Source organism: Pipistrellus kuhlii, unplaced genomic scaffold (assembly GCF_014108245.1).
Source record: "Pipistrellus kuhlii isolate mPipKuh1 unplaced genomic scaffold, mPipKuh1.p scaffold_m20_p_6, whole genome shotgun sequence".
Lineage (NCBI taxonomy): Eukaryota > Metazoa > Chordata > Mammalia > Chiroptera > Vespertilionidae > Pipistrellus > Pipistrellus kuhlii.
The window spans coordinates 46264253-46329839 of NW_023425562.1; the positions used below are offsets into that span (position 1 = coordinate 46264253).

General features: G+C 46.3%; 1 protein-coding gene across 1 annotated transcript; it reads right to left on the reverse strand.

Annotated features, from left to right (window-relative positions):
• Positions 1 to 18833: 18833 nt before the first annotated feature.
• LOC118707925 (O-acyltransferase like protein) lies at positions 18834 to 60104 on the reverse strand. The gene is made up of 15 exons (XM_045574626.1): positions 60068 to 60104; positions 58434 to 58573; positions 57050 to 57128; positions 46688 to 46829; positions 45278 to 45510; positions 41520 to 41699; positions 40632 to 40734; positions 33597 to 33698; positions 28070 to 28235; positions 26173 to 26252; positions 24283 to 24396; positions 22270 to 22402; positions 21610 to 21796; positions 20177 to 20319; positions 18834 to 19877 (listed from the first exon to the last, which is right to left on the reverse strand). The coding sequence occupies exons 1-15, from the start codon at positions 60102 to 60104 to the stop codon at positions 19743 to 19745; spliced, it is 1974 nt and encodes a 657-aa protein (XP_045430582.1). The 3' UTR covers positions 18834 to 19742.
• Between the last annotated feature and the right edge of the window lie 5483 nt (positions 60105 to 65587).

Here is a 65587-nt window from a genome sequence, read left to right on the forward strand (position 1 = left end):
TGAGCCCTTGTCCTCCAAAGTGGGTACCTCATGTTTGGGTGTCTATGCTGGGGCAAGGACAGAATCTTGGAGTACAACGGGAGAGATTTAAATGTAAGACATGGAAAGGCAGAACAAAGCTATTAATGTGCATAAGACCATTCTAGGGCTGAATTACTTGACCCTGCTAAATGTGAATCTAAGATTAAAATCAAAGCTCTGCTGTTCTTAAAGTCATTAAAATGCATATATTCATTGAATTCTTACTACTTGCATTGTTCTAGCACCTGAGAATTCAACAGTGTACAAAATGGAGTTTTTGTTTGCATGACATTTTATTCTAATGGGAAGAGAGACAATAAGCAAATAAACAAATAAATAATTAGGATAATTTTAGAAATCATTAATGTTATTTATAAAGATGAGGAGCCAGCTGTGCCACCTAAATTTCAGGAAGATTTAGAATCTGAATTCATGTCTACTCTCTGGGGCAGGGCAGCTGTGGGTCCTGAGACCCTATGGTCAGTCCTGGGAGACAGGACAGGAAAGCATAGACTGAGTCTGGAGCCCTGATGGTAGAGGAGAGAGCTATGGAACAGGCAAGCTCTCAGCTTTGGAGCTGACATGAAGGACAGGGTTTGGAGGCAGTAAGAGCACCAGGGGAGAGTCAGGAGCAGCCCCTGATGTCCCAACAGGATCCTGATCACAGTCACAGATCCCAGCAGAGATGCCCAACATGCTGGGCTGACCCAGTGCCATTCCCATGACCTTGACAGTCCAGTGCCTGCAGCTGGCTTCAGTCATGCATCTTCCAGTACCAGAGGAGAAGGGACAGTGTGTTTGCAGAAAGAGGGAGAGGAGGGCCTGTCAGGATACACTAAGACAGAGAGGAGGACGTTAGGAGCCCTGACCTCACTGTCCCATATTCCAGAGGTTCCAGGAGTGACCCCATTTCTGTCCTGAAGGCCATCAGACCCCTGGTGTCTTATAATAAAGTCCACTTCTGGTTTAAGCTGATAAAATTAGGCTTCTGGCACTGGATACTAAAATAGTCTTCACAGATTCAAAACACTCTTACAGTGTATAGGTAGGCTTGAACGGAAACAGTGGGGATGACAGGGGATGCTGGCTTCAGAAACAGAAGAAATTCACGAGCTGTACACCTTCTGCTCTTCCCTGCCTGGCCCTCCTCCCCACAGAGGCAACTGCAGCCAGGGACAAGAAAAGCCTAGCTGCTGCCTGAGCAGAACGTGCTCAAGTGCCCGTTCACTGAGCTGGTACACTGGTCGCAGAACAGATGCTACACGAATATAACCTCACTTCATTAGCAACTTTGCATTTGCCAAAATATGTCTTTGCCAGAAGTGCCAGCCCATCAGGGTTTTGTGTTAGTTAAAATGGAATAAGACCTCAGGGAGTCCAGGAGAGGGTCACAGGCCACCTGGCAGATGGCTGCTTCAATCCCCACGGTAGGCAGGAAACACAATGAGCCCACAAAGCTGGAGCTGCGGGGGGCCTCCGAGCCTCTCCCTGTCCACACTGGGCTGGATCTGCCACTGTGATAGCTCTTTAATGATGAGTGCCAGCCGCGAAGGCTCAGGAAGTCTCCTAAGGTCCTGGGTGTGTGCTACTCACTCCCCTGCCTCCCCAGAACTGCGCCCCCTCCCCCCCTTTCTCTGCCCCACTTTTCCTCCCCGCCCTCAAGGCCCTGGGGTGAAGTAGAGGTGCAGATGATGGGAAAGCAGAGGCATTTTCCTTGCCCAGCACTGCCCTGGTAGGCAAAATATAATGAGCATCTAACTACTTAGCAAGTCAGTTGGAAGGACTTCCATTCTAATTCATATGGCAAACTAAATGTTCAGAGAGAGAGAGATCTTTCAATACAGCAGGCTGGACTTTTTTTCTTTTTCTTTTTCTTTTTTTTTTTTTAATTTAAACTACAGTTGAACTGTAAGGAAAGTAAAGGCATTCCTCAGAGACTAGAAATGACAATAAAACTTGAACTCAGAGGACAGGCAAGAATATTGGTCATGGTTTTTAATCCCAAGTATACTTTTCCAGATCTTTAAGAAACAAAGTCTCACTCAAATACATAGTGAGCACATGGCAGAGTGCTATGTAACTCATTAATGAGAGAATCAGTGGAATTACAAAGGCAGTTTAAGGGAAGATACCAGAAATTCTATTAGATAGATAGATAGATAGATAGATTGAAAAATTGTTTGATTATGATTTCTGAATTTTATTCTTAAAAGGGCTTAATGTTCTACAGGGTGAAAAAAGTCATAGTTTTTGGAACTGTCTTCTCATTTGCATTTCACCAGCAATTAGCTTCTACAAACTACTATCTAACTTTCTATGATGTAAGGTTTCTAGGCACTAACCAATAGGAAACAAAGTCACATGGCCTTTCGGAAGTTTGTTCGAGAGTTCCCCAAAATGACAAGGAAGTTAGGCCTTTTTACTGGTGGGCTTGTCATATCATACAAAACGCCATTGATTCTCTAATGTATCTTAAATTGTGTGTCCTTCCATTGACCAGGAATGGGGTAGAAGTCACTAGAAAATCCTCTCCTATTCTAACATACTGTAGTAACTCCCCCTACACCCTGCCCTGCATCTACTGATGGCCTTGAAGCATCTTCCTCTGAATGACGGAAGATTACCTGTACTTGAACTAAGGATCTAGACCCACCCATTCTCACATACAGATGGCCAATCTTATATAATAAAAGGCTAATATGCAAATCAACCAAACGGTGGAACAACTGGTCACTATGATGCACACTGACCACAAGGGGCAGACGCTCAATGCAGGAGCTGTCCGCCACTCAGCCAGAAGCTAGGCTCATGCCTGGCAAGTGCAGAGGCTGTGACAGGAGCTAAGGATGTCCAACTACTGGCTTAGCCATTAGTCAAACATCCCCCAAGGGCTCCTGGACTACAAGAGGGCACAGCCTGGGCTGAGGGACCCCTGCCCCCTGAGTGCATGAATTTCATGCACCGGGCCTCTAGTAGACATATAAAAGGACGCTCAATGTCACTAATCATTGCAGAGATGCAAATTAAAACCACAATGAGATATAACCCCATATCTGTCAGAATGTCTATCATCAATAAATCAACAAATATCAAGTGCTGACAAGGATATGGAGAAAAGGGAATCGTAGTATACTGCCGATGGGAATGCACTGGTACAATCATTATGGAAAACAGTATGGAGTTTCCTCATAAAACTAAAAATAGAACTGCCTTTTGACCCAGTGACCCCACTTCTGGAACTATATCCTAAGAATCCCAAAATACTAATTTGAAAGAATATATGCACTCCTATGTTCATTGCAGTGTTATTTACAATAGCCAAGATCTGGAAACAGCCCAAGTTCCCATTGGTAGATGAGTAGATTACAAAAAGCTGTGGTACATTTACACAATGAAATAATACTACACAGTCATAATAAAGGAAGGAAATCTTACCTTTTGTGACAGCATGAATGGACCTGGAGAGTATTATGCTAAGTGAAATAAGCCAGTTGGAGAAAGACAAGTACCATATGAACTCACTTGAATGTGGAATCTAATAAACAAAATAAACTGACGAACAAAATAGAAACAGACACATAGATACATGGAACAGACTGATAGCTGTCAGAAAAAAGGAGAAGGGATTAGCTTTAAAAAAAATATGTTCACAACACATAGATACAGACAACAGTGCAGTGATATCCTGAGGGGGGGAAAGAGTGGGGGCTAGGCAGAGGTGGGCAAGGGGTGGTGAGTGGGGGCAGAAAGAGACTTTGCTTGAGGTGATGGGAGCACGAGGTACCATGCAGATGATGTTTAACTGCAAACCAATGTCATGCCAAGAAATTCAATTAAAAAAAAAAACAAAAAAAACCGAATAGAATAAATCCACCCATTCCCTCAGCAAGTGATGAGCAGGTCTTCCCGGGGGCCGCTGATCAGTGGAACTTTATTTTCAGGGGGAAAGAATGTATTTCCCATCACTTTATTTGCCCTGCTGGTTAGAGGCCTTTGTGCTGAAACAGTCTGCCAGCTATTTATCTAGCAAATAAAGCAAGCCTGCCCCAGGTCTGTCTGTCTCCGTGAGCCTGCCGAGGTGCCGTTGGCAGACGCGTGTTCCTGAATTGGAGCACAGAGGTTAATCGGGACCAGCGTTTGCAAACAGCCGAGTCCAGCTGGTGAAAAGCAGGGACAAAACCAAATTTGCAATTACCTGTTTGCCCAGAACCCCTGTGGGTGTCTCCGGAGAGCACTCGTGTGGAAGACGCTCCCCAGGCACCGGCTGCACTGCTTGGCATCCGCCCCCAAACTTGGCAGCCACTCTGTATCTTTCCCCTGCCTCTCCTCCCTCCTCTGCTGGGAAAACAGAAGGTGCGGAAAACAAAGCCTTGGGGGTCAATGAGCTCGGCTCTCCTCTCCCCATTCCCAGGGGCTCCTCTGAAACACTCAGTCACATTTATTAATGTGTTGTTTAGGACTGTCTTCCCTGCCTGGCAGGCTGACGGCTTGCCTAGTCCTCAGGGTTGGAGGCAGGCACATTGGAGTGGGCCTGGATTTGCTGCCTGGATCCACCTCTGGGAGGCATACTGCTCTGCTAAGGCAACCCTACCCGAGTGCCATGAACTGGGGGCTCACCCAACAGACATGTATTGTCTCAAGTTCTGGAGGCTACAAGTCTGAGATCAAAGTGTTAGCAAAGTTGACTCCTTCCGAGGGCTGTTCGGAGAAGCCGGGCCTCCCCCCTGAATCCTGGTGATTTGCTAGCTGTCTTGAGTGTTCATGCCTTGGCTTCTGCTGCATCACCCTGAGCTCTGCCTTCTTTTCCTGGTGTTTTCCCTGAGTGAGTGTCTCTGTCCAAATGTCCCCTTTGTATAAGGAAACCAACCCTATTGGATTTGGGGACCACACAAGTTCAATATGACTTCATCTTAACGAATGACATCTCTGATGTCCAAATGCAGTCACATTCTGAAGTCCCGGGTTTAGGGCCTCAACACATGCAATTTGGGGGTCACGGCTTAGCCCCTAACAGCGGGTGAGTAACCTAGGTAAGACTCTCAACCTCTTAGATCCTCGGCTTTTCTCTCTAAAATCAGGAGAATATGCTTACCTTGCAGGCCCTGTGAAGAGGGAATTGGCACAGTACCTGGCACACAAAAGATGTCAGAGATTTCCTTGAATAATCTCAGGACTCCAATGTCTTACATCAGTGTTTTCCAAACTTTTGACATATGTGTACCCCTTCTATAATTTTCGTAACCCTGAGTACCCCTCGTACTTATGAGAATGTAGAATTAGGCGCAGCTAAGCACGGTGCAGTGCATACCCCCACCAAACTCTTCCCGTACCTCTGGGGGTACGCGTACCACACTTTGGGAAACACTGTCTTACATGATTGCAATGAGGCCAGTTTGGCCTTTAATGGTTGTATCTATTGGGTTCCATTTCTGTTTAGAAAAAAAAATCTGCTTTAAAACACAAAACCCACTGATGTCAGCCAAGCAGCACACGATACCCTGAAGAGTCCTCACAAAGATCAGAAGCACCGGTCCAATTTCCACATGGGCAGGCACTAGCCAGCAGGGAGCCCTGAGTCCCAGTGTGCTCCCATGAGCAACATAATTTATGCAAAAGCCCTCTATGAGACATGTGCCGTGAAAGAGAATAAAGCATGCCATCTAGACACATGCTACCATGAGAAATATGAGAGGGATTCGGTGTGTGTTCACACCGGTTCTCTCCTATTTGTCAGCTCCTTGTGTTATTGATCCCAACACTCATTGCCTCCATTGTTTCGTGCTGATTTACAGGGCTAGGGTGGACCTGAAGTGCCTGTCGTAATCATTATACCTCATGTTACCTAGAAATCAATATAAATGTTTCAGGAACGATCAAAAGTCTTCAGAGTCTGCACCGCACCAATAAACCACGCTGAGGTCTGGGGCCCACTGTTCAATTCGGCCTTAAGTATCAGGAAAAGTGAGAGCAGGGGACTGAGCGAAAGAGAGGGATCGATGTTAAGAGAAGTCAGGATCCCAAACACAAGGCTTTGCGACTTACTGTTCAGCAGTGGGTTCGGGGGCTGTTAGATTCATGACCTGCCTCCCCTCCACACACACACACACACACACACACACACACACACACACACACACAGTGATTCAAACTTCTTCCTGCCCAGAGCATCCATGTAACCCCAAAGACCCTTCAGGGAGCCAGGTCTTCTTCATAGACGTCTGAGGTGAGGCAGGGCCTACAAGAGCCTTGGGAAGAAGGAACCGAGGCAGATCCAGTCTTCTGGGGTGCATTGAGCAGTTGGCAACCAGAGGCACATGGTATTTAAAACCTAGGGTATCAGCTAGGTTTTAAATACCCCTGAGGCCTTCAGAACCAACACAGCTTCAGCAGGTGCCTCTCTACCCATTTCATTCATCTTCAACCCATGTGGTTTCTCATTTACATCCCCACCAGCCCCAGCTGGCTCTTGCCCTGGGTTTTTCCCAGATTTGGGATCTTGCCATCTCTTTGCTCAGATTTCACCACTGACTACTGACAGGTCCATCCTGACCAAGGCCCTTCCCCACCTGGTTTGCTGTCCTTCTGCCCTGGTGCCTGGCCCTGGCATCAATATTCCTGGTCGGTGTGTGGATTCTAGACCAACTCTTTCCTGAGCAATGGGGTGATCCAAAGCCTGTTAATACCCAGGACTCCCCAGGAAGGAGGGGAGACCAGGCAGAAGGTTGAGACAGAACCCAGTGGAGAACATGGGACTTTGGACAGAGGGCAGGGCAGGCAGGGGTTGAAGTGCAATAGGAATTGTGGGTAAGAGGCCAGCCAGACTTCCCTGAGGATGCGGGAGAAGCCAGTGAGGAAACCAGGGAGGAGCCACCCACACTGCACAGGGTACCATGAGCACTGCTGTTGACCAAATGACCCCGGAAGTGAAAAACAAGAAGACCTTGACCCCTACGGCAAATGTCTAGCCCATCAGAGGAACATTCCAGAGCTCTATCTCAGAGAAGGGTCAAAACAATGGGGATCAGAGGTGTGTAATTGCACTGGACATGAAGACAGGGCGAAGGTGGGGATGAAGAAGGTGTGAACATCAGCCTTCACTTTGCACCCTTCCCCCTTCTTTAGCACTCAGCCAGGCCATGTGGGTGTGTTGAAAGCAGACTCATGTGTGAAGTGAGCCTTCAGCCATCTTGGGGTCCCAGCCACTCCCACATCATCTCTCTTTGGCCCCCACAGCTCTTAGTTGGCTACTTAGAAAGGGACATTGCCAGGAAGTGCCAGCGGTGAGAATTGTGCAAAGAGCCCCTGAGACAGGAGGGCAGAACAAGCCAAGGGAAATATCATTACCCCTGATATTTCCACCCTCCCAACTGGAACCACAAGCCAGGGACAGTGTACCCTCACTCTCCAAGCTGCCTGTCCAGGCAGAGTCCCCTTGGCCTTCAGAGTTAGGCTTGTCCATACCGGCTGCCCCATAGGACCCTCTGCTCTGCCATCCCCAGGCCTAACTGGCAGTTGGGCTGCAGCCACCTCACAATTTAGAGGATCATCCAACTATAGGTCAGAAATCTGCCTATGACACAGCAGAGGCTGTGGACCCGTAAGAGCTCCCTCTGCAGGGCCCTGCTGCCACCCGCCCCTTCATAGCTCGGAGGCCTGGCTGGGCCCTGGCACTAGGGCTAAGAAAGAGCTAAGAAAGAGTGCAGCGCCCCCCTTCTGTGTCTGAGCAGACAGTGGAGCGGGAGGGAGCGTGGGAAAGCACATCCACACACGCAGCTGTTCTGCCTCCTGTTTCCAAATGCACCGCACAGAGAACAGACGTGGGGGATGCAATGCGCTAGGTTCCCGGGGCCGAGGCTGGCAGTGGCTGGCAGAGTGAAGCGGATGGTATTCTGCAGGGCAACTTTGCATTTTCATCTCTTACATGGAAGCTCTCTCTTGGAAGGTGGTTTCACACACACACACACACACACACACACACGCACAAGCACACGCTTTTTTTTTTTTTTTTTTTTTTTTTTAAGGTTTCTTATATGCACCACCTCTTTCACCATCTCAGGGGGCCTCTGGAAATGCCTTGTTAGAAACATCAAGGCGGAAAAGTGTTACACATTGAACAGTGGCCCTTTCTCCACACAATTCCTATGTCCAGGTTCTTACCCCAGTACCTCCAAGTGTGGACTTAGTTAGAAAAGGGTCCTCATAAAAATAATTTGTTAAGGGAAAGTCACAGTGGAATTGGGTGGACCTCATCCTGCCGTGTCTGTCATCAAAAGGAGAAACTTGCATGCAGAACCGCACACAGGAAGAACACCTGGAGATGAAGGCAGAGATCAGGGGCAGATGCCCAGAGATGCCAGAGGTGGCCAGCCAGCCTCCTGAACCCAGGTGATGTGAGTCAACTGGATGGCCATGGAAGCGCTGGGCCAGATTCTCACAGCCTTCAGAAGGAAGCAGTCTCCCAACACCTGATCTAGGATTTCCAGCCTCCAGAACCGTAAGAGAATAAGCATCTGTGGCTTAAGCCCCCACGACCACTTTGTGGTGGTTTGCCACAGCAGCTGCACAAAGGTAATACGAATGGCGTTGACATATGTAGGAAAGCCAAAGGTCTGGTTGAAGGAAACTGTCCAGCACCACTGGGGGGGGCGAGGGGCGGGGGGGAAGAGCATGCAATTCAGGGAGGAGACATATTCCTGAAATGTATTCTTTCACTAGAGAAACAAGATCGGCATTCGGGGCTCCAGGCTTGGGCTATAAACGCATGGTCCTTTTTCAAAAATAGCATCATTAACATGGTGAGCGCAGGTCTCCCAGTTCTGGTTCTCAGTTCCTTCCTGCACGCGGGCTGGATCCCCTGGCCCGAGAACCAATGGCAGCATGTCCCAGAGCAGCCCTCTGAGATCAGGGAGTGTCTCCGGGCCTGCTGTGTGGCAGGCTTTCCTCATTCCCACTCTCTTTTGAGGCATTGCAGGGAGAAGAGAGTGTAAGTGCATTTAGCATGTCCATCAGCTGGACAAGGCCCCGGGGTCTGGTCACCCACTGGTCACTGGCACTGAGCCCTGTAGAGCTCACCAGGGGGAGGTAAGTGAGGGTGATGTTCCTGTAGCAAAGGGGCAGGTGTCAAGTGGAATGGAGCTTCCCAATAGGCCACAGCCTCTGTTCTCCCATTGCAAAGCCCCCTTGAGCATCTTGGCTCTCAGAGCCTCAAATTCACTGCTCTAAGGACTGCCTTCAGTTCTTTGTTTTAGTTTGATTAAGGCCCAGGAAGTGCTGGACTCGGTTCAAAGCCTTCCCTGTCAGTTACTAGCTGTGTGACCTTGGCCAAGTTACTTAACCTCTCTGAATCTTGCTTTCCTTTACATTATGACAATAATGGTAGTGACTTTGGGTTGGGTTATGTAAAATAATCCATCTAAAGGATTGGCCCATCTTCAGTGACATGGTAGTTCCTCAATCCATGTTACTTTCCTAACAGGCTCACTTCCATACCTGATAAACATTCCCTCCCCTCTGGGAAACAGCTTCCACTTTGCTTAACCAAACCCACCCTCTCCATTCTCAGCAGCAAGCAAAACTTCTCTTGTTATGATGGACCAGAACAGATCACATTAGATGTCGATTACACTCATTTCTACTGGTGGGATGGAATTAAATCGTGTTTTCCTCTCCCACCTCTAAGGTACAGTGCAGGTCCCCACAGATCTGCAGATTAGAGAACTGGGTAGCTTGTTCCCCTGCGTGTACAGAGACCAATTTCAAATATTAACAAGACATGGCAGAGAAGTACTGGGAGCAAGCTGCGTGGCTGGAGAAACACTGGGAAATTGTATTCTTCCAAGGCTAGTTTGCATCTGAATTTTGGAGGACTAGAGTAACAGAACAGATGAGATCAGTATTGCTGAATGCATAAGCAGTCCAAGTACCTCTGCCCACACAGCCAGCTGTCAGGCCCACTCTGCCTGGATTACATGCAACAGACATGCCTGTCTCACACTGTTGAATCAGTAAATAGTAAGTACTTATGGGTGGGACAAAAGTAGGCTTTATAATAATTAATAAATAAGAATACAAGAATAAACCCTGTTTTTCACATACTAACAACTGTAAACCTATTATACTTTGCCCACCTTGTATATTGGCTCATTTATGCACATCTACATAATAGATGTGCATAAATAGATGTGCATAACCCATGGACACAGGTGAAGGCCTGGGGAGGGGCAGGAGCAGGGTGGAGGGGGATCAGCTGGGGGAAAAGGGAGACAGACATCTGTAATGTTTTCAACAATAAAAATAAAATTAGAAAATTTTTAAATAAATAAATATATGTGGATTTCTTGTCAACTACATTAAAAAACTTTTAATTTCTTTCTTTTTTATGTGAACTCATAGGCATATTATTCATCTACCAAAGAAAACATTTTTTCTACCATATGCTTTCAAAATTATCTTTTTTTTCTAATGTCAAAGTCAAAAACTGAAGCGTGGATATATTAAGACACAAAGTGATAAAATTACTTCGGATGACAATTTAAACAGACAAGTGAATGTGTACAGATAGAAAAATCTGGGAAGTACACACACCCAAATGTTAATAGTCATCTTTTCCCTTTGGGTAGTAGAATTGTGGGTGATTTTTATTTTCTTTGACTCATGCTTTTCCTTCAGTTTCCATTAGTCTCTCCAAGTTTTCTGTATTTAGGATGTGTTGCTTTTTTTTAAGGGCTTTTGTGAGCAGCTTTAGGTTCATGGCAATAGTGAGCAGACTTATTATCAACGCCCACACCAGAGTGGTACATGCATTACTTAGTAACCCACACCTACACGTCATTATCATTCAAAGCCTGTAGTTTACAGTAGGCTCACTCTTGGTGTGCATTCTGTGGTTGTGGACAAATTTATAATGAACAGATCCATCATTATAGCATCATACAGAATAGTTTCACTCACACACACACAAAAAATCCTCTGTATTGGTATGGTTTTTCTAATTTCAAATTCTACTTGTTTGCTGCTGCTAAATTGGGAAACAATTTATTTTTGTATATTAACCTTGCAACCCACTACAGTTGCTTATTTGTTTCGGTATGTCTTTTATAACTAGAACAAAATAATTTTTCACAGTTGCTTGAGATTGCTCTTCTGAGATGGAGCAAATTGGCTCACAGTCTCCTGCCTTTCTGTCAATTAAGGTAAATGGGGCCTCAGTGTTCCTGTAATTGCTAGGGAGTCCCAAGTAGAGCTGGTTCTAGAACCTGCAGGTGGACGGAAGGCGAAGATGGGACAGGAAGAAAGAGTGTGAGGCTGTAGTGAGAGGACGAGGCAAGGGACGGCTATATTCCAGGGGCTGTGCAAAGCTGCTGGAGCAGAGCCTGGGAAATGGAGCCCTTACCAGACAGGGAAGTGGCTCCCACTCACAGATGACTGATTGCAGGACGGCTCCCTCCTTTATAATGAGGATGGGTTCTGCCAGTCCCACCCCAGGCTGCGGGAAGAAGGCAGAGCATCCAGGTGGTGGCACACAGCACCTTTGCTCGCTGTCTATTGGGGGAGCGTAGTCACATGGCTATACCTGCAGGGAGGCTGGGGAATGGTGTCCAGCTGAGTGACCATGTGCTTCGCTATTAAGTGTGCTATTAGGAATGAATGAGACAATGGATGATGCTGGTGGACAAAGAGCAGTCTCTCTCACAAAGAGGGAAACGATGACAAGATGGGGAGAGGGGGAGACTAGAGAGAGAGAGAAAAATGAGAATGGAGAAGAGAGAATTTTAAGTGGAAGAAAAACCTCCATTATCAGCCCTAACCAGTTTGGTTCAGTGGGTAGAGCATCATCCTGCGGACTGAAGGGTCCCAGGTTCAATTCCAGACAGGGGCATGTACCTTGGTTGCAAGCACATACCCAGTAGGGAGTGTTTAGGAAGCGGCTGATCAATGTTTCTCCCTCATCGATCTTTCTAACTTTCTATCCCTCTCCCTTCCTCTCTGTTAAAAAAAAATCAATAATATATATATATATATATATATATATATATATATATATATATATATATTTTTTTTTTTTTTTTTTTTTTTTTAAAGAAAGGGTTCTGGACAGTGCCTGCAGCTTGGGAGCCGGTTGCTGGGTGTTACTGTGGGGTTCGGGGAGGGGGTGTCTGTGGAAGTGGTGGGGTGGAGCCCCATTGGATTGCCCTGGCCTGACCAGCCTACACTTCAGGTTCACCTGGGCTTCTGTTTGTGAGTTTGTGCTTCAGACTTTTAAAATCATTTTCCTTTTGTTCCCTTTTGTTTGGTCTCTGAGGTTAAATCATTTGGACCAGACAACTTGAGCAGAAAAAGTAACTGGACAGGCAAGGTAAAGAGTGGCGTCTCCTGCTGGCGTGAAAAAATATAGCGCTCCCTTCACTTTACATGGTGGTGTAACCTTTCTAAAGGTTCTTACAGATGTTGTCACATTCCTTATCGGACAGCCCGGCAAGGCAGGAAGAGCCACATGGGTCATGAGTGCTGGAGAAGACACAGCCACTGGGGTTACATGCCTGACTGGGAGCCCAGCTCTGCGTGACTGGCTGTGTGGTCTTGTGGAACTCACTCCACTCCTCTGAGTTTCAGTTCCCTCAACTGTAACATGGGGGGTGATAACAGTACTGACTTCCAAAGGTGGTTCAGTTCCTATTTCAAAGGGTTCCGATTCTGCTCTCGCTCAAGGTGTAGATTTTGGAGGCTCTACCAAGCAGAGAAGATTCTGAAACAGCACAGACTGTGTGGATTGGAGAAGGAAATTCCAGGAGTGGAGATAGTTGTAACACCAAAAATCCAGGAGGGTAGAGAGAGAGAAGGAATAGAGTTAGAGGGTTTTTGGAGTTACTAAAGCCTCGAAGTTCTCATTTTCCAGAAAAGGAAACTGAGGCACCAGGAAGTCATCTGAGACCCCAACAGGGGGGAATCGGGAAGAACTTGCTGTGAAGGAGAGCATCTTGGTGGTGGTGGTGGGGGGGGGAGTGCTGACTAGACACCTGCACCAGCTCTGACTCTCCTCTACCCCACCCCCACCTCACCCCCACCCCCAGGGCTCCCGGTGGCAGTTTGGGGAAGAACTCCGGGATTTTGCCACTGGCTGCTCACAACTGTAGTGGGCCGGCACTCCTCTCCTTTGTTTTATTTGAATCCCTCTAGGAATAGGGGACAGATAACCTTTTAATAATCTGAAATCCCAATAAAAAGAATCTCTCTGTGAAGAGTACACAGGGTTTGGGAAGGCTTTAATATTTACAGACTTTAAGGATTTTTCACCCGTGTACCAATCTCTCTCTCTGTGCTTTGGAGGCAGTGAGGGAGATTAACATGGGCTGAATAACTGCCACAGAAGTTGTTTTAGCTGAATGAACTTGACCTCGGAGGGCCCAAAAGCTCTAGATCAGTGATTTTCAACATTTTTCATTTCATGGTAAACTTACCCTAATTACTAAAGTTCTGCAGCACACCAAAAAATACATTTTTTGCCAATTTGACAAAAAAACTGTTGTCAGGTATTGCATGTTTGTATGTTTTGGGGGGGGATTTTGTTGTTGTATTGTTATCCCTCACCTAAGGATATTTTTTCTATTAATTGAGAAAGAGTGGAAGACACAGAGAGAGAAACATCGATGTGAGAGAGACATTAATTGGTTACCTCCTGCACACACCCTGACAGTAGCTGTAGATTGAGCCTGCAACCAAAGTATGAGGTACATGACCTTGACTGGCATCAAACCCAAGACCCTTCAATCTACGGGCCAATGCTCTACCCACTGAGCCAAAGCAGCTAGGGGAAGTATTGCAGGTTTTAAAAATCTTGGGCATACCCGTTGAAAATCACTGCTCTAAATAGGTATTAAGTTGCTGATAATGTCCATGGTTTTCTCACATACCAGGTAGGGTAGGGGATGCTCTTTCACTCTATGCTTGCTCAAAAAATATTTCCTTCTCTGTTTTTACTTCTTCTACAGTCTTGCTCTCCTTTCCTCTATAACTCACTTCAAGTTCAGCTGGCTTTGCAGCCATGCGATGATGCTTGCCACACCTGAGCCTGCACCAGAACTCCCAGGGGACTGGGGAAACGGCTGGGCCCCTCCTCCAGTTCATGCTGCTGGGGTTCTGGGCTGGAAACTGAGAATTTGCATTTCGAACAAATTCCTGCTGCTGCAGCTGCTGCTGCTGGTGGTTGTGGTCTGAGCACCACACTGGAGAGGAAGACTAGCTTAGATAAAGGTAGAGACTCCGCCCTAGCCAGTGCTACCCCATCACTCTGCACTGCTGTCTCCCTGTGCTTCTGAGGAGGGTTCCTCTCAAGGCTGTGGCTCTCCGTTCAACACCCAAGGAGGCACAAGGCAGTTTCCAGAAGAGACTGTGGAAGTCAGCCTGCTAGCAGTGCTGTGCAGCGGGCATCAAAATGGTCCCAGGAGGCTCTCGGCTCTTCCTCATTTCCAAAGTGTGTGCGGGTTCCATGTCTGTCCTCATGTGTGTGCTATGTCTGCACTCCCCCGAGATGGCTTTGATCAGAAATCCTGGGACCCCAGAGCAGCCTGTTGCTGAGTGGTTCTCCTAGCTGACCTCTGACCCAGAATGCCAGCACCCCCCAAAGAGACCTCAGTCACAGAGATGAGGCCCAGCACTGCCTTCAGCTTGGGTGGGGGTGGCATTTATCTAATGCAAGAACTTTGAGGGCAAGTCGGACAGGCAGTCCTCATCTTAACAGCTAAGAAATGAATGGAACATAAGGTTCATTTCAAGTTCCTCAGAAGGAAGGATGTGGAAATTACTGCAAAGATGTAAGTTGGTTTCCATTGAAAAGAACATATATTAGATTAGAAATCATTGTTATATTTCCCAAGGATTAAGTGGAAACCTATTCTGGTCCTCATGACATTTGAAATTTCCCAGTAGTCTGGCCATTTAAGAGGAAAACATGAATACTCTTTACTCTTTGGCTCTTGTAATTCACAGTTCAACAAGCTTCAGGTGAGTTTCAACAAGGCATTGGGGTCCGGCACTGATCCCTAAGTGCTGCCCTCTTGTGGTCGCCTGAACATATGCTGCTAAGGTGTTCTGGAGTCTGCACATCTATTTCTTCAAATCAAAGGGAACAGAGCCCAGGAACTGACTGCTCCCACCGAAGGGGGGAAAGGTGCTGCAGGTTTGCCAAACTTAGATGTTTCCAAATGATTACAACCATTGCTTTTTTAAAAAAATATATTTTATTGATTTCAGAGAGAAAGGGAGAGGGAGAGAGAGATAGAAACATCAATGATGAGAATCACTGATTAGCTGCTTCTTGCACAGCCCCTACTGGGGATGGAGCCCACAATCTGGGCATGTGCCTTGACTGGGAATTGAACCCTGACCTCTAGTTCATAGGTCGATGCTCAACCATTGAACCAAGCTGGCTGGGCAAAACCATTGCTTTCATGGCTGCTGCTTTATCAATGATCTGTGCACAGAAGAGGTAAGAGAAGTGATCAAGATAAATAATATTGATTTTTTTATACTTTGTTAAAGAGAAAATTTGGGAACTAAGAAAGAGAATGGGTTTATGCATATGAGTATGTATTTATGCATAAATGTACATATGCATACATATACCTCTACACGTCTGTGTGTAGTACGTGTATTTTATTTTGCACCTCCATCCTGCCCATATCGCTGAGCAGGAAGAACAGGTCGGTCCTGGCTCCATGATGGCTGGTGTGTGAACTTGGGGAGGTAGCATGTGAACTTAGAGCCTCAGCTGCCTCACTGTAAAATGATGTCATCGAAGCAAATACAAAGTGATATTGAATGCAAACTATAATTTATAAGTAACATTTTAAAAACAAAATAACACCCAAAACATGTCATTGAATAGATTTCCTTAAAGTCCCCGCCTGTTCCAATTCTAATTCTGATTAAAACATAATACATCAAAGAGAAACCTTTTTCCATCCCTCATTTCATGTGCTGAAGCTGACACACCTTCCCTTTCTTCCTCCTTGCTTCTCTTTGCATATTTTCTAACAAAGAACTCTGCATCTGGGTTCTTTACATGCTGCCCTCTCTCTGCACCCATTGGAATGTTCATTATATATAATGAAAAGTTTCGTGTTCCTTTTTCACTCTCAGTCAAGGCCCATCCTCCATCTCTCAGTGAATCCAGAAAAGACAGGCCAATGTTAGATGGAAACCTGCTAGAGCAGCTTCTGTAAGACCAGGACAAGCACCCTGAGCCTGAATGAGAAAGCACCGGTGTCATTAGTGTGGCCAGAGGGTGTAGAGACCCGCCTGGGAAGGCACTTGGGCAATTCTCCTTAATTATCATCAGCTGAACTCAAGGCGTAGGCAGAGCGACGCCCTGGAGACAGGTTTCCCCAAAATGGGTGACATATTGTCAGCTTGGCCTTCATATCAGCCCAGGAGTCGGCAGGGCCAGGACTAGATATGTCAATCCAGGCATGCTAGGGCCTACTTAAGAATGCAAATAAGTTGGTGATAACTGCCTGATATTGGGGGCATGAAATAAATGTGCTGGGAGGGGTCACATCATTGTTGTCTTCCTGTCTCCCCAGCAGACAGTATGGCAGCCCACCCAGCTCCCAGCTTTAAATCTATCTCTGTGTCTTCTCTCTTTATTTCTAATATTTCTCAATCCCTGGCCACCTCAACTTAGAATCAGTTCGTTCATCTCTCTTTCCGTGCGGGACGTGGAAAAGGGAGATCCCTGCTGCATCAGGCCCCCGAAAGAGGGGTCTTCTCCGCTGTGGCATTTGTGGAGACCATTTGTGCTCTGAGTGGACACTGTGGCCAGAGCACCAAGCCAGCCCAGCCCACATCCTGCCTGAAGAAGTCACGGAAGAAGGCGGTGTGCTTGGGAGAACAGCGTGGGGACGTTGGCGTGGGCAGGAGACACTGGCCCCTGCCAGCAGCGCTCAGCAGCCCTGATGGCAGAGCAGGTGTGGGTGAGGAGAGCCAGTTCACGCTGAAGGAAATGGCAGAGCCCAGGTCCACCAGGCAAGCGAGACATCCCTGGACTCCCCCGAACCACTGGGAGGAACTGAAGGTGGCAGAGTTCCTTCCCATCCGGGTGCAGGAGGGATCCCATACTGTTGACGGGACTATTTGTACCCACAGGCTGGTATGTGGAGATGGGCCATGGATTTCAGGATTTAGGAAGAATTAGAGGAGGTGCCCATCAAGTGGTGCTTTATCTATGCTGATCCTGCTGCCTGTGTTTTACTTTATTGTTAGACAAGCTTCAAGCACATACAAAAATGGATAAAATAATATAATGAGGTCCCATTAACAAATTATAACTACATCACCAACCTGTTTCCTCTGTCCCACTTCCTGCCAATGTTATTTTGAGGTAAATACCAGGTTTTTATGCCATTTTTCCATAAATACTTCTGTATGCATCTAACATATAAGGGCTTTTCTTTAAAAAATAAAACAACCACAATACCATTATCACATTAAAAAATGAGTAAGTCTTTAATATCATCAAACACCAGGCAGTGTCCAAATGTCCCCCTGTCTCATAAACGTTACATGCTTTTTTTTTTAGTTTGTTTTAGAACCCAAGTTAGTAAGGTCCACACAGGCTATAAATCCTCAACTTCTGTGTTGAATAATGTTTTGAAACAAAATTAGAACAGAATTGAACGTCTATATCACAATTTTGTTTGATAAAGTTGCAATCGTGAGGAGGTTGTTGTTATTATTATTATTATTATTATTATTATTATTATTTCCCTTATAAAAGAGGCCTCCTGAAGGCTATGGTAGTAATTGTGAAGCTATTTCCAAGGGCCCGGGTTTTTAGCCTCATAACTGGAAGCACTTGGCAGTTTGCATGCCCAGCAAGGTTGGCAGGCGAGTCTTTTCCCTGCTGGGGACCTTCTGGATTGCCATGTTCTCGGGTAAATGCCTCCTGTCCTCACTACTCACCATCTCCTCTGAGGTCTAATTAAGTCAGATGTTCATGTGTCGAATCAGCCACCAGGGGGCTCCCAAGGAACTCGATAAACGTCTGAGTTTCTCCAAAGCCCACCTTGGTGCGTTTTATTCCAGACTGAACGCGCCAGGGTGCGGCTTGTCTCCTTCTTCAGGTCCAGTTCTGCAGGCAGAAGAGACCAGGCCTCAGGGAGATGTGGCTCGTTCCCCTAGGCTGGCTGGGAAAGGACATGGTAGCTCTCCATCACTCTGTCCAAGGACTTGAGGCTTACAACCCCTTGCCCCTCAGTGGTCCTCCTTGAATAGCCACTTGAGGGTAGAGGACATACACCAGGGGAGGTGAAGGGGGAGCAGCAAGCAATATGAGTTAATAAGCTCCCTGTAGCCTTTTGATTTTTATTAAATTTTTCGATTATTAAGGACACAGAGTGTTGTTATAAGCATCATTAGACATGTATGTAGGGGTGGTTAATGTGAAATTACATGCTCAGGAGGAAACCTGGACCTCCAGGTTCTCCATCTGGCCTCACAAATCTCCGTTTGGGGGATATATATATATATATATATATATAATTTCAGAAAGAAAGGGAGAGGGATAGAGAGATAGAAACATCAATGATGAGAGAGAACCATATATTGGCTGCCTCTTGCACACCCCCAGCTGGGGACCAAACCCACAACCCGGGCATGTGCCCTTGACCAGAATCAAACCCTGGGGCCCTTCAGTTCACCGGCCAATGCTCTATCCACTGAGCCAAACAGGCCAGGGCTCCGTTGGGAGTTTTTGTTGGAGGATGATGTCAATTTGCTAGGAGTCATTTCAAACAACAAAAGGCTATTGCCTCATTGTTCTGGAAGGCTGGAAATCCTAAACCAGGGGGTCTCAGGCCCATGCTCTCCCAGAGGGCTCCGGGCAGAAGCCTTCCTGGGGGCATCTAGCTTGTTTGGCAGCCACCTGGGGGTTCCTTGGCTTGTAGAAGGCCATCTTCTCCCTTTACCCCATCTCCCCTGCATGTTTCCATCTCTGGGGCCAGATGTCCCTTTTCAGAAGCACACAAGTCATATTGGATTAGGGCCAGCCCCACCCATGGCCTCATTTAACTTATCACCGCTATAAAGACCTTATCTCCAAATAAGGCTACATTCTATTATACTAGGGGGATTAGAATTTCACATTTTTGGGAGGTGGAGGGGGGAGATACAAATTAACCAGTCACAGAGACCATGTTATAGAGAAGATAACGTTTGGAAGACTTGTAACAACATACCCATGAATTATGCTCGCTAGTAAGTCACACCATCCTGAGAGTTCAAGAAAAAGTTATGAGTCTACAAAGGTATGAGACCAACACAGAAACTACTGCGATGAGGAAAGATACAGTGTGATTTTAATAAAGAAAGTAAGCATGTTAATCCAAATTATATCCTCTTCACTATATTTGATGTTTTTCTGTGATCACTAATATAGAAAATAAATACAGGATGAGACCATAAATATCCAGATTTTTTTTTTTTTGCTAAAAAACACATCAAAGGTTAATTATTATGCTACTAAACAGATCATCATAGAACTCCTTTATATGCTAAATACAAATAACTCTTTTATAGATTAAATACAGGGAACTTTATACTATAAATATCCACAAAATAACCTTCACACTCCTTTTCAGAAACTCATGCATTTGTTACATAAACGAGGCCACCCCTGCTTTTGCCCTTCACCACAAAAAACGGGCCTCCCCATCTTTGGGGTCTTACTAGGCCGTTCCTGGCCCTTCAGGCATGGATCCCAGAAGGTACCGCTTCAGTTCCTGACATGGTTTCTCAATGAAGAGCGTCAGGGCCAGCCCAGCGAGGAAGGTCAGCAAACAGTGCCCGGAGAAAAGATAGAGCTGCAGAGGAAGAGGGGCACCGTGGGCACACTCATACTATAAGAGTCCTCTTGTGTTTGGATCTTAAAGTGTACCATCCCGGCTGTGTGAAATGGATCTGTAGACAAACAGCCCTGAACACTAAAAAATAAAATAAATAAAGCAAAGATATTATCCTGTGCAGAAGCCCTTCCTCAAACAAAACGAAGAACAATAGGTTCCCAGCCACAACAGCAGGCTCCTGACAAAGCCAGGAGGGCTGGCTTTGCTGCCCCAGAGAGAACAGCCGCGATGTGGCAGAGCCGGGAGCAAAGACTCACCATGTTGGTGTCCGTGTAGTGAATGAGCGTCTCCTGGAGGCCATTGTAGAGGATGATGACGATCGGATGCACCAAGTAACAGGCGTAGCTGATGCCGGCCAGGAAGCTCCACACTCTGCAGGAGAGCAGCCGGTTCACTGGACCTGCCAGGAACAGGCACGGAGAGTCATCGCCGCTCCTAAGTCTGTGGACTCTTTCTAAGAAGGTCTCCGTTCATTATCATTTTTAAGGGGATACACCCCGCCCCCCCAAACAAACCACCCAACTTCCTCTTGTAGAAACATGAAAATATAAGAAATGCTAATACTGAGTTCACGGTCAATTCACTTCCTTACTGCAGATTTGACCCCTGAGCACAGAGCATCTGTATGTGTAACCAGGGGCGGAGTCCTGTCACTGGCCTGGGCCTGGTTTCGGGTGCAGCTACACAAGCCTTGGGACCAGACAGTGGACATGCCAGCCTCAGAGTCTTCGTCCATTATTGAGCAGCTTGCATTCGATCAACTTCAGGCTCCCTTTCAGGACAAATATTCCATAACTTGGGTCCCGAAGGATTCTTATTCCTTGAGAACGGGTCCATCTACTACTCGAGATTGAGGGTCACTGCTGTTGGTGATGGGGCACCACGGGAAGGTTTCAACTAAAGGCGTAACATGGGCGACTCAACAGAATCAGGCCTTGAACGAAGCAGGACCAGCACCGTCAGTTTTGGCAATGACTGAAGATGGAAAAGGCGGCTCGAGCCATTGAGATCCCTTCTCGTCCTGAGCGTCTGAATTAAACTCTTCTTCAAACGTTCTTTTCTAGATATACCTTTCTGAAGTTCGTTACGTGGACACACGTTTTCTAAATATTTATCTAACCCACCCACCCCCGCCCTCCCCCCCACATTCATCTACTAGTCTTGTCATTTGCTGACACCTCAGCACCCAGTTCCCACCATGTGCCAAGTAGAGAGAAAGGGCAGGAACATCGGTGGCTTGCACAGATACTTGTAATCTGGACAAATCCTTTCTTTCCACTGAAGCCCCCTTTTTGCGTGATTTCCTGAGAGGTGAGGCCTGGCTCAGCAGGAGCAGTCTCCTGGGGACCTCGGTGGCTGTTCTGTTTCTTCTCCCAGATGAGTAAACCGAGGCCTGGGCGGGCACCCCCAGAACTCATGTGCCCTGCACTGGGTTGCTTTCCTCATGACCCTGCCTTCTCTCTTCCAACTTCTAAACCAGCTTCATTGGAGAGGCTGCACATTTTCCTCCAGCACCTGCATTTGTACAGAAGCCGGTGTACAATCTCAAACAGAATATGTGGGTTTTCCCCAAGGATGCAGACGAGTGGAGGTTTCAGACTCATTCCCCAGCAAACCAAAGCCCTTCTGGGCACACTGCCTTCACATGTGTCACCTTTGAAGGGCCAGTGCGAGCACACAAACGTCATACCTCCATAGCCTTCGTGACATGCGAACACAACCCAGCCCACGGCCGCCGCCCACAGGCTCCGGTGCATGGCCTGGTAGACAGCAGCGGCCATGGAACGGGTGGCAGAGGTGTCGTCCAATGCGTACACCACAGCGACCACGGCGAACAGCATGGAAAGAGAGCAAATCCATCCGAGCAGAGCCTGCACCTACAGGACAGGGAACGATGCCACTTACAGCCCATTGGGGCCACTGTGCAAAGTTTACTTCTTTACACAAACTTCTTCTTTTTGTACTATTACTGTCCCGCTAGGTGTCTATTTATAAACCTCAATCAGTACCCACATCTGACTAAATGGAAGGATCAGATTAGTGGTTGTGAGGTTTAGGGTTGGGGCGGGGTAGCGGAGTGGGGGATGGCCATGGAGAGGTGGCACAAGGCAGGTGTTTGTGGTGACAGACGAGTCCTGTGCCTTGACTGTGGTGGTGGTCACACAGATGCACAGCCCTGTCACCCACACATAAGTGAGTGCACAGGACGCCATGTCAGTTTCTTGGTTGTGACGATGGACTATAGTGGGGGAACCTGAGTGAGGGGGACACAGGGCCTGTGCTGTTTTTGTCACTTCAGTGGCACTCAGGTCATGTTTAAAGGAAAGTTTGCTGAGAAAAAGAAGCTCACCTTGGTTTTGAGAATGTTTGCCTGGTGGTTTTGGTGCATGAAAATGCTCAGAAAGATGCCCACAAGGAATGGCCCGAATCTGCAATATGGCTTAGTGTAGTACTCCAAAAAATACAGCACAGTCGCATTTTCACTGGATAACAAAGGAAATAAGACAAAAGGCTAAGTTTGATCTCAACCTAAAAAAGAGAGTCTCTCAGATGCCCATGGAAGCCCTCAACCGACCCAAAGTGAAATCTGGGGTACCTTTGTTCATTTCCTAAAGTAACGACCCACACAGGGGCCTCGTGATCCTGCTGTGGGCCACAGCTGGCTTGCTAAGATTCCAAATTGCCTTGGGCCCCTCTTCCCTGAATCCCAAGGAAATAGGACAGTGGCCTTCATGTTCAAAAGTTATTTCCGGTGGCTGGTACGTCAGGATGACTTGAAAAACATGGTTCTCAGAAGTGAACCACTTCTGAAAGAAGTGAATCCCTTCCTGAGGGTTCGTACAGAATTCAATTGCCTGATTCCACTGGTCTGAGGTGGCCCTTTCTGGGAGCATCAGTGGGAATTAAAAGGCCCCAGGGGACTCTCGTGTACATTCAGAGCTGAGAGCCACTGGGGAAGAGGGGACCATAGGAGGTGACAGCCTCTTCTCTGTCACTTGGCCACGTCCACAGAAGACAGTGACATGACGGAAGGGCACGATGCTCCCCTGGTTAAAAGACCTAGGGTGTTCTGGCCAGTGTGGCTCAGCAGTTGAGTGTTGACTCAGGAACCAAGAGATCAGGGGTTCAATTCCTGGTCAGGGTACATGCCCGAGTTGCAGGCTCATTCCCCAGAAGGGGTCATGCAGGGGGAAGCCGGTTAATGATGTTTCTGTCTCATGGATGTTTCTATCTTTCTATCCTTCTCCCTTCTTCTCTCTCTAAAAATCAATAAGGGGGTGGGGATGGGAGGGTTAAAGGCCTACAGAATAGTCATTCATCTCCCTCACAAATACATAATGTGCCAGGGAATGCTCTGGGCTATTTTACATCAGGTGGCCAGCTAACGCTGCTCTGAGGTAACATTTACACAAACACCTGCGGGAAGTGAAGGAACAAGCCCTGCCAAATGCAGACTCTAAAGTAGGGGTGTCGAACTCAATCAGAGAAGGGGCCAAAATCTAAAATCCAGCCTAAATCGCGGGCCGAATGGTTTACTGAACAGTCATAAACTGTCATTGTGATGGAAACGCAGCGGAGTGCAGTGATGACAGCACGGTGCGGGCCACATTGCAAGGCCTGGCGGGACGGATTTGGCCCGCGGGCCTTGTGTTTGACACATGTGCTCTAAAGGAATAGCATTCCGGTATCAGGGAGCAGCAAGTGCCAAGGCCCTGAGGAGGGAGCATCGTTGGTGTGTGGAAGTAAGGAGGTCAGTGTGGCTGGTCCAGCGTCAGCAAATAGGGGAGTGACGGGTGAGGTCAGACAGGGATTCTGCTTTGAGAGCAATGGATGGTGATTGGGGGAACTTGAGTAGATGACTGACAGGATCTGATTTTCATTTGCATCACTGACTGCTGCACTGAGAATAGATCAGCAGGTAATGGCACAAGTTAATCCTGTGTGGTCATAAAGACATACTTCATTAGGGAAGCAACGTAGCCTCGTGCATAAGGTCCCAGGTTCAGCTCACATGTATGCCTTGTGACCTTGAAGGGGTAACCCCAACTTCCTCAAGTTTCAGACTCTCCAACAACAGAGTCCCCCCAGCAGCAGTTGGCCACTGGAAGAGAAACACAAGACAGCCACGTGGGGGCGCTCCTTTCCTCCGAGAAGCACTTGGGGCCAGTTGAAAAGGTTCAGAAGATTGGAAACAAAAGTGCCATCAACTTTCCCATCCGAGCTGAACATGCCCCACCGGTTTTTCCACACGCCGCTGGGCACAGTGCAAACAGCCTGGCATTCGTCCCCAGTCCTCCCTGGGAGGTCCTGGCTGTGCCCAGGCCAGGCAAGGCACAGAGCCGGGCAGGCTGGGAACGGTTACCTTGCTTCTGACGGAGCTGCCACGGGGAGGTCATGAGCCAGCGTGAGCAAAGCAGTTGCAGTGAAAGATGCCAAGAACAGCGCGGCCCCGAGGAGGACAAGGACATGTTTACTTCTGCAGAGAGGAGGGGACATTGACAAGAGGGCTCTTCAGATTCCTTCACCACAGAATCTGTGGACAGGAAAGACTTGCAGCCTTGGCAAAGGCGAGGCCTGCCTTTGAGAGAGGCTGGCGTGGGGCAACTGGCTGAGGGGGGCGAGAGGTATATTTACTTTAAAAAAAAAATAATCTAGGGAAAGGCTTGTGTCATGGAACCATTAAAAAGAAGATACTAAAGTGTATGTGCAGAGTCCTTTCATGCATAAGAAGTTGTGCAGAAAAGATAGGAAGGATAAACACCAAATTCGGACAGCGAATTCACGTCTCCTTGAGGGAGGAATCAGGTCCAGGGAAATTGCGTTCCCCTCTCTTCATCTTACTGTTTTTTCCAATGTCCTTAAATTTTTTAAAAATCTTCACCCAAGGTTATTTTTTCCATTAATTTTTAGAAAGAGGGGAAGGGAGGGGAAGAGACAGAAAGAAACACCAGTTTATCCTGTGTAATATACAAGGTGATTATAAGGAAGAATTGCTAGACATGCTTCATTAGGGAGGCAAAATAGCTTCGTGTGTAAGGTCCTAGGTTCAGCTCACACCCATGCCACTTCCTAGCCATAGGACCTTGACGGGTTAACCCAAATGTGTCTCTCTCAAATCAATCTGTGAGAGAGATGAATTGATTGGTTGCCTCCTGCAAGTAGGGTGGGGAGCCTGCAACCTAGGTACGTGCCCTTGACTGGAATTGAACCTGGGACCCTTCAGTCTATAGACTGACGCTCTATCCATTGAGCCAAACCAGCTAGGGCCCAATGCCCTTAAATTTAATAAAAGAGAAGAATACATATTTTTAAATGTGGCATGGATAGTGCACACACCATCAGTTTCTCCATGAATGACTGAAGCCCTAGTTTAGAGCTTTTCTAAAACTAACAAAAATTCAGGTGATAAATCACCCACATAGAGAAGCAGGTACATGGATAGATTGCTTGGGACACTGTAAATTACTTCACTTTTTCTGGAGAGTCATCTCCTAGTATGTCACAAAATTGTCCCTACCCTTTGACATAGTAATGCAACTTGCATATACACTGATTATTATGATCTCTGAAATAATCTGCCCACTCAGTGTACATCCTCCTATATAATAAAAGGCTAATATGCAAATTGTCCCCTCGACTAGCAGGCAGGCTGGCCAACCACCCATGTCTCCTCCCTGTGGCCAGGCTGGCCGGACCCCACCCATGCACAAATTCATGCACTGGGCCTCTAATACACGCACACACACACACACACACACACACACACTGAGTAGCCAGATTATTATGCATTCAGAGATCATAATAATCTTGCCACTCAGTGTATGTCTCCAAGGAAATAACTAAGAGGAAGAGTTGTGTGCTCCAAGGCACTCATTGTCATCCACAGTCATGAGGAATAGAAAACAATCTCGATGCCCTAACCTTCAAACTAGCATTTCATCCTAACACTGACAAGTATTCAGGTCATGCCAACATGTGGAAATGTTTATATTAACAGTTACATGGAAAACGCTGAGCACGAGATGTTACACACACACTGACCATAGCTCTGAACAAACACGGACTGCAGTGCGTAGGACAAAGATTGGGGCAGAAGGTAGGAGAAGGTAAACAGTGCAGGATTTCATGCTGCAAACTCATCTGAGAAGTTCTTATCCCAAATTTTAAGAGCTGCTCTCCCCAGACCTGGAGCACTGTCCTGGAATTTTGTGGGAAAGGGCACACAGGAAGGAAACATGTCCCAATGACTCACTTTCCATGGATGAAGATGATGACCGGTGTTGTGAGATGGAAATGGAAGTCATTGGCAAGGTACCATGTCCAGCCGTTGCACTGGAAAGAGAGCAAAGGTTACATCTCTCAGCCATTTACCAGGTCTGCCTCCCACCATCCACCTTCCTAGACCAGGAGAGGCGTTCAGTAGGCTGGAGGGGATTTCCATGGAAGAGAGAGGAAGAGTGAGTTATAGGCACCTCACATACCTCATCTCATCTTTGTAACAAACCTGTATGGTAGGTTCCAGTTTACAAAATGGAAATTCAGTTTTCTCTATTGTTTAAAAAAGAAAACATTAATAGCGAATCTCCTAGGACGGTGGTCAGCAAACTCAGTAGTCAACAGAGCCAAATATCAACAGTCCGACAACTGAAATTTCTTTTGAGAGCCAAATTTTTTAAACTTAAACTTCTTCTAATGCCATGTCTTCAAAATAGACTCGCCTAGGTCATGATATTTTGTGGAAGAGCCACACTCAAGGGGCCAAAGAGCCGCATGTGGTTCTCGAGTCACGTTTGCCAACCACCATCCTAGGACAACTGTGGGAACAAAACTGTATCGTGTTACACAGATGCAAGGAGTAATTATCGTTATGCAGTTGTAGTCAGGCTCACTGCTGTTCTCTCTTCCGTGCCTCACCCGCTGCCCTCCCCCACTCTAGGGGGAGAGAATGTGTCCTTTTAGAACAGAGGCCTGGCTCCAGACGAGTTATGTGGGAAACCCAGGGTTCCCACGCTTGACTGACATGAGACCGTCTGGCCAAAGCCACATCTTTCCACATCTTTCATCACTTACCTGTCTGTGTAGAATGAGGCAGCTACCTGTACTTCTTCTTCATTGTCAGGACATTCCTGGGGCATCTTCTCCAGCATTTCAGCAATTAAGAGAACCTAGGTCTCCCTCCCACCCTCTCCGTCCAAGGAGACCAGATTTACCCAACAGCAGCCACAGCTTTCCTGTCCCAGCTGGAGGCACGTTCCCTGGTGGGGGGATGTGCAGGGCCCTCCCACCTCTGCTTCTAAGACCTAGAGTGGGTTTCACCTCTGAGAGGGACTGGCTGGTGTCTTTGTCACTGGTTCCCACACATGGCCCAAGCCAGTCTGCAGCCAGGAAAACAGCCCCGGCTCTCTGTCCTCCTTGGGCCCTGGCACAGACCTGGGTTCACCTGAAGGCAGTTGGGTGGTGATACGTGTCCTGTGGAAGCTACTGGGAACTTGTGTACCAAAGACAGCTTCTACTGGGAAAGTGTTTGTGTGCGTGATCAGCCCCACGCAAGGGACTCTTTCTTCAGCTGCACTTCCAAAACACATGCCTCCTCGGTGGCACGATTCCATCACAGCCACCTTACCTGCATCTGTTCCCAGGTCATCGTGGGCGAACCAGGGCTTTAAGGAAGCCAAAAGCAACACATACAAATGTTATTGCTTGGTCAGATCTGGCTTGAAATGGAATGGAATGGAATGCATAGTGGTGAGGGCGCAGTGCACTGCTCCATCCATTACAGGCTCTCTGTGTGGAGGTGAAGAGACTGTCCTTTCCCTCCGGGCAGCATGGGCTGGACAGGAACCGGGCTGGGGCAGGGTTGCCTGCGTTGCGGTGTGCACCTCAATGGCTGGCCCCTCGATGCCCACTACCCTGCTGCCCCCAGTGACTGCCCTGCCAAGGCCGGTGCGGTCACCACCCTCCATCACAGGAGACTGGCCTTCCTGCCCACAGCTACCACCTGCAGCATCACCAGTACTCACTCCCGAGAACAGAGCAGGAGGAAGGGGACCAGACGCCTCACGGTGGCCCCCAGGAAGTTCACTGAATCATGGGACACAGGACGCCGCTTTGTGCCCACAAGCCCTTTGCAGCCAACATGCGGGACTCACCGCGTTCCGGACCCACAGGAAGTTGTTGAGCAGCAGCACGTTCGTCCACCACGCTCGCCGGCAGTTGTCCAGGTGGAGCTTTGGCACCTCCCAGACAGGTCCCCAGGGGACCAGGGAGAACAATCCGACCAACAGGCACACGGAATACAGGTGAAGAGGCTGCAATCTGGCGGAAAGAGCCAGGCGAGAGAAAGGGGCCCCACAGTGCTCCCACTCAGGAAAGGCGGGGACTGGACTCATTGACCTGGCGATAAGAGCCTCTAAGCACATCCCACCCACACCTCAAACATGCGTGGATTCAAAATCATTTCGTGAGCACCTATTATGTGCTGGCACCGTCACTGCTGACGCAAAGCACTGTTCTACATTGAGCAAGTCGCAAGCGTCAGCCACCGAACGAGGAACTCGGTAGATATTTCTAAACCTCAGAACTCCTGTCAGGTAAACTGTGACCTCCGCTTTACAGATGAAGTGATAGCTCTGAGAAATTCACCCGGCATCATCCCCTCCGGATGAAAAGGCCTTACTCCACTCCTCTTCTCCTTTCTCCCTTCCTGGATTCGCTTCTTCCTTCCTTCCCTCCTGCCCTTCCTCCTTCCAAGCGGATCTGAAGCAGCCGCACAGCTGATGGATAAGGCACCCAGTGTCTAGACCAGCACGTTCAATAGAAATAGAATTCCAGTCCAATCCACCCCTGGGGTTCTAGGAACCACATTTTTAAAAGTCAAAGATAAACTGGTACAATTCATTTTAATAATATACGTTTTGTAGCCCAATACATCTATATTCTTCTCATTGGGACAGGTAACCAACATAAGAAAGTACTGAGTTACTTTACATCCTCTTGCCAAGTCTTTAGGTTCCGGTGTGTGTTTTGCCCTGGCAGCGTGTCTCAAGGGGCCATGTGTCTGGTGGCCACCTCCGGGACACGCAGTCCAGAGTTCCCACAGGAGGCTGAGCAGAGGGGCACGCACAGCTCTGGGTGGGCGGCGGTCAGAGACGTCTTTTTAAAAGACGCATTGAAAAGTTTCGGGGAATGCAAATGAGGGCAGAGCACATGGCCCTGCAGCACCTCCAGGCCGCGGTGGGGACCTCAGGGCCTGGGTGTGTGTGACAGATGGGAAGGGCAGGACTGCTGGAGGTGCACCTGTGGGCCTCCTGTTCTCGCCACAGAGATAAAACCCCTCAAGGAGTGTCCGGGAGGGCAGTGGGCATGCAGGCAGCAGGGCTGGAATTGCTGATCAAAGTCAGAGAGAAAGGGCATCTGCCTGTGCCCCGGGCAGCACTCACAGGCAGTTCAGACAGCAGCCACGAAGCCCTCCCTGAGTGCTGGGCTCTGCCGGGGTCAGCCATCAGACCCGCTGCCCAGCAGCTGCTCCCACAGGCCTCCCTTCCCGCCATCTGTCTCCTCCCTTTCCCCAGGGAGAGTAAGTTAGCCCCTGCTCCCCTCAGAGGCAGAGCTCAGGTCAGATGTCCACAGAGGGAGTGTGCACCCACTGTGCCCCCAGCCATTAGCACAGCCCTCCCTGGGGTGCCGGTGCAAACGCAGCCTCTGGGCCGGGACTGTGGGGTGGAGGCTGCGGGGTGGGCCATGGCTGGAGAGGCCAGGCGACAAGGGAAAGAACAAGAAACATGCACGCTGGTTTGTCTACATTTTTCTCACTGAGAAAAATCACATCATTCCTCTCTCTCCTCTTCTATGGAAAACACAGGTGACGATTCCTTCTATGCTTTGAAGGATGAGGAGGATTTCTGCCTCCTAAGGTTTTTTTGAGAATTAAATAAGATCAGTAAGAAAATAGTTTGAAACACTGAAACTGTCATATAAGTGTACACAGGCTTTGTTTTTGCCAAACTTCCAGAGGATTGCAAGTCACACTAGGTTTTCAGAGCCTACACTGCAATACCAGCCATGGTTGTGGAGGGCTGAGGAGCAGGGGCTCTCAGACCTGGTGGGTGGGAAGGTGAACTGGAAAATGTCCATCAAGATGATTGCTGGACCAAACCAGCAATTGCACTAGTAGGAATTCATCTGCAAACATCCTATATAATAAAAGGCCAGCAACCATAAGCATAATGACCGAGAGACCGCTTGACCAGTAGCTATGAGGGAATTGACCACCTCTCAGTCCCTCCCGCCTCCTCACCCCCTGGCCCACAGGCTCTAATTGAAGCATGGCAAACAGGGAACCACGACAAACAGGTGAGTGGCTATGGGGTAGGACTGGCGAGCACACAGAATGGCCGACCTCTTGGTCCCTCCCCCTGGCCCACAGGTTCTGGGGAAGCGAAGTCATGCTATGGAGAATCACAGTGAACCAGGGTGTAGTGGTGGAACAGGACTGGAGACTGGTGAGTGGGCAGAAGATGGCCCTGATCACAGGCTAGGCCTATGGACCCTATCCATGCTCAACTTAGTGCACTGGGCCTCTAGTGTTCATATAATTGCTCACATGTGCACATGCCTTGTATCATTGTTTAAAATAGAAAAGCACTTGGAAATGACCTCCTGCGATGGGGACAGGTGATATGCATGATGGTCTACCCACACAGTGCCATCCCAGGCTGCCTTTAAAATCAGTGAGGCGGGTCCCTGCATGCAAATAGAGGTGTGTGCCAATGTTAAATCATGAAGTGGAAAAAGCTACAAAGAAAGAGTGTATAAAATAGAGTATATAGTTTAATCCTATTCATAAAAAACGGTGCATATAAATATATGGAAAGTCTCTGCGGGAATTCACAGAGACTTTCCCTCTCTACATTCCCTCTCTACATTCCCTCTGTTCACAAGAAACTGTTCACAAAGGTGTCCTGTAGGAAGTGAGATTGGAAGGAGGCCCTTTAATTTTAATGCGTAACCATCTGTTAGTGTTAGACATTTTTATCACAACCTATTTTTTAAAAACCTGATTTTTTAAATGTGGCTTCTCTTTGGAATAATCACAGTTTTAAGGGACTGGGGCACCCACTCTCCTTGTTTCCCACGAGATAAGCTCTGTACTGATTTACTCCTTGATGTTGGGGTTTTGCAGTTTCTTAAAACTTGCAGTAGCTCCCGGCTGGTCCCCTGTCTCCTGCCCCTGCCCAGTTACAGTTTATTCTCTGCCCTGCAGCCGAAGTGACTCTTGTGAAATGTAAATCGGACCAGCCACTGCCTACCAGAATCCTCCAAAGCCTTTCTGTCTCAGAATAAAAGGGAAAGCTCTTCAGGTGGTCACGGATGCTGCAGGACCTGAGCCATCCTCCCTCCCGCCCGCCTGTCTGACCTCATCCCCTCTGTTCTCCTCTCCAGCACCGCCGGCTCTTTGAGGCTCTTCAAATCCACCAAGCATGCTCCCTCCTCGGGGCCTTTGCACCTGAACCCCTGAACGGACCTTCTTCCCTGCAGCGTTTTCTTTGCTTAGAACATTCCTTTACTTCTTTCAAGGTTCTTGATAAATGTCACCTTCCCTGACCACACTTACAGAGGAAGACCCTGTCTTACTTCCTTCTCCAAACCATCACTTTGTGGCAGTTATCATCAGGGACCTGTTGTAAATGTTGCATATTGCAGCTGAATGCTGCCTATTGATTCCTTTATTGTCTTCTCCATCACTCACATGTAAGCCCCATGCTAGCAGGCACACATGGTTTATTAACTGCTAAATGCCCAGGGCTTAGCACAGCACCTAGCACATAGGGGACCCTCCATAAATAGAGAGAGGGTGTGAACAAATGACCTTACTTTCACTCTTCTTGGAGGGAGGGAGGCAAGCAGCAAACCATTGAGCAGTAACAGAGAGTTGGTGAATGAGAACATCAAAGAGCATGGCTGCTTTCTCACTGGGTCACCTTGAAAACAATGAGTTCAAACTATGGGTTGGCGATGGGCCCCTCCCTTTTTCAACAGTGCTGTGCCGGGTTGGGCTCACTCTCTTCCTGGTCCAACCTGGCACTCTTCCAGACCCCCCTACCTCAAGAATGCCACCATCTGCCATGCTACTCTGGCCAGAAAATGTGTCCTTGACTTGCCCTCTCTGCATTCCCGCTGCCCAACACCACCCTGACTCCTGCTCTCCTGTTACATAGTGCAGTCATTTACTCACTGGGGTCCTTGCTTCCACTGTGCCCTGTAATGCCTCACTGCTCCTCACTCCCTACTTCAGCTCTCCCTGCCCCTCACCATGACTTTATCTGCCTCCTCGATCCCCAGCTCCAGGATCTTTCCTCTGAAGCAAGTTTACCAGGTGGAACACACCATGCCATTGAGTCCCCCCTGCAAACCCTAACCACCCATCTTATCACTGCGCCCTTGGCCTGAATCCAGTCCCTCTTTTCCACAAGACCTCAGGGCAAGGCAGACTACTTGACCCTGTGCCTCACACCCAAGTGATATTGACAGAAGCAGCATTCTGTCCTCCCCAGGATGAGGGATAGACTTGATAGAGCTTGTAAAAAACAACACATCTATGGTGGAAAGGAATCACTAAAGGTCTACTCCTTAGCTTGTACTCATTCTTAGCCTATTTACAGGTAAAATTAAAAGGTGTAAATAATGATAACAACAGTAACAAGGATAACTTACTTTTCTAAGTTCTTTACATACATTAGCTCATTTAATCCTCACGAGAGGCCAATGAAGGGATGTCATTATTCTCTCCACTTTTGAGATGAGAAAAGTCAAGCACAGAGAGGTTGTAACACTTGTTCAAAGTCACGCAGCTAGGAGGTGATGGAACCAGAAAGCAAGCCTGGCAAACTAGAGAATCAGATATTACCCACTAGATTTTATTAGCACAGATTGTTTCAATACTCCCCTTCCTATTTCATGAGAGTGCAGTGTGACAAGAAGGGCATGGGTCATGAGTAATGAGAGCAGGGCTCTAGTTCAGCACCAAGTTGATTCAGAAAATATATAAAGGAAGGGATTGGGGTCCATGAGTTGAAGGGCCTTTTCTGCCTAAACTTAGATGGTCTCATTGCACACCTGCTGCTCCATCACACTGGTTTCATATTTTGTCCCAATAGTGTCATCCTTCTGCTCCAACCAATCACACATTCGCAAGGATCACCAGCCGGCTTCCTTCTCAGCAGAGCAACTATTGTTCCAAGGGCCAACCAGCCCCTCTCCTGGCTGTATCTTATTTTATCTTTATCATTACCATTAGCACTCTTACTCACAGGATCCAATTATTACCAATTTGTAGGAGCCATACAAATTCTCCTGTTGAATGTGAGTCCATGACAATCTGATAGTACATTGATTGAAATTTGATGCCCATCAGCTAACGAATAAGGATGTTTTTGCTGGTTTAATATACCTCAAATTTTATTAGGACCAACACCATAAAAACTGGAATCTTCTACTGGCAAAAGCCATTAAAGCCAGCAAAAAAACAAAACAAAACAAAACTGTATTTAAGGAAGAAAACAATTTATCTCCATTTATTTTTCTTTAAACATTCTTTCAAAAGAGGGTTAATAATTTTAAAAATCCTAAATTGTTACACAGCAATAGTAAATTCAGAAATTATGTAAGTAAACCTACCTTATAAGGCGACTAAAGTAGTAGCTGAGTATAACTTTGGCAGTGATTCCTTTTTCTGAAGACTGCTGCATCTTTAAAAATGACCTCGCGCTTAACCAGCCACTGAGAGAAAGAGAAGAATAGGCACAGGAACTATTTATCAGTGATAAAGCTCATTGGTTGATTAATCTGGCTTCCAAGTCAAAATAACAATCTTTTTTTTTCCTTTTTTTTTTTTTTTTTCTTATGCTGCAAGCCCATGGCCATTCACTTTGGGGTCAGCCACTTCCTCACTATGGACCCAGGCTGACGGAGCAGCCAGTCTCTCCAAGTTCACCGGTGACCATGCAGAGTTCAGGAGAATTCTGGAGGGCCTCAAACCAGCAATTACATGTCCTCACCCAGAGAAGACACGTTTAAAGCTCTCAGCATGATGGCAATACCAGGTACCACTTGGTCAGACCTAGAGATGTGGCCCACCAACCACAATGGGGCCAGGAAGTGGTATGTTGCCAACTGAGGGTGAAGAACCAGAAATACCCAGTGAACACTAGTGACTATTGTCCCAAGCATCAACCAGTGGTCTTCTGCTGTAACGCCACTAGGGTTGCTTTTGCTTTTGTTTCTGGAGCCATAGCAAACTACTTTGTAATGGTTTTTGAGTGAATAATCAAGTAGATGAATGAACAGCCCAATTAGATAAAAGAGACAATATTGCCAATCCTGCTTGCTTAATATGGAAATGAAGACTCAAAGACTGTTATGTGGGTTGCCCAAGATCCCAGTGAGAATTCTCAGCCAGCATATCCTGATGGCAAACTCATCACTCAGAACATTCCACTGAAGAAACCAAGGATATGCCTCTGAGTTAGAACTTGATGGTAAGCAAGTTTGTGAGTTTCCCAACCTTTTGACTTCATTCCAAGGATCCGATGGGTGTTTCCCTAAGGAACAAATGGATTTCCTGTGCAAAAGGCCCTGGGCGTTGGGTGGGACTTGGAAGGGATCAGGGAGGGTTGGAGAATGTTTTTATTCTCTTCCAGATAGATTTTCTTTTGAAATGCAGCGAACAGTAGCCACTATAACAGGAGCAGAATTTAAAGAGACAACTAAGAAAAGATGGTGAGATGGGGAATTAGGGAGGTTAATTCTGATTCTCACCTCCTCTGAGTTTCAGGAGAGAATCGAGGGCCTGAGCTAGCCTTTCCTTTCAGTGACTGGCTCCCCCTCCACAGCATGGTTGCTAAGCAAGCGCCAAGTCTCACTCTGTGTGCGGCCATGCACTGTCCAGCCTTCAAGTTCATGAAGACAGGACAAAGGGACGGGATGGCAGGAAAACAGGCTCTGAGCGAGACAAGTAGCTCCAGAAGATGGAGAAGAGCCAGAGACCTAAACAGGCTGGGAAAGAGTTAAGGAGGAGGGGTCAGTGAGGGGGCAAAGGGGACACCTGTAATACTTTCAGCGATAATGATAAATGTTTTTAAATCCTGCGGTAGAAATGTGACAAGTCACCCTGAGAGGTAGAAAAGGATTCTAAACGGTCACTGACTAATTATTCATATCCTTGGTTTTCCTATGTAAACCCATCAGTGACTTCTGATTCTACCTGGGGGACTTGGGTAAGTGATTTCCTTTCTAAATGTCAACTTTCTTATCTGTAAATATTGGCTGATATTGGTTCCAGCTTTATAGATTTATTGTAAGAATCATATGGGGTGGAAGATTTTAAGCACTTAGCATAAAGACCATACTAGGTATCACTATTAGTAACATTCCCATTGTTCAAGCAAAAAGTTTACTTAAAAGAATATATGCACTTCATAAAGTAATAAAGTGAAAATTGGGAGGAAAAAAAGAAAGGAAGGAAGGAAGGAAGGAAGGAAGGAAGGAAGGAAGGAAGATATATATAATTCTTTATTGATTTCTGAGAGGAAGGGAGGAGAGAGAGATAGAAACATCAATGATGAGAGAGAGTCCTTGATTGGCTGCCTCCTGCACGCCCCCCACTGGAGATCGAGCCCCAAACCCTTGGCTGTCCCCTTCAGGGAATCCAACCTGAAACCCTTCAGTCCACAGGCTGACGCTCTATCCACTGAGCCAAGCCGGCTAGGGCTGGTTCTCAGACCTTTATGGTGGCAGCTGCAGGAGAGCTTGCACCAGCCTAGGTGTCTAATTCAGGGGGTCTGAGTGGGGCCTCCAAATCTGCATTTCTAACAGGCTTCTGGATGGTGCTGGTGCCACTGTGCAGGCACCAGACTCTCAGAACCACCGATGACAGGCACAGTCCTCTCCAGGCCACAGATGAGAGAGGGGCTCAGGTCTGTTGTTTTCTTAGACATCTGCAATTTCAGAGACCTGGGTCTGTGCTTTGGATATCTCAGGGATGACCTGATGGCTTCTCTGCTGTCCCGTTTCCCCCTAATGGCCCAGGATGACCTGTGGCTTCCCTCGCCCTCCGTTCTTCCCTCCTAGTGGTTATTCTGCAGCTTGAGTGTTGGCTTAAGTTCCATCCACCCCACTCTGTCCTTGGCAGCCGCCCTCCCAGGGTTTGGAGCTCTGCCCATCAGTGCCTGCAGCATATGGTGTGGGGGTTGCCTTGTTCTTATTAGCCTCCTTTGCAGGGAACAGTGTTCTGGGCTGTGGGCGGACTTCCCTACCCTCAGGGCCACCCTGGTCTCCTGCAAGTGGGCGCCACCTGGTTAGACTCAGCTATGCCCTGTTGGAAAGTCTGGTGCCCAGGGTTCCATATCTCTGCTGGGTTTGCTGCGATGGTGGATTCTGACCCTTGCCTGTCTGGACTACTCTCTGTTGTCACCTTGGCCACCGCCTAGCATGAGCTGTTGCCCAAGTGGGCAGGTTACAGCTTACTCTGTATCTACTTTTTCTGCCTTGCCCCGAGAAGCTATCACACCAGAGTCCTGAGATGAAACAATTAAGAAATAATTTCAACAACTATTTACCGATCAGTACTATGTGCCTGGCACTGCTTTTGGCACTGGGGATAGTAGCACAGAAAACAAAATATCCTGCCTTACATTCCAGTGAAGACAGGTAAGAAAGGAAGGGGAGTGGCGGGGAAATGCAGCTAAAATAGTTAGATAAAGAGAAAATGAAGTACCGTGTTTCCCCGAAAATAAGACATCCTCCGAAAATAATACCTACGTGCAGGTTTCCTTCTGAGTGAAATATAAGGCAACCCCCTGAAAATAAGGCCCCCCTAGGCTAAACATGATTTGGTCCACTAATTCTGAAAGAAATGGAGTCACAGGAAATTCACCAGGAAATTCAGGAATTGGATTGTTATGATGATGTTCCAGAAGATGATGACATGATTATCATTGAATAAATGAGTAAATTCTTGATACTGTAGGATTCACAGTTTGTCTGGTTTGTGTTGACAACTACCGTACTACCATACCGTATACAGGCAATATATTTCCTTTATTTTCATTTAACAATAAATGTGTACCATATTCTTCTTCATGGAAAAAAAAGACATCCCCTGAAAATAAGACCTAGCGCATCTTTGGGAGCAAAAATTAATATAAGACACTGTCTTATTTTCGGGGAAACAGGGTAGAGAGTGCTGGGTGGCTCCATTTTAAATCAAGGGAAAAGAAAGGCCTTCCTGGGTAGATGCCAGTTGAGTAAACACCTGACAGAGAAGAGGGAGCAAGTCACCAGGATATTGGGGAAGTGTTACAGGAAATGAATGGTCACTAGCAATCTCCTACCATTGCTCATCAGGCTCCTTTTTTGGCCCCTCCTCTTATTTCCAGCTTCCAAAGGTGAGGACATCAGCTGTAGGATTCAGCCCTGATCTGTCTTCATGCCCCTCCCAGCACGATCTGATTCAGCCCTGTGGCTTTAAAAACCACATGTATCCCATCCACTCCAAAATTTCCATCCTCAGCCTTGACATTGCCACTGAGCTCCGGACATACAGAGCCAACTCCTTACTTAACATCTCTGCGTGGGTGTCTAAAAGGCTCCTTAATCTTAACTTGTTCAAAACAGAAAGCTTGACTTTCCTCCCAATGCCTGCTTCTCCTCGGATCTTTCCCCTGTCAACTACTACCATCACCATCTACTCAGCTATCAGCCAAAACCTAGAAGCTGTCCTCAATCCCTCTCTTCACATTTCACAACCAGTCCGTCAACAAGTTCTAACAATTCCACCTCTGAAGTGTATCTTGAGCGTGACCTTCTCTCCATCCCAGCCACCACCTCCCAGACCAAGCCTTATCACTTCTCTGAAATTCAACCGAGGACACCTGATTGATCTCCCTGCTTCCGCCTCTGCCCTTCTTAGATCTATTATTATCATGGGAGCCAGAATAATCAGTTTAAAAAGTCAGATCATATCACTTTCCACATTAAAGCAATCCAGCGACTTTCCATTTCACAAGACTCCATCCAAACTCCTTAGCTTTGCTACAAAGTCCTCGCTCCCTCCACCCACACTATGCTTGGCCTTCTTTCTGTTGTCTGTTTCCCAGATGGCTCAGGATGCCCCAGGGCCTCTCAGGCACTTTAACAAGGCTCACTCTCTCTTGCCTTAGTCCTTTGACACTAGTTGCTGCCTCTGCCTGAAACTTTCTCGTCCTGGGCCTCCTGGAGTTGGCTGCTTCTTACCACTCGGGTCTCAGATGGATCAGCCCCTCACCAGATAAACCTTCTCTAACTTCATTGAAACAAATACCCATTCTATCTCCTTCTTAGCTATTTCTTTACTGACATTTATTACTTGTTTGTTTCTTTTTTGTTTCTGTCTATTGCTGATTTCCCATGCATGTACACACACTAATGGAAGCACCATGGGAGTCCTTGTTTGTTTTATCCACTAAAGTAGCTCAGGACCTAGAATAATGCCTGGCAAATAGGCATTCACTATCAGGGGTCCTCAAACTTTTTAAATTGGGAGCCAGATCACGGTCCCTCAAAGAGCTGGAGGGCCGGTCTATATGAACTACTAATTCCTACTGTAACACCTCGGCTGCGCTCACTGCCCAAAAAACCTGGCGGGCCGGATCAGACTCCTCTGCGGGCCGCATGTGGCCCGTGGGCCATAGTTTGAAGACGCCTGCGACTAGATGGTGGCTGGATGGATGAATGATTAGCATCTGATAGAAAGAGCTGCTATGTAGCATCACCATTTCCCTGTGAAGGGATACTGAAGTCAGAAGAGGTAGAGACAGGCTAGCACCGTGGCCAAGATATAAACGCCGGAGTCAGACTGCTTGGGTTTAAATCATGGGTCCACCAGGACTATCCCCCTCAATCTCAATTCCCTCCTCTTCAAAGTGGAGATTTTTGTGCTCTATCCATACAATGGAATATTACTCAGCCATAAAAAGAAATGAAGTACTGACACACGCTACAATGTAGATCACATGTGTCAAACACAAGGCCCGCGGGCCAAATCCGTCCCGCCAGGCCTTGCAATGTGGCCCGCACCACGCTGTCATCACTGCACTCCGCTGCGTTTCCATCACAATGACAGTTTATGACTGTTCAGTAAACCATTCGGCCCGCGATTTAGGCTGGATTTTAGATTTTGGCCCCTTCTCTGATTGAGTTCGACACCCCTAATGTAGATGAACCTCAAAAACATCATGCTAAATGGCAAGAGCCAGGCACAAAAGGGCACATATTACACAATGTGCTTATATGAAACTAGAGGCCCAGTGTACAAAAATTTGTGCATGGGGTGGGGGCTGTCCCTCAGCCCAGCTTGCACTCTCTCCAATCTGGGACCCCTCAGGGATGTCTGACTGCCAGTTTAGGCCCAACCAGGGATCCTGCCTAAACTGGCAGTCAGACATCCCTCTCACAATCCAGGACTGCTGGCTCCTAACCACTTGCCTGCCTGCCAGCCTGGTCACCCCCTAACAGTCTGATTGGTTCCTAACTGCTCTCCTGCTGGCCTGGTCACCCCCAACTGCCCTCCCCTACTGGCTCGGTAACCCCCAGCTGCCCTCCCCTGCAGACTCAGTTGCACCCAACTGCCCTCCCCTGCAGGCCTGGTCACCCCTAACTGTTCTCCCCTGCTAGCCTGGTTGCCCCCAATTGCCCTCCCTTGCAGGCATGGTCATCCCTAACTGCCTTCCTCTGCTGTCCTGGTCGCCCACAACTACCCTCCCCTGCCAGCAATCTTGTGATGGCCATCTTTGACCACATGGAAGCGGCCATCTTTGATCACATGGGGCAGCCATCTTTGATCATATGGGGACAGCCATGTTGTGCGAGGGTGTGAGGGTCAATTTGCATATCACCTCTTTATTATATAGGATAGCGGAAATAGGTAAGTCCATTGATACAGGAAACAGATTTCCAGAAATGAAGGGGAGGGGATATTGGGCAGTAACTTCTCAATGGGCATGAGGTTTCCTTTGGAGATGATGAAAATGTTTGGAACTAGATAAAAATGGTGGTTGTACCTCATTGTAAATGTGCTAAATGCCACTAAATTGTTTACTCTAAGTGGTCAATTTTATGTTATGTGAATTTTACCTCAACTAAAAATATGGGGATTTTAACAATGGCCCCTACTGTGCAGGGACATCATGAGGATTAACAGAGATGCTGCTGCAAAGCATGTCATGAGGTACCTGACATTTACCAAACAGCTAAGAAATTTTACCACTCAGTAGTTATCTTACATAGACATAGCTTTATGGAACATCATTTTCTTTTCTTGTTTCACATTTTACCATGATGAGAACTGGAAACTTTATCATGGATTTGCCTCAGGTCACGAACCATAATTTGAGAGCCACTGAAGTAAACAGTTTTGAGAAATATAATCACCTTTTGTAAAAAGCCCCCTTTAAAGAGCCAGCCTGGTTCTTTTAGTAAGCTGAAAACACAAAGAGGAGGAGCTTGTGGCAGCAGTGCTGTGCCGAGATGGACAGGAGCCAAGAGCCGGTGAGCAAATGTGAGCCATTCAGTTTTTCTCACTAAAGTGAGGATGACAACGCATACCCCTCTTTCTCCCTCCCCCACTCCCTCCAACAAGCAGCAACAGGCATGACAGCAGGAAAAACACCGTATTACCTGATCAGGAAGAATGTATCAACCCCAAGATAGAATGGGCCACTCCGAGAATAAAGGTAGAGTGGGTTTTTAAGCACTCTGGCTTTCCACTCAAGCACATTATCTGTAACAAACATAAAAAACTGTGTCTATTGATTTAATAGCAAAAAAAAAATAAAAAATAAAAAAAATCATGTGCTTTATCTTCTCAGAAAAAAAACAAGAGAAACACATTCCATTTTCAGTTGTATTGGGAGGGTGTCATGTATCCCCATCATTCACTTATGAGGGGATCTTGGATCAAAAAGAAAAGGGAGGAGATGGAGGTACCTCATTGTAACTAAGGCTCTGCGCACCCCTGTGCTCTCCGTGGCCTCAGCCCCTTAGGACTACAGCAGTATCACCTGCTCATGGGCCCGTGCAGATCTCTGGGAGGTTCTTCAGACCCCTCTCAGCTGCCCCCCAACTCTGATGCATGCATCTGGCCCCCGGGGGAACAGTACCCCCGGGAGAGTACTTGATGGGAGTGATTCGGGGAAAGGTCAAGAAACATTGACTTGACTAATGCACAGTACTTATCTACGCTTGCCTGTTTTTCCAGGAGAAAAAAAAAAAAATGTCAGTTTCCGGCATCATTAATCATGATGAGAGGGAGCCCAGCTGTTTGGACAATGAAAATACAATCTCAGGTATCACTCTTCACTTGGCAGCCAGGTGCCTGATTTATACCCTGGAGGAGGCAAAGCAGCCACTGGACACTGGCCTGGAAAACTCATTTATGGGAAGTTCTGGCCACATCTCTAGACCAGAGGAAAGCTGTGGCCTCCCATCCTATGGCCCAACGTGCTCCGCTCGCACAAACATGCTGTCCTCCTTGACTGCTCTCAGAGGCCCATCAGTTCTCCGCACCCAGCGACAGCCATGCGGTCATCTGGCTGGTGTGCCCCGACATGATCCACAGGAGACTCAGGACTCGGATGCCATTCAGGGCAGAGCACGTGCTTCCTGATGCCGTGGTGGTCCAGATGGCTGGCACATTCTTCTGCCAAGAGAAGCATCTCAGAGCCTGGTCCACAGCTCCTAGACATCCTAGGTGAGAGCAGAGGTGTCACTGTCCCCCTGAAAGTAAGACCAACCCACATGCTGCTCCACTAACAGAAACCAAAACACATACCAGTGATCGTGGCTGTCCCCAAATGATCCCTCATTGTAGTCCTGGACCGCCCACCTCAATTCTCCATTGTCCCCTCTGGATCTGTATGTGGACCCCTGGACTTAGTCTCCTTCCCCAATGAACCCTGACTTCGCCTGACAGACATGACTTAAGGTTGGTGCCCACACTGGCCTTGCACAGAAGACACTGCCCAGGTTCAGGCCCCAGGATGCCAAGGCCTGACTAAAAAGTGTTGGGGGAGGGGAACTTAGACATTATTAAGAAAGCACATCAGGGCAGCATTTTGCTGGAAATGGCATCCCTGGTCCTCTCCCAAGGATGAATCACTTACAAATAACATTGCTGCCTGTCAAGGTACAGGTATGAAAACAGAGGTAAGGGTGCAGGTCGTATGTGAGGTATTCCTGGCCCTGAGTCTGGCTATCACTTCCTAACTCTGTGACTTCTGGCAAGTGAATTAACTTCTCTGTCCTACATTTCCACATCTGCAAATGGGGAATCAAAGTAGATCTTCAATCATAGGATTATTATGAAGAACAAATGAATTAATATCATAGTTACTAGGCTCACTATTTTAAGCCCTGTTGCTTTAAGAATAGTTCATCCCTTCTACTTAATTTATTCCCTGCATTTTTTCCATTTCAATGGAACTCATCATGAGAGCCAATTAAGTGGCTAGAACTGTGGAACAGAAGTCTGAAAAGCTCAAGCTGCCTCCAAGAGACTCTGATTTTCTCCCAGAGTCTCTTGGTACCTTAACCTTGGTACCTTAAACATTGTGGGCATCAGAAATCCTTGCAGAATTCAAACTTATTCACAAGGGACCAAGCTGTGGAAATCCAAAGCAAGTTCTTAAAATGGAAGAATATAATTGCCTAACGTTTTGAGGTTCCAGCCATAACTATGCGTTTTCCCACTGGAGTTGCTCTCAAATGTGCACGCAGCTCAGTCTCTCATTAGGAGAGCTTTTCACTCCGCAGCAATTGGCAGAGCCCCGGCACAATGAATCACCCTACACCAGAGCCCCGTGGCTCCCCTCAGCGCCCCAAGGAGCCACAGCCTGCAGGGCAAGACGCAGGATCTGGGCTAGACTCCCACCAAGTTTCTTAGCCTCACTGGGCCTGCTCCCTCCCTTTTAAATTTAGCACAATTTTTGGCAGGGTTCTTGTGAAGATTCAAGAACGTTTGTCAAACATCTGGCCCAGCGCCTAACTTGGCAAGCAAATACTGAATACATTTTGCTATCATTACTTCTATTTTCATCTACTTGTGGGTCACACTTAACTAGCAACAGCTTATAAAATCTGAAAATAACTGCTCACTAGGGAAGACGGCCTCTCTGAGCGCCATTCCCTAGCTCAGAAGTGGAGAGCCGCGGCAGCCCTTCCAGTCTCTCAGATATTCCTGGGGGCCCACTGTAAGCCAGGAACTCACAGCAGGAGCCCTGACCGCCAGGGGCAGTAGCTACAGCTCTTTACTTTATGAAAATATCCTCGAACACTCGCTCATTTTTTCTCATCTAAATGGTAAAGGATGGCTCCTGTAACAGGAAACCATCCTGAGCAAATGCAGGGATTATTCAGAGGATAAAGAAGCAGGAATCTGAAATGCCCAGTCTGGCTCCAAACCTCCAGAAGACAAGGGTTTTATGTTGATCTGACTCACTGGTGAGTGTGAAAGTGGAGAGAAAAAAGTGCTGGACCCTAAGGGCCTCTCCATCTCGAGTCCTATTTTCAAGCATTCAGGAATATGATATTTTGCTCCGATGGCATGAAATGACAAAAAAAAAAAAAAAAAAAAAATTGCTATAGCAACAGAACACGGAAACCCCCCAGTCTGAGGCCACAGTTTAATGTAGCTGTTAAAAAGCTAAAAACCTTTGGTTTCCCCATCAAAAAGTGTCATTTTGGGTGAAGAAGCTAAAGTTTTAGTAACCAATTCCTGATACCATCCTGTGATCTGGTCTTTAAAAGCAAGGCTCTTGGGACGGCCTCCTACCAATGACCAGCAATGGTGGGCGAGGATAACTGTAGGCCCCCTCAGTGTGACAGAAGCTTGCAGATGGTCCCTGGAACCTACTGGACCTCAGTGGGGTCAGCGTATCCAAGACCCCTTCCCCCACACCCCTTCCTGACATAACTGAAAAGATGAGGAAAAGAACAACAAATTAGGAGGACGTAAGTACAATACATCATCTCATTTAAGTCCTTCAACAAATCTCATTCTGTGCCCCCATTTTACACAAGTGGAAACCGAGGCTCCTAGAGGTCAAACAACATGACCCAGGGCAGAGTTAGAAACCAGGCAAGTGTGAATGGGGACTAAGCTTGAGCTCTTTTTGCCACTCCCACTGTGGAACTTTCTACAGGGCAGCTAGCTGGTCATGTAAGAAACAATTGAGGGGTTCTGAGCCTTGAGGGAGGTCATCATAACTGTCCCCAAAATCTGATGGGGCTGCAATTGAAACAAGAAAGCATTAGATTTATTTTCTGAGACCCCAGAGGGCCAAACCAAGACCCACGGGTCAAAAACACAGGACAGCAGGGACTGACTCCACAGAAGCCTATCACCAAACACTTCCCATCATGATATCACCATGGGGTCACTGGGAGCCTCAGGACTGGTAGCCGGCTTCTGATCTGGGGACTACAAACATGTTTTTCATTGTTTTTCTTCTTGTTGGGGTTTTTTGTTGATGTTGCTATTGTTTTTGTTTTTGCCTGGAGATCCAACAGAATCTGATAAAATCATGACTACACCTTTCCTGAAGCCACTTTCTTACATATTCATATTTTTCTGGTCCATTCATTGAAATTTTGTTTTACTTTTATTCCCCTGATTGGAATAAAGGAGGGATAATTGTGTAGACGTACAGGGGCCTTGCCAAAAATTATATCATATGTTCTACAGGATTTGCATGACAAGGCTGTTCTCGTTTCAGGGTGTGTGTGTGTGTGTGTGTGTGTGTGTGTGTGTGTTCTCTTAGCCTCGCCATATGGGCAGGAGGAAATGAAGGCATTGTTCCTGATTTTTTAACTTAGGCACAGCAGTGTGACTCATTATCCACTTCTGGCTCAGATACACTCTGCCGTGTTTTAATCAGCTGTACTGCATACTCACTGCCCTGGCTCCGTGCACATGTAAACCATGTACTTTGGCCATGAGTCACCCGTGAACTGTGACATTGGAAACAGACATTGAGATCCTGGAACTATTCGTTAGAGCATCACCACAGAGGAACCCAAGATCTGTGCTGACCCAGTCTTGGAGTAGCACAAAAACACTGGATAATTGTGCCCGGGAAACAAAGCAGCATTTTTAGCGACCTCGCCGCGGCACCCCAGGGGACACAAAGCCTGAATAGTGAGCAGCAGAGACCCACCCTCCACGCCGCACTCAAGTTGCTGGCTTCGCCACACTTAGCACTGGGGGAATTCTTTTCCAGTTCTGTACTCATCTAAGTCACCTCTCATGAGTTTATTAAAATGCTTACTTTTTCCTCTGCTCGGGGTTCCTGAGAGAATAGCCAGGCTGCCGGGCCACTGGATTCTGCTTTCGCTCCTCTCTGACCCTCTCAAAGGCAGGCTCCCGTAAGTGGCTGACTGTGCCCCGGGTGTGGAGGACGCCCCAGGTGTGGAGGACGCCCCGCGGTCTGACCCCCAGGCCCTGGCTGCCACATACGCAGTTCCAGCCAGAGGAAGGGCGAGGCCGAGCAGGGTGAAAAACCTGCAGGGAGAAGAACTCCATGTACGGCCACGCCTTCACTCACCCCAACACCACAGCACAAGGACCCAGTAAGGTGCAGAGAAAACAGCCCAGCAAACACAATACCACTCCAGGCCCTTGCTGGAAGGCAGGTTAATCTTTAACATTTTTAAGGATTAGAAGTAGTTTTCTAAGAATAAATACATGAAAGTAATTACAAAGTAAAAGATCAATGGATTTCACTAAAGTTCTTATTATAATTATAAAAAAAGCAATAATCAAACATCAGTAAAAACATCAGAAGATACTTGCAGCTGATACCACTAAGGATTCACATTCTTTATCTATAAAACTAACCTTAAAAATCCATACGCACCCAAATAACACACTCATGGAAAAGGGAGAGGAGACTAAATAGCAGATAAATAAACTTGGGCGGGGGTCATTTTCAATTTTTAAAAATATAAATTAAACCAACTGATTTATCTTTCAAATTGATACAGTTTTTATAAAGGTGTGGCTCTGTTCATTTATCATTGTCCTATGCACCCAGAGATCACTAGTTCAATTCCTGGACAGGGCACATGCTGGGTTTCAGGCTCAATCCCCAGTAGGCGGGCATGCAGAGGCAGCCAATCCATGTTTCTCTCTCCCTCTCCCTTCCTCTCTAAAATCAATTAAAAAAAAATGTTTTTCAAGTAGCTTTGGATGCTACTTAAAAAGAGTGACAGGGTGATGAAACAGGCACCGATGTCTCCTAGCAGGAGGCAGTGTAGGTGAAGTTTTCAGGAAAGCACCTTATCAAATGATTCGAGCTATGAGCCAGCAATTCCATTAGTTTCTCCTAATGTGCAAGGCAGGATGCAAACAGGAAGTAGCCTGCAAGATTGCTGAGGTGCTTGTGAAAGCAGCCAGGCCTCAAATAAGAGACACACACTTTCAGTTGTCACGTGATAGGACCAGGAGGATTTGGGGACCCAATACATTTCTCAGTGGTTCTTAAACCCAATCTCTTTTGGGTGTGACTATCCTTCCTCTTGAACACCTGCATTTTCTTGTTTACGGTCAATGGTGACCTCCCTGCACATGGAGCCTGGGCCAGTCATCACTCAATGACTGAGAATCCAAGGTGAGTGGACGTTGGTAAAACAGCCCCAACATACACATCCCAACAGGGTCCCACAGATGCCATACTCACAGACACACGACAGCAAAATTGTCGAGGGGGAACATTCCGGCAGCACATCTGGCCACACCCCCTTCAGGCAGGGATGATGCATTAATTGTAAAGAGAGAGAGAGAAGGAGCCAAAAATGAAGCATTTCTGAATCTTAAAATACCTACCAAGACAAAAAACAAAAACAAACAAACAAACAAAAGGATTGTATTAATAAGACTTTAGTTACCAAAAATACTTTATACTTTTCCAAGGGTTTTCATATCTCTTATTTCAAAACAAAATTTTGACATCAAAAAGGGCAGCTGGCTTTTAATAGCTCTGATTGACAGATGGATGGGGGAAATGGGGTACAACGATGCAGAAACTCACAAGAACTAGGAACGCTGAGGCCAGCTGGAGGATCATGGCTCTCCTGACTTCTCTGCCCAGACTCCCTCAACCTTCCTAGCCCGCGGCGCTGGGAATGAGCGTCCTAAGGAGCATTCATCGCCAAGCTCAAATCTATTTGTGAACAGGTCCCCACAAGAGCGGTAAATGCACTATGACCGTGGTCGGCAAACTGCAGCTTACGAGTCACATGCAGGCTCTTTGGCCCCTTGAGTGTGGCTCTTCCACAAAATACCACAGCCTGGGCAAGTCTATTTTGAAGAAGTAGCGTTAGAAGAAGTTTAAGTTTAAAAAATTTGGCTCTCAAAAGAAATTTCAGTTGTTGAACTGTTGATATTTGGCTCTGTTAACTAATGAGTTTGCCGACCACTGCACATGAGATGGAATGACATGATGGAAGTCCACAATGTGATGGAGAAAGGTACTGTCTGAAAGTGAAGCTAAGACGCACCAATTTAGGACTAGTTAGTCACCACAAGAAAGAGTCTATAAAGATATCAGTGGTCAGATCAGCAGGCTCAGACCTTACTGTGCCTCGGCATTCCCTGCAGAGCCTGGTGGGTGGATCCTCCCTGGAAGGTTCTGACCCAGGAGGTCCGGGCTGGGGCCTGAGAACCTGCCCTTCTAACTAGGTCCCAGGTGCTCATGCTGCTAATCGGGGTACACACTTTGAGAACCACAGGACCAGGGACTTCCAAAACCTCCACAAAGGAGAGGACACAGCATGGTTTAACAAACAGCAACATCAAATGTAAGTAACAACAATGCTGCTTTTCATTAAGTGCCCATTAGAAATGAGACACATTCTAGCCATGATTTCTAATGCATCAACAACCCTACAAGGAGCTCTCTCTCATTCACTGTATTTTAAGACAAGGACAATACTTATTAGATAAGCTCGTGAACTTGAGCATAAAGGTTAAGAATACAGGTTCTACACTTTAGGAGCCTGAACCCACCCCTTACTATATACCATGGGCAAGTTAGTTCATCGCTCTGTGCCTCAGTTTTCCTCTTGATAAATGGAGATCATAAAACCTGCCTTGTAGGGTTGTTGTGAGAACTAAATGTAGCAATGATGATAAAGCAATTAGAAGGAACTTGGCCTGTAGTAAGAGCTCAACTAATGGTGTTGTCTTTATTATTATTGCTGCTAAGTGACAGGGCCAGAACTCAGCCCAGGGTTGTATGAACTTGAAGAATGTGGTTTTTTTTATTCCCTCATGTTACCTTATGTCACCACACTGCATTGTCTAGACTTGTATTCAGGAAGCTTGGGTCTGAGCCAGCTTGCTGTGTGACCCTGGTCAAGTCACTCCACCTCTCTGGGTTTTATTTCCTTATCGGCATACGGAGGAAGGGTGGGTTGGACACAGTGTATTCTAGTGCCCCTTCCACTCCAACACCCACTGTTCCATGAGTCTGGGTTTCTAAAATGTCTAAGGACTTGCTCTGAAATTATGGGTTTCCAGCTACTTGCTGGTAGTATTTGAATTTCCCAAATAAACTCTTCCACTGAAAAAGAAGTGTATTGACCATCGCCATGTCTATACCCGTTGGAAGTTCTATTTCTAATTTTAAAGGAGTCCACTGGTCTTTGTCAATCAACCACTCATTCACGAGCCTCTGGGCCATGGGAACCGGGCCCCAGCCTGACGACCCTGCGTGATCTGAGAAAAGCAGCTTCCTGGCCTCGGAGGCTAAGTCCAGCTCCATTCCCACGGTGACCGTCTGCAGACATCCTGAGAGGCCCCAGCAGCCAGAACCTTCCTTTGTCGTCTTTAACTGCTCAGCACATAAAAGCTTTGTACTTTATCTACTACACTATTGAAAAAAATATTATTTTTTACCCAAGGCCCTACAACAACAGAAAGGAGAAGAAAACAGAACTAGGAATAAAAAGATAAAGTAAGTCTCTTGACTTCCAGATGAAATTTCCTTCACCTTCCTTTTTTTTTTTAAACATGTCCTGTTTTTTACATCAGAGTTTTCCCTTCAGCACGGGCTCAACAGCAGCTGAAAAGTGAAATTCCCTCGTCTCCAATGGTCTTTCTGCAGCTAAATCCTAGAGGAGCTGCCTTTAAGCCCCAGAGCCAAGAAAACAGCAAGTTACAGCAGATCTCACCTGCTTTGACCCAGGAGTCCTTCCTGCACAGCCAGTTATTTGTTGAAGGCTGAGACGTAAAGGGTTGAGCAACAGTGTCCTGAGCCAGAGGACACAGGGGCCCTGGGACCTCGCTCAGTGGGCAAACCTGGATGCGGAGAACACCTGGGTCACAGGTTGACACTGCCCACTACCCCTCAGATGGTCCAGGCTGGACGCTCACAAAATGATATTCCTGGCTCTTTCCAGATCCATCACCACACACCCACTTTGGAGAATGGCAGCAACTTCTAAACCTCTAAGTAGCCAAGAAGCCAGAACAATGCGGAAGGGGTGTGTGTGGCAGGGGAGTGTGTAACTTGGTTACAATGAAGGCATCATCAGCTTTGGCCTTACATTTCCATCAGGGACAGGGGTGCTAAGGGGTTCCACAAGATCTCACCCCCAAACTCCCACTGCTCTGTGCCAAGCACCTTACAGATAGGAGTGTGGGCAATATAAGCTCCACCCTTAACTCCACTCCACCGCAGTCTCTCCTTAGAGGGGGCTGGGAGCCAGCTGGGCAGGGAACTCTGGGGTCCTGGGCACTAAGAGTGGGACCTGGAAGGGCAGGTGCAGGCTCCAGGTTGGCACCTCTTCTTGGCCCTACAGACATCTCATCCAATAGGGAGGACAGCCAGGGGAAGGCCAGTGGAGGGATCCCTAACGTATGGATCCCAGGACAGGATCCTAGGTGCCTAGGTCTGAGGGATGCTGCAGACATCATTCCTCCAAAGCACCCACCCTCTTCTCATGTTAGTCACAAGACTCTGGGATCCTAAGGGTCCTGAGGGGAAGAGACTGAGTAGAACAGAATTGAGCTGTATAGTTCCCAAAATCAAGTTCAAAGGGACTCTGAAAAGAGATTGCTATAGATTGAATTGTGCCACCATCACCCCTCCAAATTTCTTATGTTGAAGCCCTAAACAGTGGCTCTCACAGTTCCTCAGAATGTGACTGGTTCTGGAGACAGGGCCTTTAAAAGGTGATTAAGTTATAACAGGCCACGGAAGTGTGCCCTAATCCAATCCAACCTGCATCCTTATATGATGACACTTGGACAGACATGAGCACACAGAGGAAGGCCCACGTGAAGACAGCAAGAAGGTGCCATTGGCAAGCCAAGGGTAGAGGTCTCAGGAAAGACCACCCTGCCCATACCTTGATATTGGGCTTCCAGAAATGTGGGAAAGCAATTTGTTGTTTGAGCCCCCAGGCTGCAGTGTTTAGTTAAGATGACCCTTTGAAACTAGCATAGGGACTCACCAAAGTGCTATGCTCAATGGGGCTGCACTCAGGCAGGGAACCAGGCCCAGACTCTCATAATAAGGCTGCTCGGTGGGGCTGGTTTGCTGGGCTTACCCAACCCCATGCAACCACCCAAGTCAATGTCCTCAGATCCCAGCAGCACTGAGAAGCACCCACACCCGACTCTGACTTTTGCCACAGTCAATAAAACCAATTAGCAGCCTGTGCTCATTCAGTCAACCTCAAATGTCTACACTGTGCTACACTCTAGATCTACACAGGGAAACGGGGAATAGGAAACCTTTATTTGAGCTGTTTCCCACCGACATCTCAACATGCCCACCTTCCCAAATCTTCCCTAACTCAGACCAGCTTACCACAAATCTTCCCTAACTCAGACCAGCTTGAGACCTCGCTATAAACATTCCCCTTTCTCCTCCCCAGTGAGATTCCCTTCCCCTTTACCCCAAAACTCCTCTCCAGACCTGCCTGTTCCCAGCACTCAATGTGACAATGACTGTTTATTTTCCAGCAGTGTTCCCCAGCAACCTTGGGCACACATTCTTTTCTTACTAACTGAATTATAGGCTTCCCAAAAATGAATAACTCTCAATTTCTTTTGATGGTCCTCCAGCACTCATGTGATGTGACACACAAGAGCCAAATAGAAGAATGCTCAATAAATATTTTCTGAATTAAACTGAGAACAGGAAATATTCTGTGAAATGTTTTGGATTCCTTTTGAGTTCTTAGTCAGAGAGGCACTTTTGTGGATAATTCAAGGGGTTCTTATCCGAATCACTCCATTTTCTCAATCCATCAGGGAAAGATGTATCCCTTGTAGTGCTAGCACCATTGTTCTACTATGGAGGCCTCACAATTCTGATTCTAATTGGCAAAGCAAGATGAGATCAGCCTAACAGAGCATAGGAAAGAGAACAATTTACAACTATTATAAGAGACTGTTGAACATTGATGGCAAGCAGCTCAGTACTCATTGTTTTGGGCCACTGCAAATGGAGACAGTGAAATCACCATATGATATTCTCAAAATTCCATCAAGGCAGGAGACAGAGAAAGCAGAATCTGGACAAAGTTTGTTCACTCAGTGTTAACCCTTAAACCAAGCCCCTTCTTTTCAGCTCTGTATTGTCCCGGTGACCAGGTAAAGTCATTGGCCTCATAAGTAAATTTCAATCAATTTCATCTTACGTTTATCAAGTATGTTCTAAGTATAGATATGGGTTCAGTGGCTGAGTCATCACCCTCCCAACTCCCTGTTGTGTTTAAGGGACCTCAGATAATCCAGCCACATTAGGAAACTGGGTATTAGGTAGTTTTCTGGGTTGAATTGTATTTCCTACCACATCCCCCCCCCCCCCCCAAAAAAAAAAGGTCCAAGCCCTAACACCTAGGGAACTAACTGTGAATGTAATTTTATTTGGAAATACAGTATTTTAGATATAATCAACTTAAGATGAGATCATACTAGGTTAGGGTGGACCTTAAATTCAGTATGACCTGGATGGCCTTATACAAAGAGGGAAGTTTGAGCACAGACACACTGAACAGAACTCCAAGTGATGACAGAAGTAAAGATTTGGAGTGATGCATCTTAAATTGCCCAGGTTATGAAATTGTGCTATAGGATGTGGAAGGAGAGTAGAATATGCCACCACAAAATGCCTAAAAGAGTTTTGATAAGAGGCCTGGCTCTGAGGGAAAGCTATTAACAGAGATAACTTTGATCTGAATATCCCATCTGTATTGCAAAGCAAACATCTAATCACCAAGCACCTGTACTTGTCCTGTGAATCACTCTGCTGTCCTTTGAAGCCCTACACCCCTATCCCACTCCTGAGTCCAAGATGGCATCTAAGCCTCAACTGCCAACTTGCCTTTGGGCTTTGTATTTTTATGGGAAGTATTTTTCTTTTTCTTTCTTTTTTTGGGGAGAGGGGGGAAGTATTTTTCAATATTTCCCATACATATGGAATTAAATTCTTTTCCTGTGAAACTATCTTACATCATTTTAATTATTAAACCAGTCAAAGAACTTAGAAGGGTAGAAAGAAATTTTTTTCCTCCCCAACAATCCCTAGGAAATGGAACTCAGTGACACTGAAATATGCACATATAAATTGTTCGGGCCTGTAACTAGATTTGTAATCATCACATCCAAATTTTATCTAGAATCTCAACACTCTGGTGCTACGTATTTTCATTCTCAGGAACCCACACACGCTGGCTTAAATTTTATTCCACATTCCACAGCAATCACACTGTGCAGTTTTTGCAATATGTTCTGCTCTGCCCAGAGTCTTTTTCCCTCTCTGTGCAATACTGACTAGTTTCTTTTTTGCTTATCTGCTATGGTCTCCATGGGTTAACTCCCTGCCCTCCTGCTCTAAATGAGTAAAGTCTGCACAAACAGCTTCCTCTTGTGATTGTTGAGCTGGTTACCCCCACACTGTGGGGGAAATATTGGCAACTCCATCAAAAGTATAAGGAACAGCTGACAAATCCTTTCCAGATGGGAACCTTTTCCCCTGGGCAAAGACCTTCCCATTTTGATCTACTATCTGTGCAGAGCTGAAGAAATGCTTTGGCAGTGAGGACTGAATTATATCCAAGTCAGCTCTGCTCACCCTAATCCTTTCTCCACTTCCTCAGAAAATCATTAAAATATCTTTGCAAAAGAGAGCAAATTGGTGGTCACCAGATCGGAGGGGGTTGGAAGGCTAAGTAAAAAAAGGTGAAAAGGATTGAGAAGTACAAATTGCCAGTTATTAAAATGGTCATGGGGATGTCAAGTACAGGAGACAGAATACAATCGATAACATTGTAATAACTGTGTATGATGTCAGATGGGTGCTAGACTTCTGAGGTGACCACCTCATAAGTTATATAAAAGTCTAATCACGCCGAAGCTGGTTTGGCTCAGTGGTAGAGCATCGGTCTGTGGACTGAAAGGTCCCAGGTTTGATTCCGGTCAAAGGCATGTACCTTGGTTGCGGGCACATCCCCGGTGAGGGGTGTGCAAGAGGCAGCTGGTCGATGTTTCTCTCTCATCGACGTTTCTAGCTCTCTATCTCTCTTCCTTCCTCTCTGTAAAAAAATCAATAAAATATATTTATAAAAAAATAAAAAAAATAAAAGTCTAATCACTATGTTGTATACCTGAAACTAACATAAAATTGTGTGCCAACTGTAATTGAAAAACAAATAAAATATATTTGTATTAATAATAGCTTCTACCCTCCCATTTTATTCTAATTTTATTTTATCATTCAATTCTGACTAATAAGCTTAACATTTAAAAAACGAGGCTAATTGATAAATCTCTTAAATCATATGAACATTAACTCAGATTTAGGGAGTCATTTATTCACTTGAAATGCTAATTTAATAAAACTGCAAATTTATCTTTGTTGCGAGGCTATTTGTGACTTATTCAACAAGAATTAAAATTAAAATTTGATTTATTACAATCGGTTTTCTTTTTAAAAGCACATAAAATATTTGGCTAGATAAATAATGTGTCTAGAGCTCTAGGGATAATCATAAATTCGGAGGAAAATTAAGGTGATTGAAGGTTAGCTCCGATATAAACACTGAAAAGAGGACTTTTAATAATGTGTGTGATATTGTGACATAATAAATATATATTAGATCTTCATCCCCAGTTCCTGGTACAGAACTCCTAAAGCCCTTGGAATTTCCTGCGTGTTAGAGGTGAGAGGAACAACTGCTGTTATTCATAATAAACTTCTTTCAACCATACTTGAGGTTATGCTAATGAGGGGACTCCTTGGGAATGGGCTGGGGGTGGGTTGCCAAAAAGAATAAATTTTGCCAAAATCAGTTTGGCTCAGTGGATCGAGCATTGGCCTGCGGACTGAAGGATCCCGGGTTCGATTCTGGTCAAGGGCATGTACCTTGGCTGCTGGTACATCCCCGGTGGGGGGTGTGCAAGAGGCAGCTGGTTGATGTATTCTCTCTCATCGACATTTCTAGCTCTCTATCCCTCTTCCTTCCTCTCTGTAAAAAATCAATAAAATATATTTTTTGAAAAGAAAAGAGAAGAAAAGAAAAGAAAGAAAAGAAGAAAAGAAAAGAAAAGAAAAGAAAAGAAAAGAAAAGAAAAGAAAAGAAAAGAAAAGAAAAGAAAAGAGGAAAGAAAAGAAAAGAAAAGAACAAATCTTGTGATAAGAGGGTTGGAACTTTCAGCCCTATCTCTCACCTCTAGAGAAGAGAGAGGGGGTGGGATTTGAGTCAATCACCAGTGGCCAATGAATTAATCAATTGTGCCTAATATAACTTCATGAGAATCCCAAAGGAAGGGATTCAGAGAATTTCCATGTTGACAAAGACACCGAGGTGCTGGAGGAGGGGGGTGCGGGGTGCACCCTGAGAGGGCAGGATGCTTTGTGCCCCTTCCCACACATCTTGCCCTGTGCACTCCTTCCTCTGGGTTCTTTCTGAGTTCTGTCCTTTGTAATAAGCCAGAAGTAGTAAGTAAAGTGTTTCCCTGAGTTCTACGAGCCATTAGAGCAAATTATCAAATCCGAGGAGGGTGTCATGGGATCACCTAATTTGCAGCCAAACCAGAAATGGGTAATCTGGGAACCCACTACTTCCAACTGGCATCTGAAGTAGGGGGGAATCTTTTGGGGCTGTGCCTTTAACGTATGGGGTCAGCACTACCTACCGTTAATCAGTGTTATAAATACATAAGGTGAGGGGGAAATCCCACCTTTGGTGTCAGAAGGGTTCTATGAATAGAGGAACAGTGTTTTCTTTTTTAAAATATATTTTAAAATTGATTTTTGAGAGAGAGGAAGGGAGATGGAGAGAGAGAGGGAAACATCAATGTAAAAGGGAAACTGGCTGAAACCGGTTTGGCTCAGGGGTAGAGCGTCAGTCTGCGGACTAAAAGGTCCCGGGTTCGATTCCGGTCAAGGGCATGTACATTGGTTGCGGGCACATCCCCAGTAGGGGATGTGCAAGAGGCAGCTGGTCGATGTTTCTCTCTCATCGACGTTTCTAGCTCTCTATCTCTCTCCCTTCCTCTCTGTAAAAAAATCAATAAAATATATTAAAAAAAAAAAAAAAAAAAAAAAAAAAGGGAAACTGAATAGCTGCCTCCTGCTCACCACCTACTGGGGATCGAACCTGCAACCCTAGCATGTGCCCTGATCGAGAATTGAACCTACAACCTTTCAGTGTATAGGATGACGATAAATCAACTGAGCCACACTAGCCAGGGATGTATGTTAGTTCTTATTTTGGTAACCAGAATAAACACAAGAATCAACAATTTTAGGTTTTAAAGCTCTTGCTTTAAAAATTTTGAAGGAGTTGAGGAAATTAAACCAGTTTTCATGGAACTAAAATGTATACATTCTGCAGGGTAAGGTCCAAAGTGTTTGGAAGGTCACCAAGAGTTGGATTCAGACTGACTGGCCTGCCTATCCTCTCTATAGAAAGAGGAGATGTATGGGGAGATTAAGTGATTTGCCCGGATCACACAGCTGGGAGGTGACAACCAGGACCAAAGCTGGGCGCTTACCACTAATCCATTACCACATGTGGGCCTCACGCAATCCTAGTTTATCTGGATGTAGCAGCTGACAGACCTCCACACATGGACCCCAGCACAGGACACTCGCAATATAGAAACCAGACACCTCGCCCTAGCTGGTTTGGCTCAGTGGATAGAGCATTGGCCTGCGCACTGAAGGGCCTGGGTTTCAATTCCAGTCAAGGACACATGCCAAAATTGTGGGCTCAATCCCTAGCAGGGGGGTGCAGGAGGTAGCCTATCAATGATTCTCTCTCATCATTGAAGTTTCTATCTCTCTCTCCCTCTCCCTTCCTCTCTGAAATCAATGAAAATATATTACAAAAAAAAAGAAAAGAAAAGAAAGAAAGAGAGAGAGAGAGAGAGAGAAAGAAAGAAAAAAAGAGAGAAAGAGAGAAAAAGAAAAGAAACCGGACATTGCCTACTTCCTCTTATTGTATACTGTACTCAAAATTTCACTTAAAATTTTATTGCATAAAGATGCATCTCCTACCTTCTCTTTATTTTTTCTCCTCCTTCTTGCCTTCTCCCTTTCTATGCCATCACCACCACTCCCAACATCCCCCCCCAAAAAAAATACCTCACAAAACTCCATTAGTCTCAGCTGATTGCATTTATCAGAATGAAAGGTTCATTTGATCCAGAAAAAATGGCCATTCTTGGCTCTGAGGAGTTGGGGTTTTTCAAGCTTTATGCTGAGACAATAGTTTCTCTAGGTATTCTTTGTTGTTGCTAAACCTCACCCAATGATATTGTTTCCATTGCTTTTTAGAGAGAATGAAAGGGAGGGAAGGGGCGAGGAGAAAGAGGGGAAAAATACCACCATAGATGAGAGAGAAACACATCGATTGGCTGTCCCCAACCAGGGCTGTGCCCCAACCAGGGCTGGGGACTGAACCTGCAACCCAGGTACATGCCCTTGGAAGGGAATCGAACCTGTGACCCTTCAGTGCAGGAGCCAATGCTCTAACCACTGAGAACACTAGCTAGGGCCCTCTGGGGATTCTTTTGCACCTACCCAGCTGAGCCATCGCAGTCACATCCTCTTCTGCACAAGAATCAGGGACACACACGCCCACAATGTAGTCAGCTACATCCTGGGAAACAGAAGGCCACAGCATTCCTTACCGCCAACGTCCATGAAATATGTACATACTGGTTCTAAGTAAGTAAGGCTGTGGTGGCACTACACATGAATTCAGCACACTGGGAAAGAGGAAAAGTTGGCTGTCTTTGGGGATGGCTTTTCCATAACAGAGTATTTCCGGTGAATTTATGGAATGTCCCCATGCACCCATATTTAAATAAAAATGTGCTCCAAGGCTTAATGTAGCTGATTATTTGGAAAGCAACCCCCAGTGTGGGAGTTTGCCCCAGAGTATCCCTCTCCCATATTAAAAATTTACACTCCTACAATTTTTAATAATGCTGCCAACTTGTCATTTCACCCTAGCAGGACATGATAGATCAAGTAAAGATTTTACAAATAAATCAAGCCAATAATTAGAATGCCTGTCCCAATAAAACCAATACCAATTATAAGTAAAGGTCTCTGGGATGCTACTGAACATATGACTTGCATGATTGTGTAGGCCTGACCTTTTGCTCTGATAGTAAAACCATTCATCTGCTTTGAAAACAGGATGCAACATTTGTACACATTGGTTAAATTCTGAGGCAACCATCATAACTCTCCGGGGGACAAATGGAGCTGGGTGACAATCTCCCTATGTCCAATGGTTGACCATTGTCAGACCATTTTATAGTATTAATAGCCGAGACTTTGGATTGCTTGTCATTTTATACTGTTGTTATTAGCCAATCAGAATTGTATTTTCTTTTAGCGTTGTGACATGCATAAAGTCTATCTTTGTATTTAATAGGAGGCCATGCTTTTACTAGTCCCTCCCTCCTCCCTCCACTGCCCAGCAGTAAAAAGATAACATGCTTAGAAGATAGTGAGCCTAGTGATAAGGTGTTAGAAGTCCCAGCCTATCTGCTAGGATGACCTCAAATTCCTGTGTTGCACTCTGTTTCTGGGACAGGATTATGGGTAATGGGAAGTCTACTTTCCCTTGTGTTCTGAACACTGATGGTAAGTCAGGAGTTAATGCTCAAGAGTATTGGCTGGGACTTGACCTTGGCGTTCCCACGAAGGTCCTCCAGAGGTCTTGCCCCATATAATACAGTAGGAGGAACATCTAAAGGCCTATGTGGTCTGTGAACAACTGCCTCTTATAATGTCCCACACTCAGAGCAACGTTCTGCCACTGTTTAAAATTTAGTTTTAACGTTTTGAAAAACAACTGAATAGGTGTTTTGTTTTTTTAATTAAGAAGACTTATTGGCGAAGTTGTAATGGGTTCCACAACATGAGGTTCATGCACGCAGTGCACACTCACCTGCAGGATGTGAAGCTTGCAGTACTGACCCTGGAAGCTCCCGGACAGGGCTTGGGTGGAGAGGCACTCGCTGTAAGATCCCAGTCTATCCACGTTCCCATTGAGGATATTGCTCCCAAGTTTCCCAACGGAGTCATACACTGAATTTCAAAGCAAAAGAAGTGGGCAAAGTTAGCTTCCTTGTGTCACTTCCAAGTGAATTTATAGGCACTCCGTTCCACCATTTAAATCTATCAAAGTTAAATGCCCAAAACAAGAGACATGTACCGTATTTTTCGGACCATAAGACGCACTTTTTTCCCCCCAGAAGTGGGGGGAAAAGGTCCCTGTGTCTTATGGTCCAAATATAGCCTACACATATACTTTAAAAAAAAAGTTTTTTTACTTGCCCGGCTCTGTGTGGTCTCTGTGTGCTTGCCCGGCTCTAAAATGGTTCTAAATGCTGCTGTTTACTTTACAGGGTTGATTACATGTGTTTATGACTGTGATGTTAGGTTTTAATGCACATAAAATATTTTAGGACACTATTTGTTTCAGAATCTTTTTTTCTTCATTTCCCTTCTCTAAAAACTGGTGTGTCTTATGGTCCGGAGCGTCTTATGGTCCGAAAAATACGGTATATTCAGATGCCACTCCCTGAGCCTGCATTTTGCACCCACGATCCCTCTCAATTTTTAGAAATGACTTTGTGCTTCAGATCTCCTGCTTCTCCATCTGTCACTCAGTGCTACATAGTGCCAAACCCTATGTGCAGCACTATGGTTTTTTTTCCTTATACATGCATACTATGATAAAGTTAAATTAGGTACAAGAGATTAAGAATAAAAACTCATAATAAAATAGAACAGTTATACAATATACTGCAATCAAAGCTAAGTGAATGTGGTTTCTCCCTCAAAACACCTCATTGTATACTGTACTCACCTTTTCACTTGAAGGAAGCACTTTACAGCTTCTCTTCGGCAAATCCGAACTGCCAGCACCATTACTCTTGTGCTTTGAGTCCATTATTAAGTAAAATAAGGGTGACTTGAACCCAAGCACTGAGATTCCCACAACAGCTTATCTGATAACCTGGTGAACCTACTAAGTGACTAACAGGCAGGGGTGTGTACAGTGTGGAGATGCCGGACAAAGGGATGGAGTACAGTCAGGTGGGATGCAGCAGGACCACTCGAGATCTCATCCCATTACTCAGAATGGCCCAAAGTTAAAAAAACAAACCTGTGAACTATTTATTTCTGGAGTTTTCCATTTAATATTTTCTTTTTTAAATATATTTTTATTGATTTTTTTACAGAGAGGAAGGGAGAGAGATAGAGAGCTAGAAACGTCGATGAGAGAGAAACATCAACCAGCTGCCTCTTGCACACCCCCTACCGGGAATGTGCCCGCAACCAATGTACATGCCCTTGACCGGAATCGAACCTGGGACCTTTCAGTCCGCAGACGGACGCTCTACCACTGAGCCAAACCGGATTCGGCCCATTTAATATTTTCTAACCAAGGCTGAGCACAGGTAACTGAGACCACAGAAAGCAGAACCGAGGAAAAGGAGAGATTCCTGCCATCAACAGCAAACCCTTGGAGGACAGCCATCTCCCTCCTTTCCACAGGCCAGTGCTGCTTTCTACAGGCATGCCTCAGAGATGCTGCAAATTGGTCCTCCATCGCCGCAGTAAAGCGAGTATCACAATAAAGCGAGTCGTAATCTTTTTGCTGGTGGAAGGTCTTGCCTGCAATTTATAAAAGTCACAACATCTGTGAAGCACAATAAAGCTAAGTGCAGTAAAACCAGGTAGGCCTGTATGGGACTGAGTAGTTTCAACAGAGAGTGTACAGCCCACAAAACCGAAAGTATTTACTGTCTGGCCCTTTGAGGAAAACTTTGCGGACCTCTTGTCTAGAGCTGCGATTCTCTGTCCTGGGCAGACCTTAGGATCATCTGGGGCGTATTTTAAAACTTCGAATGCCCAGGCCCCACGTTCACAAAGGGTGACTCAATTGGTCAGGGTGGGGCTTGGGCATGAATTGCTTTTTCAGAATTTCCCAGGGGATCCCTGTGCAGCCAGGCTTGGTGACTGTAATCTTTAGGATTAATTCCAGTCTCCTGAGCATGGTTTCAAAGGCCCTTCGTGACCAGACTTGTTTCTCCAGCCTCATCCTCCTACCCATTTCCTCTGCTGTTGTACAGGATGCTGCAGGCCCGCACTTGCCTCTCCTTCTGCCTGGAATGTCCCTCCTTCCCACCTGCCAGGAAAATGCTGAGTCATTCTTTAAGTGTTGGCTGAAGAGTGCTCCCTCTCCCCAACCCCAGGAAAGATTCCAGACTCTTGCTCAGTGTATCACACCAAAAGGCACATTACTATTTACCTGTCTCTCATGTGAGAGAGGCCGTGTCTTCATTAATGGAGACAAAAAAGGAGCTCAATAAACATTTGCTGAGTTGAAATAAATTTTGAGAAAATTTAGTTCAATACCTCAAATCCAAGTCCACCAGTGTATTTTGAGATCCTCCCCATGTCAAGAAAAACAACAATTTTGAAAGCTGGACGTAGTTATTATAAATAGGCTAAATAGCCCTCATCAGTTTGGCTCAATGGATAGAGCGTTGGCTTGCGGACTAAAAGGTCCCAGGTTCGATTCCGGCCAAGGGCACATTCCCGGGTTGCAGGCTCAATCCCCCACAGTATGGGACGTGCAGGAGGCAGTCAATCGATGATTCTATCTCATCACTGATGTTTCTATCTCTCTATCTTTCCCCCTTCCTCTCTGAAATCAATAATATATATATTAGACTAAATAATTTCCAAATTCCCTTCTCCATCACTATCTGATATTCTGAATTCTGTAGCCTTCAGTTCACAGCTGTGGAACTATAAGAGTTGAAGGAGACAGAAACCAGAGAGGTGCCAATACAGAGCGTGTCTTCACCATTAGGTAAACACCTGAAGGGTGAATACGAATACAGAGGAATAGTCCATTCTTCACTTTAGAAGGTTAAATTCTGGTTTTCTTTCCAGTTGGTGTTTTGCTCTGTGAACTGGTTTTCTTGGATTGGATTTATTATTTTCTAGCTGAGGATATTTTGTATTCTATGCAACTTTTCAATTGCATTAGCTTCCTTTCTAGTTATAAATGCAAATGGATAGGTTGCCCTTTTCCTGCCTTCTCCTTAATTAGTTTCTGTCTAGGACCTGAGATGCCTGGCCATGGGCACCATCCAAATCAAAACCCATTATGATCGTCATGGGAGGGAGGAACAGAATAAACTAATGATCAGTCCCACCTGCCACTTCACATCAGATGGCAGTTGGTCCAAGTTTTCATTATGAAAAGATTAAAAAGAACTCATTTAAATTCTGCTGGGCTAATTGGCAGACAATTTTTTTCTCTCACATGATGGCAACGATATATGGGTATTAAAATGCAGAGTTGATTAATTTCTGGGTTTAAGTGGAGGAAAGCAAGACCTCAACCAATGGTCTTAAAATATGGATGCACCTCTACCATGATGTTGAAGGCGGCAGAAGCTTCTAGAATGCTAAGCCACAAACAGAACCTGAAAGTGATGATTATCTTCAGCATTAACAGTAAATATATATTAAGCAATTATCAGGTCATTGTGTCGTATTGGAGAATTTAAAAAATGAGAACTGAATAGTCCTTGCCCTGTAGCTGATGATACAGGGCATAAGCAAAAAATGCTAACCATCTGTTGGTTAGAAAACGATCTGAATGTGCTAGCATTTTGATTTCTAACTTCCTGAAGCAGGCTCTTTGCAAAAAACCTCCTGGAATTCCCCTTTGTGTCTGGTCAACTATTAATCTTGGACTTGCACAAGTATAGCATGTGTATTGGTCTTCTGTGACTGCTGTAACAAATTTCCACAAACTGGGCAGCTTTAAACTACAGGAATGTATTTTCTCATGGGTTTAGAGGCTGGAAGTCCAAAATCATCATCACTGAAATCAAGGCGTTACCAGGGCTGCACTCCTGAAGGCTCCAGGGGAGAATCTGTTCTCTGCCCCTTCCAGCTTCAGGTAGCCACCAGCATCCTTGGCTCACGGCCATATCACTTTGTCCTCTGCGTGTGTGTGTGTGTGTGTGTGTGTGTGTGAAATCTCCCTCGGCCTCTCTCTTCCAAGGATCTATGTGATTGCACTTAAGGGCCCATCTGAATAATCCAAGACAAACTCCCCATCTCAAATCCTTTAGCTTAGGTATATCTGTGAAGCTTCCGTTTCCATACAAGGCAACATTCACAGGTCCCGGAAGTTAGAATGTGGTTATCTTGGGAGGGCCATGTTTCATAAACTCAGTCAGCCCAGAAATGTCAGTGGAGCTGCTGTGTCGCCCTTTCTCTAGGACGGGGTTCGCTGGGTGCCAGCCACTGTTCTGTGCCCATCTCCAGCACCGGAGAGGAGGCTGGCCTTGAGTGAGACGCCCTCCAGACTGACAGCTAGACAGGAAAAGAGGCAACTTCCGAGAATGCAAATCAAGTAGCCGGTCCTCCACTGGTGACTGGAGGAGAACAAAGGCCAGCCCAGTGAGTTACCCCCCTGTGACCGCCTCCTCTCACAGGGACATACACCACAGGCCCAGGCTTCAGGGACAGAAGAGACACACAGGAGGCAGGAAATAATCGCTCCAGGAGACAAACGAGGAAGCCCAGGGGAGCAAGTGATCCGAGTAGGAAGCTCAGCAGCCCAGCCTCCAGAGGGACTTGAGGGACCTGGTATGGGACCAGGGAGAAGGGACCTGAAGGGTTAAGAAAGTTTTACAGCAAAAGTAGCTGCTTGGGAAGATTTCAAGGATGTTGGGAGATGAGAGGAAACAGGAAATGAAGAACCCTGCATGCTGCTGGGAACCGAGGTCTCCTCCTTCCCCCTCTATCCCAAAGGAATAAAGGGCAGGAAAATGCAGAAATCATGTGAAACCAGAGGCCTCAGGATGATGAGCACAGTTTTCATTCCACATACACAGCCGCCCGTGCGAGGCCGCTGCCGCAGACGGCGCTCCGAGTAGATCTGGTTGGGCCGTCAGAGATGGCCAGGGGTGGATCTGGTACGTTTTAGGAAAAATGAGTTCCAGGACCTGAGAGTGATTTGCTTTTGTTTTCATCTCAGATCACAAATGCATGCTGTTTATTCCAGCGGATGTGTCCGAGAGGCCATAGTTCTCGGAGTTTGTTTCCAAGGGTTGTCCTAACAAATTTTCACGAACTGGTGGCTGAAAACAACAGAAATCTGTTGTCCCACAGCCCCAGAGAGTAGGAGTCTGAAATCAGAATGGTTCCTCCTGGAGGTTCGAAGGGGGAATCTCCCATGCCTCTCTCCTAACTTCCAGTGGTGGCTGGTGATTCTTGGCTTTCCCTGATTTACAGACACAACACTCCAATCTCTTCCTCCCATAGAGGGCATCCTTGTGTGTCTTTATTGCCCTCTTATAAAAATACCAGCCATTGGATTAGGGCTACTCCTTAATCCAGTAGGAACTTCTCTTAATTTGACTACTAATATGTCTACAAAGACCCTATTAAAAAAAAAAAAAAAAAAAAAAAAAAAAAAAAGGTCATATTTGCAAGTCCTCTGTGTGTGTGTCAAATCTCTCTCTGCCTCCCTCTTCCAAGGATCTATGTGATTGCACTGAGGGCCCACCTGGGTAACCCAGGGGTTAGGGTTTCACCGTGTCTATCTAGAGGACATCTTACCACCCTCTTCAAGTGGCTATTCTAAAATGCTACTAGCTAGCTTGAGGCTTGGTGGGAGAGGCTCTGGGCGAGAAGCTGTGAGCTCAGGGAAGGTGTGACAAGTTTATGAAGAGATGGGATCCCTGGATGGCCGAAGTCAGAGAACATTGGCTCAAGTCCTCTCTGCAAGACCACACATCTCTGCCTGAATTCCATCTACCCTCTCTCTTCAACCTTCCTCCTCAGAGCACTGCCCATTATCAGAGATCCTGCTTCTTAGCACCTCTACTAGTATGCTTTGCACTGGGATGGAGTTTTAAAACATTATGCAACATTTAACATATTAAAAAGGCATAAGAAAAAAAAATACTGAAACACCTATGTTCCCACCACCCAGCTTAAAAAATAAAACTTGACTCATCGTTTGAAATCTGGTGGGTCCCCTGTGGCCTCCCCACCCTAGGCACCATCCACTCCGAGGCAGCCCCTAGCTGAATGTGGAGATTCCGTTCTCAGGCATTCCTTTCCATCAGCACTGTATGGGCGGCATCTCCCTCAGCAATGGAGCACCATCATTTCCATTTCCTAAAAACTTACATATTGCATATATTCTTCTATAACGTTTTCGTTGGCGTTATTTCTGTGTATTCCTTCCTTATTGGTACATGTTGCTCTGCCCATTCCTTTTGCTGCTGGTTCCCCTCCCCTCTCCCCTCTTCTTGTTTTTCTTGTTACTTATTTTAGGTAGAGATGGAAAGTACAGGCTTGGGAACAGATGACCTGGACTCAAATCCTCTCTCTGCCATTTACTTCAAGCAAAATACATCTCTGTGGCTCCATTTTCTCATTTATAAAATGTGGATGATAAAAACACCCTCCCCCTAGTGGGGGTGGGGTACTAAATGAGACAACTCCTGTCCCGGGAGTGGTGCCTGCCATGAAAAAGTATTCTCTAAACACCAAGTCCTTCTTTTTCCATCTGCATCCCTCAGTGCAAAGAAAACCACACTGAGAACCAAGACCACAGCAACTTGCTGGGCTCAGAAGCCTCAAGCAAAACGTCCAGTGTTTTCTGGTGCATTAGAATGAAAATCAGTTAAAACAACCGGATTAGTACTATTAGTCATGTATTAAATTAAGCGATTGTCATCTGTCCCATTCATGTAAGTCATTCAATTCTTCCTTGGACCATTCATCTTTGGGAACTTTTCTTAACTAAACAAACAAAAGACTTTTAATTTTCAGGCTTCAACAGCTGGCACATCGTTGGCGCATGGCTAGAGGGACTTTTAGGGCAAATGAAGCATTAACAAATAAAACTGGGACTAATAATGGCAAAATGTGTCCCCACTTCATCACCTGGAATCCGAGGCGGTCATTGTACCGTCTAGCTTATTAGGCCCATGTTTGTCAGAATCTTCCCTGTCAATATCATCTAGCGTCGCAGCGAAACATCAGTTA

What these genes read in the sequence shown, in the direction of transcription:
- LOC118707925 (XM_045574626.1), bottom strand. Translation starts at nt 60,104, where the DNA reads ATGGAGGACCAATTTGCAGCATCTCTGAGGCATGCCT. An exon ending in GATACATTCTTCCTGATCAG is followed by an intron (nt 33,699 to 40,631) that starts GTAATACGGTGT and finishes TCTTTCTCTCAG; the next exon opens with TGGCTGGTTAAGCGCGAGGT. An exon ending in ACTACACGGACACCAACATG is followed by an intron (nt 19,878 to 20,176) that starts GTGAGTCTTTGC and finishes CTTCCTCTGCAG; the next exon opens with CTCTATCTTTTCTCCGGGCA.